We start from the raw sequence: 72,089 nt of genomic DNA on the forward strand, positions 1-72,089 counted from the left end.
TATACATATAAGCCTATCCATTAGTCCCCTTTCACGACATGCATGAGAAAGAGGTGAAGTGGTCCTAGTCTTTTTCTATTGATGCCGGGAACCTTACTAATGATAATAAAACTATAGTTCCCGTGGGATTTTTGTAGGCGGCGGTTAGTTCGTTGCTTGTTAAATAGGTGGTGCTAATTTCGACGCTTTTTTGTAAATGGCTCTAAATTCACGCGAGCGAAGCTGTGGGTTAAAGCAAGTACAAACTAAATTCGGTGTGTTATTTATTCACATCACTGCGCATTCAAGAGGCTTTTTAGCACAAACATCCTTTTTTTATTTACAAGATATGGACCTCATATGTCTGAAGAATTGATTAATGTGTCAGTCGCGCTGTGATCTATATGCTCCGCCAGTCAGTGAGTCAACTCACCAAAAAGAAGAATTATGATATAATCTTCTGCAAAAGCTTATTCATTTAAAAATGACGAATACTAGTGGTCATAAACCCATCAAACTGGACTAAAAATCATAAAAACCCAAACATAAAAGTTCAAATATTAGTAGCAGGAGAGGAAAGCGAATCGCTTTCTGCTAAATAAAAGTAAATACGATTAGGACGGATCTGAACCGGCGCAGTCACAGTGCAATATTAAAATAAATGTTCATTTAGAAGGCGGATTCTGGCGAACTTCACATTTTAAAAGTTTGGACGCACTAGGGACACCACGCGATTATGAACCGATTTTAATCATAATTTTTTTGTTTGAAACGGTTTTCAAAGGATATACTCCCGAGATGGTAGTCATTGTTTGAATTGATCTTCAACTAACTGTGTGCCGATATAGTGTCAAGCGTTTGGGTAGAATAGACACGTTTTTGACATTTCTTTTTATTGACAAAGACTATTCTCCTACAAGACGTCCACACTATATACTATTTCTACATTTTTTACAAATACTTATTGACTCCCAGGTAGTTTTAAGAGATTGAACATCGCTCTGTCCAGAAAAAAAATATGATTAGTAATATCATTATAAGTCATTTGCACAGTTGTCGTACGAGTATCGAGTCGGGTTAACTCGTGTCGCATCTATTCGCAAGTTCACAGCTTTTCACTAAGTTTCAAAGCTACACTGTGAATTTAAAACTGAAAAGCACATGGGATATGAGTAGAAAGGCGAGCGTTGTGTAAACACAGCGTATACAGAGTTATATTTGAAAAAGTACTGAAAAGATTTTATTTATTTTCACATACATTATATATTGTCATTTGTTTTCAGATAAGAAGAGAGGATTGCCAGTTGATGAACACTTGAATCGTAATATGAGTAGAGTATTACCATAAACGACTTACGATCTTGTATACATTTATTGTTTACTCCACTATCAAACTGCATACGTATATATAATAAGTCTCTATCCGTTACAGGAAGTTATAGCCAACTGTCTTGAAAAGACTAAAAGGACACATTCAGCTACATGGCTTAATGACATAATTGAGATTTAAACTATCCCCCAAAAGAAGAATCCCAAGTGGCCTTATATTTATCAATGTACATATATCCAAGCAATGAATATCAAAAACTTTTATTGTTTACGTAGTAAACGTACGTTACGTAGTAGATCATCGATTTCACATTGTACATGTGCATACATGTTATAGTCACGTCTATATCCCTTGCGGGGTAGACAGAGCCAAGTTTCAACCGTAATTAGAACGGGTTAATCTTATATTATATTTTTTGGTTGCCTCTCCATACTTATTTTTAGCTCCTGTTACGGGGTCGACTGATAAGAACAGCGCCTCCGGCTGTGGCGGTAGACAAAGGACTTAGTTTGTTTTCGGTAATACACAAAAGAGGCCTAAGCAATCTCATACAAAAACATGTAACGTTAAGTTTTGCTTGCGGTTTTTCCCGATATTCCTTTAAGATATAATTATATGTAAACTTACACTAAACCAAAACATGTGAATTGTTTTGGTTTAGTGTAAGTTTATATATAATATTTATTTTATTTATACTACGAGTCACTGTGAAGTGACTGATAAATAAAATAAATAATTTACCTTACTCTAGCTCTCAAAGAACTTCTTTTTCTATGAATATTTTTGCAATAAATTTTATACATAATTGAAAACGATAAGTAATTGTATACTAAACATGTTATTTATAATATTGTATAGGTTAGGGATACCTGACGATTAGGGACTCGAATATAAGGGATAAATAAATCGGATGAATCTGTTCTGATTTTATGATGAAAAGCCTGCATGTGTGAAGTACCTAGTTAGTGTCTTGCGTCTCGCGCAACCTGGGAAAATGCCATTAATAATTCTGTGGCAAGAGTCTATACCTCTAGCTTATAGCTCGAAGCATAGGCGGCGAATAGGCGATGCACAGGGTGGTGCAAGTTCAAATCCTGTAGAGGCAGTTTGAGTACCAATGCCTTAAGCGGATGAAAATTATCGTGAAAAATTTATGTTAGTGCCTGAAAATTCAGTGATGATTTACCAATTACATTTGATCCAATATAGTTATCTCTTACCTAATGGTAAGTATGTAAAAATCTGACTTACCCAAAGAAGAGACGGAATTAAGTTTGCCATTAGAAACAAACAAAACGTCATTATTTCTTTCTCAATTTAAATCCCGCTACCAATATATTTTATGATATTCCGTTTGCCGCAGACTAAACTTTGAAAGATTTTCCTGGATCTGTTTTGCTATAAGGTAAATTTTATTACCTTTGACCCGTTGTACATTAGTTTATATTCAAATAGAATTAATGTTCCGTATTCAGACAACGTAAATTACACAAATTGTTATTACACGGGGTGATAAATTGAATTATCTAAAAGGTGATTTAGGCAAAATGTAAGTGCCTTTTGTTTTATTTAGGAAAAACTGTGATATTTAAATTTATTTTTATGTGAAGATTCAATCAATCTATATTAAACACTTGTTTTATTGAGGGATCAATTTACATCATACAGCTGAAACTTCTACGCGTAAAAAGCTAAAAGCACATGTCAATGTAGAAGCACTAAAACACCGTGCTCTCGAGAAAATCACTACGGAATAAAGCAAAGTCCGTTTTTAAACGTATGTATGCTTAGATCTTTAAAATTGCACAACAGATTTTGATGCAATTTTATTAATGCATACAATTCCCTTAACCTTCATCAAGTTAATTCTTTGCATTGCATACCGACTTACATGCAGTTTGAGTACTACATCTTAATTCGTCAAAGTTTAAATAAATATACTAAAAATATGCCATAAAGTAAAGCAAAGCAAATAAAGCTGAAATAAACAAATCCTGTGTCGTTCATAACATTACAGTGTAGCAGATTGGCGTAATGAAACTAGGTGTGGGTCGGGGCTTATCTCAAAGTTATTGTTCAATTATTTCGGTAAGCGCAATTCTCACCACAACAGTATTTCAAAGTATGCCAGCTGACGGCTACTATTCAAAACTAGCTTCTAGCTAGACACAGCTTTAAGGGTGTTCCGTTGCACGCCAACTTAGCAACAACGTCGGCATTTTAACCGACCAAAAAAGGCATGTTAAAAGTTTGACTTGACTATGCGTGAATATAATAATTTTTGAATCATTTTAATCTCTTATTATATATAATATAAAATCTTTCATTTTGGGTACATCTGTCAGCAGTTAACCAAGTGAAGTGAATTGAAACAAACTGCCCAGTACCTTTTTCATTCACAATAACATACAATATTGTTGAGTGAAGCCTCCTATTTAGTGATTCCTCTCCCAAGTGAGCTCAACTGAACAGTGTTCTCACATTTAACCACACATTCGGCTGCTGTGCTAATACACTTGTTTTATTTAAAGCACTAGCTCATCCATTTGGGAGAAACCACTTAGCAAAGGCATTCACCGCCGAAATAGGCAGGTGCTATTTCCACCACCACAAATATTCGAGGTTTATCTATTTCAAGAGCAATCACCAGCTGCCGTTGCGACATATGAACGCAAATCCACTGTGTTAACAAATACTCGATTCGTTAAAAATAGAGCACAATATTAAAATGGGACTCTTGTGACAATTAGCTCTGTCTAGCTCGAAAAAGATAATTAATAATATAAATGTGTATCATTATTTGTTTGTATAGAAATAATATGTGTGTGTATATTTTTCTTCTTTTTTTTTTGTATAATTGAATACGTAACAATAAAAAATAATAAGTAACAGTAACTAACATAAAAAAATAATCTCCTCAGAATTTACAATAATTTATATAAATGACCTTAGAAATTAACATAAAAAGAACTGTTACACGCAAAATAATCTGAAATCAAATTTGATTACGCAGGGCGAGTACATTGTTTGGGTTTGGGTCAAATATTTTATAATATTTCCTTATCTTCGTACGTAGATTTCCCTCTCAGAGATTTCGTAAATTATTTATTGATGTTTGTGGTGTACATTTTTAGATATTAGAATAAATGTATTATTTTTTTACTCATATCAGGCTTTTGTATACTTTTTATGTCCTTTTTTTATTGTTTGACTAAAAGAAATATTAATTTATCAACAGGACAACATCATGTGCTTCATTCAAGCTTGGGCAAAAAACGAATATTTTGCTAGTATTGTGAATTTTTTTCAATATCAATACTTATTCTATTTTGTTGGTATCTAAAACCAAAAATAATTTAGTTCTATGGTTGAATGGATCTAAAAATACTTTCCTTATTTCAATACCTATTTAGGCAAATACAAAGTAAAAAATTTAGTATATTTTTAAATTTTAATCAACAAACCATGTTCTTCATTCACATAAAAGTGCACAAAAATTTCATTCCTTTGGAATACATTGTGTAACATCACATCTATTATTACATAAACAAAAACCCACGCTTGTACAACACTGAAGAAATTGCATCGCCTACAGCTTATAAGGATTTCGAACTTCAAAAGGAAAAGAAAAAAATTGAATTTCACCTGAAGTAATTTTCTTTCCTTAAGAAGAACGTAAATCGACCGTTCCTTAGAAATTAATCATTTCACAAATTTAGAAAATTTTAAAAGTAAATAAGTTTCCTCGAATTATTCGTGGCGATTGATTGAGAGCATGAAAAAACATCGTTTCAAAAGGAAATTCATTTCAAAGCTGCGTAGTACTCGACTTTGTAATTTTATTTACTAATGAATCGCTTGAACCATAGTATAACCAATAATGAGCGAAACGCAAGCGGAATTAAGCGCATGTGCAGTATAGCGATGCGAATCAGTGGGATAAGTATTCAACGAGAGAACCACAGTCGCGCTACGTAACTGGCGTAGAGGGCACGCGCAACAAGCTACGAAGTGCTTGCTACGAGCGCTACGAAACTTGCGTACGATGACGCGCGAACAGTGAAGTTTGCGGGCGCGTTGCGATGTGACTCGATGATGTTGTTAAGAAAACTTTTGTTCTATGTACACTTCGGACTTGTCTTCCATGTAGTGATTTGTTTTAAGGATACTGTCGGTAAGGAAGTATTAAATTGATTATTAAACAACATTTTCTGTAAAAAAAAATATTTATTTACGATTTAATTTCATTATTGTAATGAGATGTAGTTGTAAAGATTTCAGAAATAATATATTAACCCTTTGAACTAATAATACAAAGCAGGGATGATCCTATCATAAAATATCTGTTTCGAAAGAAAAGCAATAACACTGGTTATATTGCATTGTTTTGCTCGTAAAAGTGGTTTTATTTTATTACCGTGTGCGAATAATATTCATTTTAACTTAAAAACAAATTTAAATGTAGCAGTATAAAACATAATATAAAAATGTTAATAAAAATATTGATATGAATTACAATACATTAGATATTATAATCAGTGTTTCTTATCCCAATACTATACACAATGCCTTATCCATGTCAAAACTTACTTATTATGAAAGCTACTACTACACCTAAATCCCCAGTGATCAAGAAGGGGCAAAAGAAACCTACACTAGTGCCATGATAATGACGTATTTTACAACCACTAATCAACCATCTCTTTAACGTTACACTTGTAATATTAACCATTACTATGAACTATGGGATTACCATAAAAGTTTATTTTCCGAACTATTCATGAAGAATAAAAACCTGGCTTAACCACTTTAGGATCGTTTTATAAGCGGATCATAAGGACGTCTCTAGAGAGGACGCAATTCTTAGGAGTTTCTTCTCCAAACAGCGAAAATAATGACGATTAGTTCTTACATAGAAAATGTAATGTAAGAATAATAAATTATTATAAATTTAATATCATCATTTTTATATGTGCCGTGTGGTTTTCGGCACCAATACAAAAAAGGATAAGACCACTTCATCTCTTTCCCATTGATATCGTAAAAGGCGACTAAGGGATAGGCTTACAAACTTGGGATTATTTTTTAAGCGATAGGCTAGGCTACCTGTCACTATTTGAATCTCAATTCTATCATTAAGCCGAATAGCTGAACGTCGCCATTCAGTCTATTCAAGACTGTTGGCACTGTCTGCCCCGCAAGGGATATAGACGTGACCATATGTATGTATGTATGTCATTTTTATTACCAAATTGATTCGATTAGTACGACCACACAGTTTGGTTACAACATTCCTGAAGGGCATCAAACCAGAAGTAGCAAATTTGGTGGTATTGAAAAGATTATCGTTACTCTGTTAAAAGGAGAAACTGGCCAGTTTGAAACATGGCTTCCAGTCAATGGCATGGATATTTCGCCTTATATTTGCATCATCGGTTTGTTTGTTTCAAGTTTGCTAAACAAATATACCTTTGCGTGTTTCTATTTAGCTACAAACTAGCACAAAGCGTTATTTATATAGCTTAAGAAAAACGACTAGAAAAATAAAGAACATTCGGAATAATTTTATCTAATAAACCAAGTTGCGATAAAATTATCTTTACGAGTTGTCGTGACCCGCGCCGGAATATCGAATTACGTCTAACTGTTTTATTCGCGTCGAAAATCTAGACGATTGTCTTGACAATTGATAAAACTTTGTCGGGGATTAATGATTCCGTATTCGAATTTTTATTTATATAGTCGGCCATTTTTGCTAATTTACATCTGATTTGTGCCTTATTATATAATTAGTTGTTCAAATTCTTCCCTCTTATTTAGTTTCAGGTATTTAAGTAAGGTTTATTGCTTCATTATTTTAATTCTTTAAGAAATTAAGAATTCTTTAAAAAGAATTAAGTTAACAAATATGAATAAAATAGGATCTTAATCTCTTTTTAATAACCCAAAATACAAGGATATTATGCAGCATATTTTCTTACTAAATACCCAGTTTCCCAGAAGGCTGTTTTCGTTAAACCGGCTTACAGTCATCAGATTAGGCCTGCGTCACTTCATGCATACGATAAACCTCTGGAGGCCTCGGTTCCTTCGTAAAATCCAACCCTCCAATGCCCGTAGGCACAGAACATACCCAACAAAGGTTGAGATGTGTGACGAAGACCAGATTTTGGTCTGTTTTAGTTTACCGTGTAAGTGTATATGGCTTTTATAGTCACTCTGAAACAAAGTTTTAGTCTCATGTTATCGTTGATATGCTGAGAATGATTATACTTATACAAATTACAAACATGAAATTAAATATTCATTATTCAGGAACAAATTTCACCCATATTGCAACCTCTATGTAATTTTCATTGTTATAAGAGGATTTTAAGATTTGTCACTACATTTTCCACGACATGTTGTTTTTTTTGTGGATATCAAAAAATTAATCAAAATATTTTTTTGTTTGTGTATTTCTTTTTCGTTGACAAATCACATGATGGTAAAAGTGAACAAATTTCAACAAATTCCTTTGACAAGTTTTACCCTAAAGTGTTATAGAAATATGAATTGTTATTGGAAACTTGTGAAAATCTTTAAGACATTTCCTTTGTTCAAAGAATTGCAAACACAACTCTGAAAAATACATAAGGAGAATGAAATGAAATGTAAAAGGAGGAAGGACATAAAAGTATTTGAACAGAATAAAATGTTTTGTATTCGGCCACAGTTGCGCTGCAGTTATTGTTGTAAGCGGGTTTGGTCTAAGCCGGCTTAGTGAATGGCCCATGCATCTTACCTTATGTCCAACGTCGTAGAAATATCGGAATAGACACGTTTAAACGTATTGTCATATTGCAATACTAAAACGTTTGAGTTTAAGTAAAACATTTTTCTTTTAATATTGAATTGTTATTAAATTAAGTATGCTTAACCAGTATGGAGCTTATAATGTCAAATTGTCAGATCGAATGGAATCCGTTTCAAGATATCCAAGTCTCGTTATCGAATGTTAATTAAGTAATAAACAATGTTATTATTTTTTCTACTGGTAGGTACACTTCAGTTTTTTTTATATGTCAGAATTTTTGTGGAATTTCCATCAATACCTATATATAGTTCATTTATTTTGACGCTAAAATTCTGGTAAACAAACAATCGTGATACGTTTTCTTAATGCAAAAATATAATTACAAATTAATTAAGAATCATAAGAAGATAAACAAAACGAAAAAACAGATGTCATTATGAATTACTTCACTGTTAACCATATTTTATATTCGAAATGAATTTTTGATTAAAAGACTTATCAAAATTGTTTACAGTTATTTCAGTGCCAAAAGAAATTAACTATAAAAACAGTATTTGTAATCAGGAACAGTAAGTTAGTAAATGAAATGTAATATACAATTGCAGTGCGTACCAGATAACTCTGTTAGCTAACCACACAATTGTTTTGCCGGAATTTCGCTGGTAAAGCCGCATTACCAGAGAAATTCCGGCAAACTATTCTTATTCCTTCAGGATTTCTAATTTTATCTTTAGTTTTCACGGCTTGAGGAGCTTTTTTGGAGGTGAATTTAAAAAGTCAAAACATTATTATGTCAACAATTTGACTTGTATTTTACTCTCATTTTTCTATTACTCATTTCTTTTATAGGATACTGGTACTAAGGAGAGCATGTTAGTAATATTTAAAAAAACCTATTTTTCTGTTACTGTCCAAAAAAATTTTTGTATACTTATTGGTTTTGTAATACTAAAATTACTAATTGTAGTAATGTATAATTAGTAATTCTTTATTACTGGTAATATTTTTCTTTTCAAATCCTGTTTATACTATATTTACCAGATACCCATGTAAATATCTTGAACTTATGTAAAATTAACTTAACCTAAGATGACAATCTATTGATAATATGTAATCTCATTACGAAGCACGCATGTACTGTGCCCGGTACGTAAGTTAAACAAAAATTCTATTTTATGAACGCTGCGCGGAAGATTTTTCAAGTAGAAATTTTCTACTTGCGCATCCCGAAAGTGTCAAATTGTAAGGTCAACTTACCTATGTATATACCGGGTGATTTACGTAATCTCTAAACAGTGCTTTTGTGATCTTCGCATTAACTTAACGTAGAGATATTAGGTGCCATCCTACATAATAAAGTAAGCTTACTTTTCAGTCCCATATTGATGACAACGAGATAACTATATTCTTCGGCCTTTGTTTTATTATAATTGGGTTGTAATAAAATATGTCTTACTCTGCCTTCATACTGAAACGAAGTAATAGGGTATGGTTGAATTACCTTATAAAAGTAACTGGGTTATTCTAAGAAAACAATTTTGTTGTTGGTTTTCCTTATTACATCCAACCAAGATAAAGGTACTGTAAAAGAAATTTAATTTTGATGTTTACTTCTCTTACACTGATTTTGATGAATTTTTATAAATACAGTTAATTATCCAAATTCAAACATAGGCGTCTTTATTTAAATATTTTCACGGAAATGGGAAAAACTGAAATTGATGTACATAACGCGGGCGGATCTGTGGGCAGCAGGGTGAGCAGTACCTATTAAGGGCAAAAGTGACGATCTTTTATCAACACACAGTCGAAACCACTGAACGGATTTCGTTGAAATTTGTTTAACAAAGAGTAAGGATGAGATGACGTAGGCGTACGCTAAAAAAAGATTTTCGATAATTGTCGCTCGACATTACGAAGTATTTGTCTTAAAGGCCAATTATTTTTGGTACAATGTTAAAACAAGTTATTTATACGAATTAAACAAAATCCAAAGCTCGAGATAAGATTTTTATTTTACTGACTAATTTGTTTTTGATTTTTCTTTTTTTAACCATTTACGGTTGATTGACTCGATATTTAGGTTAGCAGCTTGTCAGTATCTCTCAAAGCCATCCAGCTCTTTCAATGATACTCCCATAATATTTGTGAGTGCCTTTTGTAGGTATAAAATTCTCACACCGCACACGATAGCTTTTCTTCACAAAATACGCAGTTAATTTTATTTACTCTGATAGGACACGCGATGAATTAATTCAACATAAATAAAGCACAAGGGTTATCAAAAGTCAATCAATCTTTCGAGTTCTTGCAAATATACTTCCCTGACGACAAAGGCAAAGGGAGATAATAAACAAGTCATCCATTAAATACGTCTCTATAAAAATAACGACTGGACAGAAATAACACTTCAATAACTTGTCTACAATTCTTCCGACTTGCTGAGTTATTTCTTAATGTAGGCAGAAACTGTTAAATGGAATTTTCATAAATATATATACATATATACACATAATTTCCATCAATTGTATTCTAAAGTTTGGCTACAAAGTTAAAGGTCTGTCAAATTTGTTTTCATTTCTTAGCATGAAATTGATTTTGTTCTTGCTATTGTTAGTCCCGATTACATACTTACCTAACTGAAGAGAAGCCTCTTGCCCTGCGCTTTTGGATATGATCCCGGATTGGGTAAGTCAGTCTTCACACGCAGCAACTCTCGCAATCCATGACCTCCACAATCGGATCATGGTTACACATTGCCTGAATGCGTTACTTTTCTTTACCAAAGCAGAGCCGCTTAGTTATCAAATATTCGTAACTTTAAAAAAAGTTTTATTACTCACTCATTATCACGCTAGGTATGCATAGGTAATATGCATCACACATTTTTTACTGCTTCATCGCCACAACCGACCATCTCTTCCGTAAAATTATAATTATATAGTAGTACCTACCTACCGAAAAATGTAACTGCTTACACTTTTATCATTTTATAATTCCATTCTACAACGGCAAGAAGCTGTATAAAAAAGCCAACATTCTGGAACAAAAAATTCACAACCAACCCGTGAAATTAGAATGGTAATGAAAACAAAAGGAGAACTTTATAAATGTGGAACGGTTGACCTTACTTGCGAGTAATTTTAAAAATCATATTTTATAAAATGCCGTGTGGTTCCTGGCACCAATAAAAAAAGAATAGGACTACTCCATCTCGTTCCCATGGATGTCGTAAAAGGCAACTAAGGGATAGGCCTATAAACTTGGGATTCTTCTTTTATTTGATGGGCTAGCAACCTGTTACTATTTGAATCTCAATTCCATCATAAAGCCAAACAGCTGAACGTGGCTTATAAGTCTTTTCAAGACTGTTGGCTCTGTCTACCCCGCAAGGGATATAGACGTGATTATATGTATGTATGTATGTATTTTATAAACAAAGTGGTGGCTATATTTTTAATAAGGTATATTACATTCATGCAGTACGTAACATAAACAGTCTTGAAAGACTGTCAGGCCACGTTCAGATGTTAGGCTTAATTATAGAATTGAGATTTAAACAGTGACAGGTTGCCAGCCCATCTAAATGAGGAATTCTAAGTATATAAGCCTATCCCTTTATTGCCTTTTACGACATCCATAAGAAAGAGAAGAGTGGTTGTTTTCTTTTTCTATTGGTGCCGAGAACCACACGTCACGGCATCTAAGTTAATACAACTATACAAACTAGCTTTAGAATTTATAATGATAGTTAATAATAATTCATAGTACCTCAAACAATACGCTCAAGACACCTGTAATTTTGTTTGAACTTCCCTTGGGAAAACAGACAATGTTGTGCAAAGTTGAAGTGGAAATGAAGTTAACCACGAAGATGGTATAAAGCAAGAAGAGAGCATTATTAAAAAAAATACTCAGTTATCAATAAAACTGAAAAAGTAAAACCATAGTTACGAAACAACTTTTCAATAATTTTTAACTTTACTGGAAGTTACGTTCTAACACTTACACAATCTTATCTACCAAAAGCTAGATTTAAATCTCAGGACTTCGAACCATAATGAAATCTCGAAAAAATCGAAAATAACCAGTAACATATTTCACCGAGATGATACTACTTTGATGCTTCTAGCAATCCAACTATTTTTAATGGGTTTGTTACTTTTGTTTACTTACCATTTCACAGCTCAGTATGTGAATTTCTCACAATTTATTTGCCCTTGCCATCTAACCAGGCACTCTTCTATCCCGTTCATGCATTCCTTGAAGGTATCCGTTTCCTTTCTTCTTCGTTTATTCATCTGTGGAGGATTGCATAGAATTTAGACTAATATAATACCGTAGTGAAAGGTACTGTCGAAAGTTATTATTTCACTGTAATCATTCATAGAATATTAAAAATAACAATGGGTCGGACGCATTATAATCCACCAATGCGTAGGTGGTAAGGCCTTATTTGTTCAATTTAACGTCACATTTTTAGCAACGCAGGCTCTTATAAACAAAAAACTAAGCTTTATTCTACGTCTTTAATCCCGAAGCTCAATTAACTCGAACGCGGAAAACCCGACGTCAATTTAAAAGAGAACACGTTGCTAATTGCCACAAAACATGTAATGGAACACCTATTAACGTAGCGGGAGCCACAAACGCATCTTTGTTTTGTGCGTGCCAAACTTTAGCAATGTTAATGGAGGAAGTCGGGTCATTTCTAACAATAGTATTGATTTGACGTCATTATGTGTTAGACCGAGCAGTTAAGTTTAGTAAATCATAAAACTATGTGGGATTATAGATGTTTATTCTTGTTTAATGAATGAAATTAAAAAGAGCAAGTTGAGGTTAGTTTTTTTTTACTTTTTAGTACTCCACTTATTTGTTTTTTTCTCACTCTAACGTTTTTCATTTTCTTTAATATAAGTTCAAAAACACATTAAAAAAACATGTCGTCTCGCTTCCTTTGAATTGATATGTGAAATTTATGGTGGTTGGTACTAATGTTTCTAATTCTAATAGGAAAAAAATAACACGTCGTTTCGTGCTTATTCATCAAATGAATCAATAAATTAAAAAAATAATACATGAGTACACAAGTTAAATTAAAATATCAAACAGTAATGGTCAGATTTCTTGTGTTATTGAATACACTATGTTAGTGTTTATGTTAGTAATTCTAATATTGTTTCTGCAATAAGTTAATAACAAAAAAAAAAGTCATTTCTTAATCCGTGTTTATTACTCGCCAATGTTATTACTTTAATCACCAAATGTGTCGAATTTTAAGTGCATAAACTGTAATTACAAGTAATTTAATTAATATTTACAGCATTTTGCTGCATCGGATGTTCCCAAGCCACGATGTCCAAAATTGAGTTATAAAATTCAGCGTAAATTCGATAGCGTTGATTACACTTATTTACACGTTTTAATTCGTAAAAATATGGATTTCGACCAATCAAAACGATGTACCGATTAAAATTTTGCAAATACATTTGTTTGCTCGCATTTAAGATTTTGATTGTATATTTAAAATCCTTATGGTCATATGACACAAAAAAGGAATGCAATTTGTGTGGTCTTAGCTATCGTTATTAAGTCTGTATATCGAATAATTGTGTGACGTAAGTCACATTCATTACAAGTACATGATTTTATTATGCTTGGGTTGTTAAATATACGTTACATTTTACTTACACCTATATACTTTTTCTCTTGATATGTGACCTAAGACTTTATTTATTTGTGCCTTCTATTTTGGGACAAAACTTTTTCGTGTTGCTATTGAACTAATGAAAAATTAGAGTTTAATCAATCCTTATCAAGAGTAAAATATATGGATTTAACTAAGATTTAACAACAACGATTTATTAAAAATTACTATCGTGTGTGAGTGCGCCGTTATATCCAAGTAAACTTATACGCACACACTTATACTAAGTACCTTTATAAGATCGATATTAAAAGCCAATCCTTCTGCGGTATGTATCAAGGGTCTTCTCTCCGCAACTTTTCATACACAAATAACTTAGATCTGAGAGCGTAACGTCTTATTAATATACAATAATTGGGCGAGAAAGGCCTATCCGGTCACGTAGCCGAAACTTCCGACCACCCATTAAATTAAGAGCAACTTAACTTCATTTATCTCGGCTTGTTACTCCGATAAGGTACAGAAACACGGCGGGGAACTTCCACAAACTTGCGCCCAACTTCACCAAACTTGTCGAATCACGACGATCGCTCGAAAATTTGTTACTTACCCAATATTTAAAATAATCTTCCCGTCACTTCTTATCTCGCAAACTTTCTGCCGGCTTTCGTTATTATACTGATAGCATTTTAATGGTAAATTGATGCGGTTTTCATTCTTGTTTCACCGCGTGATTCGTTTAATTTGATATTTTTAAATGCGAGCAAAATAGTTAACATCATGCTGTTTGCGAAATTTATAACATGCAAAATTAACTATCAAGCAGCTATTAAAAATAAATGATTAATTTTTGTAAATGATTCTTTTTTTTAAACTACGCTCGGCGGGTTGGTAGAATGTTATCCTATAGCTCTGGTAGAAATAGAAAAAAATGTTGATAATCACAATATTTGAGATGGAATAATGGATAAAATAAAAATACCTTATCAAATAAGGGTAGTACAGTTTAATTTTAATAGCACCCAGTGATTCCCGTCAGAAAAGAATCTCGTTAATTTTTGTGTGTATTAAGTAAATGACGAAATCACTAAAAACAAATATATATAGTGCATCAAAAGTAGTCAGGCAGACAGCCGGCTGTAAAAAACTTTTATATCTTGTAGTATCACTTACATATTGTCTTTATTACACGCTGAGCCTTGGAGCCAAGATATTAGTATAAGTGGTCAATAGTCCAACTGAGGTTGAGGGGCAAATAGTATATTATGAGAAGGAATAGAGCATCATCAGTCTTTTCAAGACTATCGGCTTTATCTACCCCGCCATATGTATGTATAGAGCCTGGAAATCCAACTTGTCTCAGTCCCTCTCCTCGGTAGTAACCGAGGAAGAACGAAAGGAAGTCTGTGATGAAATATTACTGTTTGTTCCGAATTGAACATTTTTGCTTCGCTTAATGGTCCCTAGTTATCTAGATTTGATTTACTATCCCATAACATAATTGAAATTGGAAGGCTGAAGCAGAAGCTGAAATTGCGTGTTTTTTTTAAGAAATATATTTCATTCTTCAATGTATTCTTACCCTAATTTTAAGCTAGCACGAGGTAATGTAACAAGACCTTTACAGGCTAACGTAAATGAATGCTTCAGTTTACGACGTAATTGGATTCCCAACAACACTGAAGTTTAGTACAGCTTTCTTCAGCAAAGTTTGTATTCGCCGGAGCCAGGCAAGTGTTACTGTTTCTCTTTGTTCGGTAACTACAGCACTATGATTATTTTTAGGCAGCCCACTGCACCAAGATATTCATATCTTTATAAAACTACCAAAATTCCTGTTGTTGGGTAAACTTTTGAACATTCACGGTGCATTATATAAATAGTAAATGCAACCAGCTTTTTTTTCTTTATATAAATTTATTTGAATAGTATACTGATTTAAAATCTCGGTAAACACAATATGTATGTTGTAGCTGAATATTCATGTAACAGTTTAAAATGTTATGTTACAAATTATGACTTACTGCATACCTATAGAAAAAAATATAAATTAAAAAAACCATTTTTTTCAGGTGACAAGACATATATAAACAATATGAAATACATCAAAATGAATTGAAGGTTGCAATTAATCACATTCCATTTTATTTATACATATTGTGTATTGTTATTTCAAAATTATAATGAAAGATAACACCATGCATTGTGCCTTATCCGAATAGCTTAGTGAATGTAAATAAATATAATATTTAAATATATATAGAGATATTTTCATATATCCAGAACAGGACTAGAACGGTACAGAATCCGGATGCAAATGTTAATACAAATCCATAAAATTCTCACAAAAATGAAAATAAGAAATACCTGCACTGAGTTCGTTTCTCCGTCTTCATTTCACATGCAAACTATGCCAACGTAACAATCTGAAACATACGAAGTCTGAAATAGAAAATAGCTGTTCAAAATTATACCCCGTATCCGTGGGGTTTGGTTAATTTGCAGAAAAGCCATCGATCCTATACTGAGGGTATTTAAAGTGGAATAAACTTCTTACATTGAGCCAAATAAAATAAAAGTAAGTGCAGAAAAAAACATTGTTTAAACGTTTTTTTCTGCACTCACTTTTACGTTATGCGACGTGTAGTGTAACAATTCATAGTGGTTGAACACTATCATAATAGAGTCATTTAAAGTCATCTTCAGTGTGCGTCACACAGATGAATTTTTGCTTAATAAAACAAAGCTTTTCGTGCCCAGTGGTTCCCGGCAACAATAGAAAAAAGAATAGGATCACTCCTTCTCTTTCCCATGGATGTCGTAAAAGGCTCTGTAATATGTACCGAAATTTGAGTAAAAATAACCTTATTCTTCGTATTTCCAATAACACGCAAACAGAGTTGCGGGCGCCAACTAGTCTATAATAAAAAAGAAATAGATGCAATATTTGTTTTATAAAACAACTTCAAATCTTGTGGTTCATGTGTCATGGTGTCAATTTCTGCTTAATATATATTTTCTCGTATTCTATGTGTATCGGTTCTTTCAAACTGCACACTCTACGTTATAATTTACCTCAAAGTAGAAAATAAATAAAAATAGATTCATTATAATAAAAATATTATTTTCTTTCTGCATTTACTTTATTTTTGGGCTAGGGTCGCGTGACGCCAAGCGTTTGGTTCGGGGCGAGCGAGCCGATGCGATACGCAAATATTTATACCTAGTCGTTTGCCACCGAGTACACATTTCTATAGAGAAGACTAAGTCTGACTTGCGAACTAAGGGTTTAATAAATTATCCCATTTCACATAGATTTATTATCTTCATATTTTTTTTAAAACAATTTTTGTTTTATACTTTTAATAAATTTAGTACACTCAAGTTCCTTGAAATAATTTTAGCAACTATTAAAAGTTAATAATGATTATATTTTGCAACATAGATGCAAAGCAAGATTTCACATGAATATCGTCATAGTCTTTATTTATAATTGTCTTATCGATCTCCTATACAACGGCTAATTTACAAAAAAATAGTTCTTAAATAAATATATATTAAGTATAAGTTAGTTCCTGTTGAATCTATTCAAGATCACGTTACTATACAAAAAGTATACCTTACTCAGCTCAAGTTATTGCCTGAAAGCGATGTCTTGTAGTCGGAGACTGGCTTGAAAATATCACCCGTCAATATCATTTTGCAGTGTCAAGGGGAAAATGAAACATTGCACTTAGTCTTGCATTAGATAGTGATGTTCCGCTACTATAAAATGTATCGATATTTTTGTTGGTAACAGCATGATATAACTATTTTGTTGCATATCGATAAAAAAAGTCATCGAGAAGAAGATGAATTTTCAACAACTGTATTATCGATATTCAAATCTTCGTATTGATGAAATAAAATATATTATGTATGAAATAAGGTTCGATCAATGTCAATGTTTTACACATGATTGGGTAAGTTTTCCAGTTACTAGGGTCATAGAGGACAGGCGACGACAAAGATTTTAAATACCAAAATTTATAACTTCTAGATCCCTATTTGAACCCTAATCGCACAGAACAATTGCCTGGAAAATATTAGGCATAAGAGTATAAAAAAATATTTATTTTTTAAGTTAATATAATTTGACACCTTGCACCAAACCATATTGTTTTGGTACGTAATAGAGTTTAAAACAGACATCAAACAAAGATTATAAACGTGAATCCGATAAGTTTAGGGGTGGATGCATGCAAAGTTACAATTTAATGCAAAATGCTTCATTTTCTTATGCCTATTAGAAAGGATAGATATGGCTGGAATAAAAAATAAATTAAATAAGAATAGATAAAACATGTTTAAGAATTTTTTCCGTAGTAATTATGTGAGTTAATAATATTGATTCTGCCTTAGAGAGACCTAAATGAAATTACTACATGAATTATTGATGAAAAGGTCCAATTTTCCTTAGCTATTAAAACAATCTCGCCTCATAAAACGTTATGAGTAAATACTAAAGCTAATAATGTCGGTTATTTTTGTACAAGCAAAATGATCCAACTATGTAATGGCCTCATAGAAAGTACCTTCATATTTATATATAAATATACATATTTGGATTAGTTTCTCGTGAAACAAGTCTCGAACTTACTTCGAGGCTTACTCAATCTGTATCAGGTTTCACAAATCTGCAGCCACTTTCCCATTGCGCAAAGTCAGAAAATCTTGCAAATTCAGCACCTACTTTCAAACCAATTTATTACAAACCGACCGCATAAGTTTTTATCTTTTATAATAATGGCTGGCTTCACGAATCCTGAATTGTGAAGTTATTGAATAATGCAAAAAAAGTGGGTTGCAGTTTTCTCTATCTTCATAGATAAAATGGAAAACTGAGTGCGGAAAGTTTACAGGATTTCCGGAATTTAAATTTAATAATAATATAAATGAATGGTCTAATAGCGAAGAGTCGCAACCAACATCTAAAGAGGCTCTCGCTAGATGGCTGAATCAAGGGACAGCATGATGCAGGAATAAGTACTTTTTGACTCGGCACGCATTGTAAAAAGGTTTCTTCCTCTGCAGGCTTCACTACCGGTAACTTGAGTCCCACTCCGCTAGATGACTAAATTATTTTCTTTATGTATTTAATATTAAATGTATTGTAAAAATGTAATATTGAAGTTTTTATATTTTTTAAGCAATTCAAATGAGTAAATATAAATGAATTAAATAAGTGTATATAAATGATACATTCATAAATAAAACGAATAGTATAGTTGACGAAATACCTACGAATATATCAAATTTTTTTGCAAGATTCCAATCGGATAGACATAATGAAATTTACATACACATATTACAAGATAAATTTATACTTGTAAAAATAAAGGTGCTGCTTTTGCTGTCATCAATATCTTTTTAATAAATGCGATATTCATAAAATATCGAGGTAAGGGTTTAATATGCGATAACAAAATTATGACACGTTACAAAAATTTCCCGTAAAAATTACGTCCGTAGCATGTAGCAGAAAGCATAAAACATTTAAAACTTTCTTTTAGAGACCCGGGGGGTGGGAACATCCCGACATAAATTCTCGGGAGAGTTTTACCCGCTTCTTGAACCCATAAAACGATAAAGATCATCTTTGTAGCCTCTAAGAAAATGGTGTATTCGTGTAAGATTCACTCATTATTATGTATTTTCAGATTGTTTTAAACTAGATACTTTTGCATGTGGACATTTGAATGTTAGACACTAAACCTTTTTTTTTTTTTTTGACAAAGAGAAAATATAAAATCTTTATAAAGAAATTACTTGCCTATTTTATGACCTGTACAGTAAAACATTGAGTTTATTTTTGGCTTTGAATTTATATTTAAGACAATCATGTGTGCTTTAGTAAGAGCGAATCACCTGATTATTAAGGTAGTAACCCGTTACAATAAAATATTCTAAAATGGCGGCCAAAACATGGCCTCTTACTTGCATACTATTGCCGCCTTTACTCACACACGGCGGTACAGCATGCAAAAAAAAGTAGTTATTAGTTTTGCAAAATTTTTGTTCCACGAAGTAATTGTGTCCTCACGATCAGGGTATTTTCTAATTCATACTTTACTACTGTTTCTTCAACACCTTATTTAGTTTTTTGCAAATATTTTATAGTATATTCAATGTACAGAATTTTATGTTTTTACTTTTTTTTGTTATATGTATTGATGTATTTTTTGACTAAAGGAACACCGTTTTCGCTAACGTGTTACTGCAAGTAGCTGATGCCATTTTAGATTCATTTCTTTATTGAAACGGAATAAATATCTAGGTATAGGTACATTGTGCCATCGAAATTACCCTGTGAAATGGTATAGCCATAAAAATTGGACAACATTTTATAGGCGATCAATACCGTTATCTATTGTTTATTTTGCCTAATCTGTATTTTTATCTTCAATGTGAATTGCAAACCCTATTGTCTTACATTAAGGTTCAACTTTACTCATTACCCATGTGCAGCATTTCATTAGGTAATGTGACAATAAAATTTCAGTGCCAAGTAAGGAGTAGAAATATAGAGACCCACTACTTAAATGTTAGTCTTTATTACACCTATATTGACTGTTGAGAATAGATACAGAGAAAAAACGTTCATTATCGGGTCTGGCGCGCAAATAAAACAAGATGGCTCCCCAAGGCCCGTTCACTTGGATATTGCGACCCGCAAGCAAATTTGCTTTAGGCACAATGAATGCTCAGACGCCGTACGTGCGAACATCCACCCCCACTGAGATAACATTCGTAGGCAAACATTAGAAAAGAAAATAAAACCCTACTAATAAAAGTGATCCCGTTAGCTCGGAACGTATCTAAGCAAATCGGATTTTGGTTACTATTCTCGGAAAATAAATTACCACTATACGTCTCTCTTTAATTTTTCGTTTGGCAAGCATCTGTTCGAGATGAGGGGAGAGAAACAGTTGTTAGGTATTTCATGTCTTCAAACAAAACGCGTAAGACTGTTCTGTCAAGAGCATACGATAATGAAGTTCATCATTGCATGTTGTCAATTGCACACGACACAACTGTGCTCTGAAACTCCGCTTACCTATTTACGTATACCTACGCGTCTACATATACAAATACATGCATCATAAATATCATCCCGCCTCTTTCCCGGAGGAGTAGGCAGAGACTACAACTTTCCATTTGCCACGATCCCTGCATACTCTTTTTCCCTAGCCCACGATTCCTACATATTTCCCTAGGTTCAAACATAGATACATAAAATCACGCCTCTTTCCCGCAGGGGTAGGCAGTGACTACACCCTAGGTTCATCCACATTCATAAATCGCTTCATGCAGGTTTATCTACCTGATCAAAAATTACTATAATTATATAAAAATATATTATTTTTTGATGTGAGCTTTTTTGTATTTTCAATCCACGCTTTGTTTGATCGACGTAAGCCCTAACACCTGTCCGCCAGTAACGCATTCGAATCCAAAATGAAATTTACATCCGCTTCTATTCTTTGTGAGAGCATATAGGAACGGCATGAAAGCGCATCAATGTTGATTTTAAACTAGTTTTTCACATGGGATTGGCTCAAATATTAGCATGCTAAAATATATTAAAAGGATAAAATAAATGTCTGTGTATTTAGTGGTCACGTTTCACAATTTTCATTCTTTTTTTAGCCAAATACTTCAAAATTCTGAGTCCGCTTCGCATAAGCTTAGGTTAATAAAAAGACTATAGGTATCTGTAAACTATTACTTAATAAATAGTTATGAAAAAGTTGAGCAAATTTTTTACAATAAGTCTTTACCTGTGACTTACTAGCTATTTGTAGATGGTAATTTTGTAATTGTCTTTTATAGAAGTAAATTGATCAGCTCGCCATGTAGATATAACAATTGTATATAATGAGAAATCAATGGGCTTGTTAACAGGAATTATTTCTACGTTTGCTTTTACAGCTACTAATGAACAAGCAAATTTGTTATGGATAATCTGCAACTAAGCCGGAATCGAATTAACGTTTAAATTCAATGTAAATATTTCTTCAGTTGGTAATTACCCGGCAAACAGTTAGCCAGCTGTTTGTTATCACCACCCTATCCTATTGGCGGCTACACACCAACATTTAGATAGTAACGGGTCATTCTGATGCCATTTGAACAAATTAATTACGTTTACGTTCATCTGCAGCTTTGCACCACTATTATATCTTTGTAGGTGAACCTGAGGTTACCTATGACCTTGATCTAGAAGAGAGAAGACAAGATAATAACGCAAAGCGACTGCTGCCTGACTTATATAGTCTCAACTAGTAGTACGTGATCCAATCTGGTTTTGTTTTTTTTTTTTGCACACAGGAGTCAAAATATTATACCACGAAACTTTTCCTCACCAAACTAAAACAGGCTATCGAAAATCTCTTTACGGCGGTGGACTATTAATATGCTTTCTTTAGTGGACTGTGGATCTTTGATTTACACAGCTCAAAAACAATGTAGAATGTAATTTTTAACAAGGAGATTCAAGGAGAGGATACAATGTGTACAATTAGGGCTATGTCAAAAAAAGGATCTTTTATGGATTTGGTGTATATGTTCCTTAGTAACTGTATACGACGACATTCGACTAAGACACATTTTATGCGATCCCATTCCACTATGCTAGGATTACACGGATTAAACTTACTAACGCGGAATTATTAATAACGTAAAAAATACTCTTTTGAACACCCACAAACTAAGTTCAAAGGGTTAATGTTTTTAAGAGCAATCCGTCCGAAATAACAGAAGGATCCGTAGTTGTAATTCGCAAACTTCAAAGCGGAATTAATTTTGAGGAGAATTAACTTGTGGTATTGTTACAGAAGTTCCTCGTTTTGAAGATAGCCTAAACAACTTGACTGTGTCATTTGGGAGAGAAGCGGTCTTCACTTGCGTTGTCAATGATCTCGGCGCTTACAGGGTCAGTATTTAGTACCGCTAGAATTTGCTAAGTTGTCTTTATCTATCTATACATATAATAAAATTGTAGAAAAGTGCTGTCTGTACATTGAAAATAAAAATAAAAAAAATAGCAGGGGTTATTGTTATGTCGATGTCGAACCCAAAAACGTAATTAACTTTTTTTTTGTCTGTTTGTCGGTTTGTCTGTTTGTCGGTTTGTCTGTTTGTCTGTTCACGCTAATCTCAGAAACGGCTGAACCGAGTTGGATGCAATTTTCACGAATATATTGTGGTATGCTTCAGTTATGCTTTAGTGTTTGTTTCATGTCAATCGGTTCATAAATAAAAAAGTTATGTCAAATTAAAGAATCACGTCGAACACTATTCTATGCTTATACATAGGCACCATTAATCTCCGCAACTATTTGACGGATTTGATTGAAATTTTGTACCGACATATTTTAGAGCCTGGCGCAACATAAAGACTACTTTTTACCGCGGGAAAACATCCGTTTCCCATGGGAATCGGTAGTATATTGTTTTTTTTAACGCCTGTTCCGGTCAACGAACGACGTCGATCATTGTTACTAGATAGGTAAATTACAATCATTAATAGAATATGTTATAGTTACTTATTACCTTGGAATTGACTGGATTACCATGGGAAAAAAATTAAAAGGGCTCATCTAAATTCTTTCTACTTAAGTTAGTTTAGGCTGATATCATAAACTATAAGAATAATTTACCGAGGGAAATCATAGTACTCCCATGGGAATGAAAAAACATTGTTCTTTTACGGCTGAAGGTAGTTTGTAAGCTGTTGAATTTTAAGAATAATGTCGAACAGATTCCTTCCAGTTTCCCGTGGGTCTGAGATGTTATCCCGCGGTAAAAAGTAACATAAGTGTTGTTATTTCCAAGCCTAAACTAACTGTTTGCCAAATTTCATCCATATCTGTTCAGTAGTTTTTGCGAGAAAGACTAACAAATATGCGTCTATACAAAGTTTCGCGTTTATATTATTAGTAAGAGTTAATTCTATTACGAATAACTACTTTTTTTCTCTGTTAGTAGAATTTACTGAAACTTTATAATAATTTTTATCTATATCTATACATATAATAAAATTGTAGAAAAGTGCTGTCTGTACATTGAAAATAAAAATAAAAAAAATAGCAGGGGTTATTGTTATGTCGATGTCGAACCCAAAAACGTAATTAACTTTTTTTTTGTCTGTTTGTCGGTTTGTCTGTTTGTCGGTTTGTCTGTTTGTCTGTTCACGCTAATCTCAGAAACGGCTGAACCGAGTTGGATGCGGTTTTCACGAATATATTGTGGTATGCTTCAGTTATGCTTTAGTGTTTGTTTCATGTCAATCGGTTCATAAATAAAAAAGTTATGTCAAATTAAAGAATCACGTCGAACACTATTCTATGCTTATACATAGGCACCATTAATCTCCGCAACTATTTGACGGATTTGATTGAAATTTTGTACCGACATATTTTAGAGCCTGGCGCAACATAAAGACTACTTTTTACCGCGGGAAAACATCCGTTTCCCATGGGAATCGGTAGTATATTGTTTTTTTTAACGCCTGTTCCGGTCAACGAACGACGTCGATCATTGTTACTAGATAGGTAAATTACAATCTATATCTATACATATAATAAAATTGTAGAAAAGTGCTGTCTGTACATTGAAAATAAAAATAAAAAAAATAGCAGGGGATATTGTTATGTCGATGTCGAACCCAAAAACGTAATTAACTTTTTTTTTGTCTGTTTGTCGGTTTGTCTGTTTGTCGGTTTGTCTGTTTGTCTGTTCACGCTAATCTCAGAAACGGCTGAACCGAGTTGGATGCAATTTTCACGAATATATTGTGGTATGCTTCAGTTATGCTTTAGTGTTTGTTTCATGTCAATCGGTTCATAAATAAAAAAGTTATGTCAAATTAAAGAATCACGTCGAACACTATTCTATGCTTATACATAGGCACCATTAATCTCCGCAACTATTTGACGGATTTGGTTGAAATTTTGTACCGACATATTTTAGAGCCTGGCGCAACATAAAGACTACTTTTTACCGCGGGAAAACATCCGTTTCCCATGGGAATCGGTAGTATATTGTTTTTTTAACGCCTGTTCCGGTCAACGAACGACGTCGATCATTGTTACTAGATAGGTAAATTACAATCATTAATAGAATATGTTATAGTTACTTATTACCTTGGAATTGACTGGATTACCATGGGAAAAAAATTAAAAGGGCTCATCTAAATTCTTTCTACTTAAGTTAGTTTAGGCTGATATCATAAACTATAAGAATAATTTACCGAGGGAAATCATAGTACTCCCATGGGAATGAAAAAACATTGTTCTTTTACGGCTGAAGGTAGTTTGTAAGCTGTTGAATTTTAAGAATAATGTCGAACAGATTCCTTCCAGTTTCCCGTGGGTCTGAGATGTTATCCCGCGGTAAAAAGTAACATAAGTGTTGTTATTTCCAAGCCTAAACTAACTGTTTGCCAAATTTCATCCATATCTGTTCAGTAGTTTTTGCGAGAAAGACTAACAAATATGCGTCTATACAAAGTTTCGCGTTTATATTATTAGTAAGAGTTAATTCTATTACGAATAACTACTTTTTTTCTCTGTTAGTAGAATTTACTGAAACTTTATAATAATTTTTATTTATAATAAATATCTTTATAGAGAAGTTAAATAAAAATTATCGGTTTAGGAATCGCGGTTCAGCTTAGGATGGACGTTTGTCGGTTGCATACGACGACTGCGCGCGCGGGTAGGTATATAAAGCGCGCCGAGAACCGCGCCGCGCCATTAAAGTAGGTTTTTTAGCTACCCAAAATGACTGTGATTATGATCCAAAATAAAAATAAGTATATATTTAAAAAAAAAACGCTGCTCATAGTCACTATTCCACGCGAACGAAGTCGCGGGCACAGCTAGTAATAAATAAATAATTTATTCTTCAAAAGAAAACTAAGATAAACGATGTTATGCTAATTATAATATAAGTAGTCTAAGACTATCCCTCCACAGAAGAAACGTGTTGTATAACAATTACGTAATTGACATTATTTAATTAATAGTTTGTAAGCGGAAGGGTAGGTTAAGTTTGTAAAACTAATAAAGAAATGACCAGTCAGGATTATGAACTCTTAAAAAAGTATAAGCATTTTTCATTATATTTAGATTGGGAACCAAAATGTCTGTTATATCTATTTTTGTGACTTGTACTGCTTGTACCTAGATAGTCATATAAATCCTTCAATCCTGTTTGATTTGGTTTCCGCGTTTATCACTAAACTCCATCGGGGCCTTGACCTAACAAATAATGACGTGACGAAATTGGTGACCTGTACCTTGTTATTCGCATGTAATGACAGGAAAGTAGGAAATAATATCTAAGTCAAAACAATAAAAAATATATATTCTTTTTTTGACGCAATATCCTGGTTTGAATATAAATATAGGCAAACTGTAAAGTCCAATTTTTTTTAAATGATCTACTTGAGTCTCAACCCTGCTAATGTTAGGAAAATTAATAATTTGTTGCATGGCCTTTTAAGTCCTAAGCCTTATTAACAGAGCAAAAACTTCCTAAAAGACTTACTTAAGCTTTAATATTATAAACATTGACTGTTAACCCAGCAAGAACAAATTAGTTTTTTTCATTACAATCCATACATATAATAAAACTGTAACTCAACTTTGTCTGTACATTGAAGATATTTAAGAAAAAAATTTATAAGGGGTCTTCTTAGGGTCAATAGAAGCCAAAACAATTTTTTTTAGAATTTTTGTCTGTCTGTCTGTCTGTCTGTCTGTCCGTTTGTCTGTCTGTATGTTTGTACGCGCATCACGCAAAATCTACCAAACGGATCTGAACGAAATTTGGCACAGATATAGTTAGTAACCTGGATTAGAATATAGGCTACTTTTTATCCTGAAATTCTATCCCAAGGAGATGAAATAGGGGGTGCAAGTTTGTATGAAACTTCGTCATTTTTGATTTGAATCGATATAAAAAGCTATAAATAATTATACATACATACATACATATGGTCATGTCTATATCCCTTGCGGGGTAGACAGAGCCAACAGTATTAAAAAGGCTGAATGGCCACGTTCAGCTTTTTGGCTTAATGATAGAATTGAGATTCAAATAGTGACAGGTTGCTAACCCAACGCCTAAAAAAGAATCCCAAGTTTGTAAGCCTATTCCTTAGTCGCCTTTTACGACATCCATGGAAAAGAGCTGGAGTGGTCCTATTCTTTTTTGTGTTGGTGCCGGGAACCACACGGCACTATAAATAATTAATTCTTATATTTATTATAATGATTAAAAAAGTAGCATTTTATTGATTTAATTCATTATGCTTTGTTTATTGATTTAGTTCCCGTGGTTTAGGTATTTATTTTTTGACCACCCGATACGAGATGGCGCCTCATGAGAATTTAAGAAATTACACGATTGTAGCCGCCGGCAAAATTTTTAATTAATTAAGTTTTAATTAGTAATTTTAGTTTCGCCAGTACTTACTGTTTCACCACATCTTTAAGAAGATTTTTTTTTATGTGGAGAAGATTTTTTTATGTAGGTAGTTTGACGCACCCCGCATCGGCGACGGTTGCCATGTTCCTCAAGATTAGCAGGAATAACACACATATAGCAACGTCAGTACTTACCGTTTCACCATTGATTTAGTTCCCGTGGTTTAGATATTTATTTTTTGACCACCCGATACGAGATGGCGCCACATGAGAATTTAAGAAATAACGCGATTGTAGACGCTGGCAAATTTTTTAATTAATTAAACATTCGTTTTTCATTGATTTAGTTTCCATGGTTAAGACATTTACTTATTTGGAGAAAATAACAGGGAATCGCATTATGGGTGGTACCACTGTATTATTTTGTGGTGATTTCCGCCAGACTCTACCCGTAATAAGCCGAGGTACTAGAGCTGATGAAGTAAGCGCATGTCTCAAACGATCCATACTCGGGCCTCAGGTTAGGAAATTAAGTCTAACACGTAAATATGAGAGCTCAGTTGGGTGGTAATCCTCGAGAGCAAGAATTCTCAGATGTGTTATTAAAAATCGGTAATGGTACGTTGCCTGAATCGAACGGGTTGGTGACTCTGCCAGATAACTTCTGTCAAGTAGTCACTTCGGTGGAGGAACTTATCCATTTCGTTTATGGAGACCTATCTCAAATAATTCATCACGAGGATTCTTGGATATGCGAGCGAGCAATCCTAACACCCAAAAATGAGCAACCAGCTGCTAATAATTTAAGTATTTTGAAAATAAAATTATATACCAATCCATAAAAACAGTTTTAGATAGTACCGATGCTACAACTTATCCGGTAGAGTCCCTTAATTCACTTTCGGCATCTGGACTGCCCGCGCATACAATTGCACTAAAAGTAGGCATTCCAACTTAACGCCGCCGAAACGTTGTAATGGGACTCGCCTTAAAGTGGTGTCGCTTCATAACAATATTATAGAAGCTAAAATTTTTTACTGGTTGTGCAGCTGGTGACATTGTTTTTATACCGCGCATTCCCCTCATTCCCAACAACTTTCCATTTCAATTTAAGCGTGTACAGTTTCCAGTGGCTATATGTTTTGCAATGACAATTAACAAATCGCAAAGTCTTGGAGCAGCCGGAGTCGACCTCAGGACGAATTGCTTCTCACACGGACAGCTCTACGTAGCTTGCTCGCGGGTCACCAGCTGTGACAGTTTATTTGTGATGTCTCCAATGGGCAAGACAGCAAATGTTGTATACAAAGAGATACTTTAACTTTCCATTATTATACTTACCTTTTTTTGTCTTTAGAATTTATTCGTTTTTTAACAGCTGCGCCCCCGGGACTGCTTTTGTAGGAAAAATAAATTATGTTCTATTCCAGGCATTATTGTTCCCGTGTACGTAAGTTTCATCAAAATCTATCCAGTTGAATTTGCATGATTGAATAGCATCCTCAAACACGCACTCACGTAGGCACATCTATTTTTTTGCATAATATTATTTTATGTCAATGCAAGGCTCTTAATCTAAGCAATCTTTTTATGGAAGCGAAATTAACGCAGGCGAAGCCGCGGGCAAAAGCTAGTTGGTTATAAGATTATAGTTTCATCACAAGAAACTTTTCATCGAAATGGAAACGTTGTCAAAATCGATTTCATGGTACAATTTTTTTTATATGCTGCATACAAAAAAAAATTGTACCATACATTCTCTTTCTCTTCCACCAGGTGGCGTGGCTACGCGTGGACACGCAGACGATCCTGACCATCGCCACGCACGTGATCACCAAAAACCACCGCATATCAGTTACTCACAGTGACCGTCGTGTTTGGTTCCTCCACATACATGACGTGAGACAATCAGACAGGGGCTGGTACATGTGCCAGCTGAACACAGACCCCATGAAAAGCCAGACGGCTTATCTGGACGTCGTAGGTAATTATTATTTTCTGTGCTGTGAGTGTAACCTTAACTGATTGTTTATTGACCACGCTTAGCATAATCAATGATTTGCGTTCTGGGAAGTACATTGTTTGTGCTATGTAATCTGTCAGTTGCAGAATATATAAATAAATTTGTTAACAGTTATTAAAGTACCTAATTATTGAGAAAGTCTGTTTATTAAGATCATAGATAGAGGTTCGGGAGCAGCTTACTTCAGGTGTTTCGAATGTCTCTATTGAGATGTTGATTGTTTTAGTGATTACTTAAGATCCACTCTGCCGCCATATTATCTTTGTTTTGTCTCGCACATAATTACTCATTTGTACCGTTATTGACTTGAGAACAAAAGTAAAGAAACACAACACTCATATAATTATTTAGTAAACAGCAAGCATTACATAATACGTAATCTATCCATTTATTTTACCTTGTTGACTATTTGTCACGTTTTTTTTTTTGCGCTATTGTCAAGTCAATTTTTATTCTCTACAATTAATCTTAAAATTACAACCATATAAGTATTGCTTCTAATTTAAGTGCCAGCGTATAACAATAAAAATTAAAAAGGACATAATTTCAGTACCACCAGACATCCTGGACTACCCGACAAGTAGTGACCAGGTCGCCCGGGAAGGCGCCAATGTGACGCTGCGGTGCGCGGCGCACGGGGTCCCCACACCCACGGTGGTGTGGCGGAGAGAGTTGGCTGCTGATGTGCTGCCCACAACTAACTTTAGTGATACACAAAGTAAGATTTTTTTATTTTTTGTTAGTCGCGAACGTATACCACGCGATTTTTGTCAGCGCAAACTTATTAATGTATTATAATCATATCTTATTACATTTTTATTAATGTCTTGAAATGTATAAACCGATCTTGATAACAATAAACATGAAAATATAATAATTACAAGAAATTGGCATAGTAAAATAATAAACAAGTACAAAACACGGTATTGACATCGAACTCATTCATCCAATGTTCAAAAGCATTTGTATTCCCAAACCCATAATCACCTACAAAATACAAAGTAAGAAGGCTTTACGGGATTATCCCGCAAATCCCTGTAACATTTTCCTCTGATAGGAAGGGCTATTCAAAGTTTGAGTTTGATTTGTGCTGCGGTTAACAAGCAGGCCTCTCGGAAACCACGGGACAAATCTGGAAAGGTTGGCGCGGAAGGGTTAAGCAAACAAAGTACGCAAGAGTTACTTGGATATATATTTGCCAATTTTGATGTATTGAACAAATATTTAGATTAAGAAATATTGCTGTTTGATATTTTTGTGACTAAATTTTTTTACCCATTCACAATTCTAAATAAATACTCTGTTCTTGGATTCTTAGGATTTGGCACTTTAAATAAACGTAGTCCTAATGACTGATGTGATTATATTCTGGATAATGACTGTTTTGGTTATTTTCTTATCTAATTGGATTTTTTTATCGTTTTAATAGTACCTAACGTTCTCTCTCCTCTTCGGGACCTCTGGCACTACCCTAGTTTAAAACAGGACAGGAATTATTTAATCGACACAATCTAGCACGGAACGCCTACCGTCTGGCGTCCATAACACAGTTTAAAAGGGAACTTAATCTACCTTGGATCGCATATATATATTATGTAGATGTTTGATGCACTAGGTGCCGTATATTCCCGTCATTTTAAAGGACATACACGTCAATGCATGGAGTGCTTAGTTCAATTCTAAAATATCGTAAGCCATAAGGAAATCTTTATTTAATAAATCATTTCATTAAATTGAAACGTTCATTAATTCATTCAAAGAATTAAATGTTTAAAAAATAATAAAAAAAGCAAGTTTACAAGAATTTCTAGGAGTCATCAATAACTTTGACAAAATCAGGTAGGTCGACCCATTAATAAAAAATCCTATTTCAATTAATAATATTTTCATTTTTGTAACAGATTCGTCAGTGAATGGCGCAGTACTGCACCTGGTGAAGGTGTCCAGATTGCACATGGGGCCATATCTATGCATAGCAAGCAATGGCGTTCCACCAACAGTCAGCAAGCGAGTTATGCTCGTTGTACATTGTAAGTAATTATTAAATAATACTGAAGTATCAACCCACTCCGTCTTTGCACGTGTAGCATTTATAAATATAAACCTTCCGCAGAATACCCTCTTTCCAACATTTCAGACATTAATAAAATTCGTCCACAACTCTTGTTCTAAAAATAATATCTTAGTTGCAATCTTCCTTTCTTTCCTTTATTCTCTCTTTCTACTATTGTTTTCAAAAATAAGCCAAATAGGATCAAGTGGCCTATGATTTTGAATCTCCTTTTTTCTAGCGTTTTTTAAATAGTTCTCATATCCTTTTCTCTTAAAGACTTTTTTTTCTTTATTTCACTCTTTTACAATTAGGGCCTTACTCCCACTAGACGGATGGTAACGGATTAAAAAGTATGGCGTCATCTGCAATCATTAATACATGTCTCTCTCTGGACAAATCTGGCTAATCTCAAATGTCTCCCATCTTCTTATATAATCAACTTATAACTAATGTTGACTTTAACAAAACAACAAAGTGACTTCTTTTAAGGCAGATAAGACTTGAGACCACTGAAACGAAAATAAGGATTGCTCAATATGTATTTACTATCTGAACGAGATTAGAAGCGTACTTTTCTAGTTTTCTAGACCAAAAAGAAGGCATTTTGTATTCTACTGCCTTGAGATACGACACGAAGAAAGTCAGAAAATAGCCAGATATAAAAGGTTCGTTAGTGCTAACGACAGAAGATTTTACATTAGTGATTCTGCAGCGCAATTACTGAGCAACTTTAAATCTTACATCTTAAAACTCAGACTTTAAACAAAGAAGTTTTATACGTAAAGATTTTAAACAGGTTTTTAGAAATAATAGTTTTATAGAAATTAATCTTTGTCTCCAATGCTCGTAATTAGAATACTTTTTAATTGTAATTATGTACCCAAATTCAATTAAAGAAATTGTTCGCCGTTTTTAGTAAATTACCTCATTATTTTACAAGATTAGAATCTAATCTATTATTTAAATGAAAAGTACCTAATCACAAGACTTATAAATCCCGTCATTCTAATTATAAAATCTGCAAATAAACATACGAAAAGATTTTCAAAGTACTCTATTTAGAAAATAAACAAATTTTTTTAACAACTTTTGATCGAAAGTGTGAAAAATGTTATGTGCACATACTATGAAAAAACGTTTCATTAAATGAACTACTCGCGGATATTATATTTATCCTATAGAAGCAAACTCTATTTCTTGCATGTTCTAAGTGTGATATAGTAACAAATATTAGCTTTATTTCCAAGTGCACTTATTTTAAACGAGTATAAACACGCTTGGGGTTTTAATTGCAGTTTCTTATGCAGTCTTTTAAAACGTACTGCAATGTTTATCTTTTTTTTTATTTGATGCGGTTGAAATTAATTTAAAAATATACTTATTGTCTTGATTTACTGATTTATTAATCAATAATGAATCCCGAGTAAAAAAAGAGTTCTATCAATTGTTAGAACTTAACATCCTTACTCAAACCTTAATCATTTACTTCTGTAGATACGAGTGACCTTCTTTTCCATCTTATACGAGATCATTACGATTCTCAAAAACGAATCGACAGCGTTATCGTATTTTAAAATACAGTGAGCCAGTTTTACTTCCCTCTTCATAAACAGATATGACATTTTTCCACTTGCCATGATCTGCGTAAGAACTTTTTTGCCTCAACACATTTTTTTTTCATTCCATCTCGTCAGTTACGATACTCTTGACCTGACATTTCACCAGGAAAAGTTTAAATAATAACTAATTCGAAATTCAAAAAGAAAACGAACCGTGCTAATAAATAAATCAAAGCGCTGATCCAACTGGTATAAATATCCATTCCGATAAAATCATAAGCCTGTATTCACCTCACTAATAGATTGAAAATCGAACGCAATACGCCTGCCTATATAAATCTGACTAAAATATCACGGCTTTGTATCACTGTTATTCTGGCAACCTATTCCCTTATTATGGAATTTCTGATAAATATTTCTTCATATAAAGCGTTTTCAGAAAATAATCACAAAATTTTATTTGATATTTTGCAGAATTTGTACCTATACGTAATTCATTTCATTCGCATTCGTAGACAAGTCATTTTCGTTTAATAATGCTTTTGAAAGAAACATATTCAGTTAAATTAACTTACTTTTTATCCATCAGTGCAATTATTTCTTAGAAAACAATATTTCATTAGTACTTTTTACTCAAGAATTGAATGAAACGATTAATAAAATTTTCGTCATTTTATTAAAGTATTTTTAATTATCCGTGTGTACAAGAAAATTTTCTTTATTATACTTATTTAATGAGACCAAGGGCTCAATTCCATAGCAGAATGATCTTAGTAAACAGCTTTGGTTTCTGTTCTTAGAAATCATTTCCCTAGATAAAACTCTTATCAGAGATGTTTATGCTGAAACAGTTTTATTAAGCTGATCATGATATTTATTAAGTTTGTTTGTTGACTTATTACGAACTAACTATTAATCGGAATTATCTTGTTATTCAAACAATATGAATAATAAAAGACATAAACAAGACTTTGAATTATTAGGAGAATTAAAATCAAAATTGACCTTACGTTTATTTTGTACATTACACAAGCAAACATGCTTATTTTTTAACAATACTGCATCAATATTGACTAAGGGTTAGAAAATTTATTTAACTTGTACTTGTATATACCTTATATATACTACTTATATAAAAAAAATTAATAACAGAATTGAAAGGTATAATATAACATAGAGTTTAAATAAAGGATCCATAAAAGTCACCACAAAGTTCATATTTTATTAAGCTGTAAAACACGTGAACGATAAGGAAACAATTATAATTTATTTGATATTTTTAGAATTACTTAGCTATTTCAGTGCACAATGCACTCAAGAACTTCTAAGTAGGTATTGCAAAGTTACTTCTCGGAAAATGCTCAAGACGTAAGACGTAAGTTTTTAAGACTGCGTTCTGAACCGGTTTTCACTCGGCATATGCAGTTGGGAACATGGATTTTACATCATGTTCTAAACACTGACTTAAACTTTGCCCTTTGTATTGCTTAAGTATTTATATGACATACTTGCATAATATTTACGACTTGAATTGTGCGAATCGTTTCTTCTTTTTTCTTGGATTGTGAATCGTTTACATGAAGACTGACCTTCGCGAACTTTACAAGGGAACGAGTTTTGGTTCCCCGTGGGGACATATTGGATCATGGTAATACATCCAGTTGCCTGATTGTGCAGGTTTTCTCCAGATGTTTAAATGAAACTTATTAAGATCCCACTTAACTGGAATTTGATTTCATGTGAATGGGAACCGTGGAATGAGACGGCCTAGTTGAACTTACCTTATTCGAATCAGGGATGTCATGACGAAAAGTACCCGAATTTGACTAGCTAATCATAAATCATGCGAAAGAAGTATCCTGGGATCTTGGTAAGTGGAGAGATGTAGTCTCTGCCTACCCCTCTGGGAAAGAGACGTAATTTGTATGTATGTATTAATACTTAATTTTTGTTCACAGTTCCGCCTATTATGACAATACAGAATCAACTAGTGGGGGCGAAAGAAGGTGACAGCGTTCATCTTGACTGCCATTCAGAAGCGTTCCCCAGGTCCATCAACTATTGGACGATAAATGATCAAATCATATCACAATGTAAGTAAAATTAAGTCTCTCACTGCCCAACCATTATCAATTTAAAAATGGTTCAGTTGTAACTTTTTCTCCGCACCTATCAGATATTCCCTTACCTTTAAATAAAATAATAACAGGTTGCATTTCAATCTTACAGATAATGTACAAAATAAAACCCATGATATCGTATTGAGTAGTACTAAGATTAATACCTACTACATACCAAAGCATTCCTCTTCGTTTTATTTGTGTTACTCAGTGTTGACATAATTTAGTTATGATAAATGATCATTAAATTATTATCGATTGTACAGAAAAATACGATTGGGAATCGATTTTCCTTTGTTAATTTTCACAATAACACCTAGTTAATCATTCTCTAATGCCATTATCGATGTTTGGTTAGGTTTAACTAAAAGAAGAAGTGTCATTCGATTTTTAAATACTACATAATTAAGTAGATTTTACATAACTGCGTCGCATTACGCCTCTTTCCTGAAATAGTAGGTAGAAACTACATTTTTCCAGTAACGATGCGGCCTGCAAACTTCTTAATCATCATCCACATTCAGAATATAACATATTGTTATAATATGATATTTTTCATAATTTTCGTATAACGAATTCCTTATAAAATATTAATATCTACACAGCAATTGTTTTAGCGATAAACAAATGTAAGATTGCTATTCAGAGCAGAAAATAACATAACAATGCCCTTTGATTGTATTTACAATTTCATAAGAGCCCATTATTTTACATACTTCTGCTCTTTAATATATTGTCTGCCATTTATAAAGCAAAAGGTTCATTAAATACCAATTGAATATTTTATACAAAGGTTTTGTTAAGAATCTCGTGTTTCTATTGTACGATTCTAAATTTTGTTTTTATTAAATATTATAGGATATCCATCTCTTTCCCATGGATGTCGTAAAAGGCAAGATAAGATAGGCTCATAAACTTGGGATTCTTCTTTTAGGCGATGAGCTAGCTACCTGTCTGGGATATAGTCGCGATGATATGTACCTACCTATGTATTTTTTTTAATAATAACGAAAATAAGATTTTATGTCTTTTACTGTTGTTCCAGTCTGACTTTATATTAATTTACAGCCATTTAATGTTCGTATAAAACTGTGTAAATGATTTTAATTATTTATTTCTATCGCAACGCTTTTCACTTATGTATTGGAAATCTCAAAAATTACTAAAGAATATTTACGCAAATAAACGATGAAGAATGATAAATCTATAATACCTGCCTTCATATTTTAATTTGATACTTTGTCTCAAAGTATATTCCCCGTCCCAAATTAAATTTATATTGGCTTATGAAGCCCAATATGATATGTCATTTTTCATTTTTCGCTAGCTATTTACATCCCACTGCTGAGCAAAGGCTTCCTTCCCTCCTTCCAGACATCCCCAAAAAATAATATAAAATATTATTGTCAGTATTTTTGTATTGTATGTACATATTTATTTATTTTATAACTTCACAACAGCGGACAAAAGGTTCGAGATCACATCAGTGGAGCGAGGCTACGAGGTCGACATGAAGCTCAAGATTAAAAAGGTCGGAAGGTCAACCTTTGGGACCTACAGTTGCATATCAAAAAACTCTCTCGGAGACACGGATGGCACTATCAAATTATATTGTAAGTGTATTACGTTTTGATAATGTATATTTTTCGAAGTGAAGACTTCGTTATTGGCGTTGTGCACTTTTTAATACGGGTCAAAAATGTTGCGTGATTATGTGTGTGTGTTTATGTAACGTACTAAGCGCATCCATTTAAAATTTGCATTCCTGCAGAATTATTTTCAATGCACAACGTTAATATTGAAAATTTCTCTATTCTGCACGCACAATTTCACTATTCTCGCTATTAAATAATTTGTGTATCTTGTTCTCAAATTGAAACTTGATTTTTTCTAAAGGTTAATTGGTAGACAAAACTATTAGCATATTGTACCATTAAGGCAAAATATGTAAGTTAAAGTTTTAATAAATAAATAGATAATTGATCATAGCTGTCCCAGTTAGTTCATAAAATCGATACATTATGCAAATTACTATTATAAACTCATTACGAGCACACCGTGAGCGGAATGAATGATTGTTTAGCGTGTAAACTACCTACAGTTGACGAAGTATTTTACAATGAACTTCGCTTTTCTGCTTAAAGTATTTTATTTCTTATCACAAAAAAAAATAATTTTAAAATTTACATTAATTTAACAGCACATATACATAAAAACACGCTTTTTTCCAAAACTGGAAGGCATGGACTCGACCTATCTACTACATATTATATATATATATATATATAGTTTTCAAAGCTCAGTTTCCGCCTCAAAGTTTCATTATCCTGCATGCACTTTATAAATTAACGATACAGTGTGTGATTTAGACTTTAATCTTAAACAGCTTAATTTATAAATTAACGACACGTTGTATGGTTTAGACTTTAACTTTATACAATTTTGAACCATGAAACAATATAAAAAAAATTTAATCTTTCGTATTTCGCCTCGTACGACCACGATCGCAATAAAAGATGGTGCTTTAAAATCTGAAACAGTACACTTGGATGGGTTAACGAACGCTTACGTAAAATGAAGTGAAACATAAGGAAAGCTTCACTCGTGCGGGCTAACTTAATGGGTATGCCGGGTAACCCGATATTTGGATACAAAACAACAGCATATCAAGCTTCCTAAATTCATTACAATTTAGCTACTATTCTGGCTAGATCGCAGGTAACATGATATGCAGTTGTCTACCAAAGGAAGTTTGCGACTGACTGGCGATAGTCGTAGGTAGTCGCATACAAGGTACCTACTTATTATCTCTATAAAGACTTACTTAAATTGTGAAGAATATTCTAATGATAAATTTCGGAAGTCATGAATAAGTATTACTAAGCGTTTTCTGCTAAACTTTCTCCTTTCAAAGCCACGCAACGGATTTGACTTTCATTTATTTGTTAAGCTGTCGCCCGCGACTTCGTACGTGTGCAAGAGTGTATAATGGTTCTTCTACGTCGTATGCTACGTGAGGTGTTACAATATTGTATTTTTTTATTGTTAGTTTAGTGTTTTTTTTATTCAAAACACAAAGCACGCAATCATATCTTTTCCAGGCCAGGTTCTTGTTAAATACATAAAAAATTAAGTTTCCCGATGCTCGTTATGTCGTTAGTTAATGGTCGTTAATTTTTTATCAAAATTTTGGGAATTTTTTAAAAATCGTAAAATGCAACCAAATATAATGGCCAATCAACTATGGGAATTCTTACACCTCGACCTTCTATTACAGCGCTGTCCGGCAAATTTGAGGAGATGCAGTACAATGACGTGGACTTCGACGAGCCGCCCGACGTCAGCGAACTAGAAGCGTTGAAACGTAGCGCCGGGGCGCAAGCGGCGCTGTCGCTCGCGCTCCTAGCAATGCCTCTCGCTATATTATAATGCTTCGTTGTATATACCAAATATATTGTTACAATTACCTTTTTGTCGTTGTTTTTTTTTTCCACCATTTTCCCAACGATAGAATGGGTGAGTAAAGCAAGTATGCCCGCTTCTTAGCACAATTGCTTGACTCGGTTACTCGTAAGGTCATACGGGATTAATTTGCTGTCATAACCTTACATACGAGTATCTACTCTAGGCAGTTAGGGAGGTACCAATAAGGACTAACGCCAGGATAATTTTTGTTGAAATGTAGCTATGTCTATGTGACTACTCCCTATAATATTTATTTATTTTATGGAAAAAACATGTACAATATACATTGTTAAAATTATCTTTTTGTTAATATTTCATTCTTCCCACCATTCTCACGTTGTTGGCAGGTGATAAAAAATTTGCTACGTGCGCCACGGTTTTTTATGGTCTGTAGATTTATCGCTTCCCAGAGCATATATGGCATGCATCGAATACGGAGTATTTTCATTCCGCATTTTAATTTACACATACTTTAACTTTCGTCTTAATTCCTTACGCCGTAGACAGGGTCCATAATCTAGAAATCACGTTCAGCTGTATGACTAAATGATGGAATTGAGATTCAGATAGCGACAGTTTGCTAACCCAGCACCTAAAATAAGGATTTTAAGTTAAAATAAGCCTTTTCCTTGATTGACTTTAACAATCTGCACGAGAAGAGAAGAGAAGAAAAGTAGCCTGACAAACACTTAGTATAATTTTCCTTATATACAGTTTATGCTAGTACTACTATACTAGCATAAACTGTAATTTCATTATGAAAATAAATATGCTAATATTTTACAATTTCTAGTAATTTAAATGATAATCATAAAAAAGCTAACATTTTATTCAACTAAGTATATACAGACAGAAAGTCCACAAAGGAGTATGAAGGACTTTTATAAATTTCTAGAAATCTTAATCTGCTCGACTACTCATTTAAGAATTTCTTGTCTATGATAAAATCTTTACCTTTTTATAAACTCTCTAGAAATCAGTTCACGTATACCAGAGCTTTATAACAGATGCTACGAATTTCTGCTCTCCCGACTTAGTAACAATCCTGTGATAGACAGTTAAGTCAAAACCACGCCGACATAATTGATTAGGAACTATGAATGTTTAGACAGGCACAGAAATACAAGCCGTTTCTGTCTACAGTAGAGTTGTACTAATAAGTTGAAATTTTCTGATGTTATTTCGTAAATTATTGCATTGCATTGCTCTAACACAAAATTATATATAATCCACAATAACTTCCTCCTAGTCATTCAAATTAATTTTTAACAATAAACTTTTTAGGAAAGAGTTTGAGAATCGCGAATATCATACGGTAAGGAATTCCACAATTCCACATGGTGTTCAAATAAGACCTACAAGGAGAATTAGAAGAATGACGAAAAGAGAAACGTCTTTAAGATAAGAAGACAGGAATGCGAGTATTTCTACGAAAACGAATGTGAAGCTACGTGAATGGACACATGATCGTATTTTCTTAAGCCAAATATAAAACGAATGCAGAGGTTCTGTAATCGTTCCAATTTAATTGTCTATTCTGATAAAAAAAAATTTAAACATTTTATTTAAAGACATTATATAGATATGTGTATTTAATGTCTTTTTGTGCGAAGCCGTGGTGGGTCACTAGTTCGTATATAAAGTAGCTTGAGTAAACGTATCAAATTCATGAAATATTAACTTCATTAGCGACCACCCTCAATGCACTAATATTGATAGCCTACTGCCAAACTACTGCACTAACTGAACTACCAACATTAATTATGTCAATTGCCATTGACAAATACTAAACAATTAATTAATACTGTGTAGGTAAGCTAGGCAATTTACGCAGATTGTTAATAAAGACTTTACATAATAATGAGAATGTTCAGAGTCAAACCTGAAATTGGATTCTACTCCGATTTTAGTACAGTTGACAAGAAGATGTACAGAATGCCACATAGATAAATTTTGTGTTAAAGATATACCTATAGAGTATCAAAAAACTTTGCTGTGTAACCCGCTGTTCGTAGGAATAAAGAGTTGTTTCCTTAAGTGCACTTCACAAAACATATGCGTTATTAGTCCAACAGAATAAACTTCTTTTTTCTAGCCTATATCTTGGTTATATTCTCACCTATTTAGAAATGAGCCTCATCTGCGATTTTTCACCTTGATCATGGATTGGATAAGTGTTTTTACACGAGTTGACCTTCTTACCTCCACAATCTTTACCGTGAATGGAATCATGGTTAAAGCTTCATTAGATGAATGTGCCTATTCATTTAGACGCCATTTATGACATCCGTGTTAAAGAGATAGAGCGATCCTGTTTAAGATACATTACTGAATAAATTTATAATTATTATTTGAAATAAAATGTAAGATTTATCTTTGAATAAAAACAAATGCCTATTATTTTTTTTTCATAGAATAGAAATTTTTAAGATTTCCAAAGAACTTTCTAGTTATTTCCACTTGTATTACGGTCTTTAACCCGGGACTAAAACAGCGTTGGCGACTGAATTGATAACGGGTTCGTGAATAGGATTTACAGGATACATCTGAAAGCTTTCGCACGGATTCATAAAAGGTAGTTTCCGTTAGTTGTGAATAGGAGGGCATGTCACGGGTCAGATTAAAGGACAATGAGTTATTTGAGATACTAAAGGCGTACCGTACTATAGTGCCAACAAAAACATTTCTGATTAATTTTATTGACTGACTGTCAATATCAACGGACTTTTACCCAGTTCAACCGTTTTTTAATTTACGCTTACATGTTCTAGTTATAAATAAATCAGTATATCTATACATAAGTTACATATAAGAATAAAATATATTTTTTAGTTTTGTATTTTTTTAACACTATTGTTTAATGCTTTAATTACAATAATATTGATATGTAGTGAAAGTGAATTTTCAGGAACGATATATTTGACTTACAACACTATATTAACAGATCTTAGATACAAAGAACATGAAAATTCCATTATCTATTTCGAGTCGGCAGTCGATATTGAAATTTTACGTGTGAAAGCGCTCAAATGAAAAACTATAGCGACCGAAGGACTGTAAATCGTAAAATTGTTGAGCAATCGTGTCGATGTGATGTATCATCGATGTTATGTATCGTGCATGTCATGTCTGCAACTCGTAGTTTTCGTGCTTGCAACAATCTGTAATTTCAAGCTTACCATGCCCTGTATCGCTATCTTTAAAATATATCTGTTTCTTTTTTGCTGAAATTACTTTTTGTCTTGTAAATTGTTAACATGTACTTTCGCATTACAAAGACGACAGGCAAACCAAAATGGGAAGAAATTGTTTGGATGAAGTTGTCTCTTCTGTGCTGACAACCAATTGTTTAAATCTTTGTACTTATTTTTTGGAGATTTTTACTACATACATACATAAAAGCGCGCCTTTTTCCCGGAGGGGTAGGCAGAGACTACATATTTCCACTTGATCGATCTCGTACGATCTCTGCATACCTGACTTTTACTGCCTGCATGAAATAATGTAAAAGAACAGTATGATATTTTAACGTTTTGTCAGGATTATAGATAGAACCATATTTTGATAACATCTCAGTTCACTTGAGTTACGTACCTACTACTATATATGATAAGAGATACATGGTATTTGTATTGGAGCAGACATCACTACTGTTTCCTGCAAATCTAAAAGTTACATTTCTATACTTATATACTAAATATAGTAAGTACATAAAGAGGAAAATTTTGGTATATCACAATCACGTCTATATTCTTTGCGAGGTAGACAGAGCCAACAGTCTTAAAAAGACTGAAAGGCTACTTTTAACTGTATGGCTAAGTGATAGAATTGAGATTAAAATAGCAACAGGTTGCTAGCTCATTGCCTACAAAAAGAAAGTTTATTACCCTTCCCTAAGTCGGTTTGTACGACAATTATGAAAACGATATGGAGTGGTTCTATTCTAAAGTGCCGGGAACCACACATTTATATGTATGTTTGTTACATTTTCCCACAAAAGCTTCTGGACTGATTTTGATTATATTCTTCATTGAGACAGAACAATCCTTTTTTTCCAAAAATTTCCACAGGAATAAGCCCCGCGCAAAGAAAAGTCAAATAAGTCAATGAAAAATTACTCAACATAATTAACCCATTTAGCGTGTTAGAGCCACATTTTTCATTTCATGTTCTTGTGAAAGGTGAACTATATTTATTTTTACAATAATATTTATATTTCAAACAATACGTAACGCATATATAGAAACATACTCGTATCTTTAACTTAAATACCTACATACAAACCACCTATTACATATAACCTATTTCCCACAGGAGTAGGTAAAGACTATGGATTTCCACTTGCCTACAGACATCACTTGATTCCTCAACTCATTACTCTTTTTATTATATTCTTGATAGTAATATTTTTTACACATATTTATATTTTTTTTTTATTTAACATGCAAAGATGAGTTGATGAACACCAGGAAAAATTCCGAAGCTCAGATAAAATTCCATATTAAATTTTTATACAAATTAAATATTTATTTGAAGGTTAATATTGTCAAAGACATTGTTAACTTATTTTAAATTACCCTTAAAATTCTAGGTCGAAATAAGATACAGCATTCCAAGCAAAATGTTAAGCTTAAGAATCCCGAGGATTTTCTTGGCATCTCGGCAAAGTGACAACCCTAACTACGAGTATTTCGACGTTCGCAACTGGAATGTAAATTCGTCACACGAGACGTACAGGAATCGAGTTCATAGAGCGTGCATTTGGCTAAATACACTTTATATAACATACATACATATAAACACGTCTTTATTACGTATGAAGGAAAGGCCACGTTCAGCTGTATGGTTTAATGCTGGAATTGAGATTATATTTAATCACAGGAGTTAACATTGTCTAGTCAAAATATGTGGTTTTAATACAGTATGAACATGGGTGTGTGAACAGTAACAATTGTGACGCAGAGGTCAACAGTAATAAAGGCGGTCTTCCGAAACAAAAATACTCTTAAACATGTAGAAGATGTAAAAAAATAAATGTTATTGATTATATTGTAGAAAAAATGGTAAAATGAAGATGGTAACATTCAGTTCCAATAAGAAAATAATAAGTGAAAGGAACATATCAAATTTGTACTTATTTTTTTATTAACCTTTCTCTTTTTAAGTTATTCGCGCTTTTGATAACACAAAAGACATTCTATTCTATCTTCTATGCCACCTCTATGCGTCCAGGAGTTGTCACGAACGTTATCTCTCGGGTGTAATGGGCACTTTGTGACAAAACGGCACCTCAAGTAACTGTACTACATATTAAGATTGTACCATCAAAATTCACTCCACGTATTTAACTCTTTGTTTAGTTAATTAACTTGTTTTGGAGATGTTTGTTTAGCTCAATGGTAAAAGACGGTGGAGGCTTAGAACTATTACGTGTTTTAAGTTTATCTGTATGCTTGGATTTTGAGAATATAACATCTGTACCGTTTACTGTCTACCTCATATAGGTATGTATACAACTCGTAGTATGATCACAAGGAAAGTGCGATGAGTATCTATTGTCAATATTCTTCAACATATCGTGTATTTACCATGCACGACCTCGATGTCAATACTTTTCGCAATTATGCACCGAAAATCAATAATTGTGAAAGTATTGACATTATAATTATGATCCCAAAAGAGGATCAAGACATCAGATACACCAGGTACTTACGATGCTTTACACTGAGATTAAATTTATGGTATGATATGGTAATGAATTTTATATTTTTGGGAACAATAAATAATATATTTATAGAAAAAAAACCCTGAATAACCTTAGTAAGACTTGTGTCATACCAATTTCTTTTCTTTATTGCAAAAAAACATTACATTCAATACAATTCTCAGTGAATAAAAATATCGTAGCAAACCAACGACCTGGTGAAAATATTTTTACGGTTTCGTACAAAACTGTTTTAGAAATCTGAATTTCAAACTTTGTTTCAAATATTTTAAAGGATTCGCGTGGTTTTTGTTTATTTTTTTATACAATAAATTCAAAAGAGTATCGACATGGTTTTTATAAATTTGATATCGTATAAATTTTTTACTGAAAAATTTTCATACCCATACTTGTCCAAATTGTTCTAACACACTATTTTTGCTATAGTTTAATTAGCCTAAAATTTATTTTTGGGAACTAACACAAAGATTGGAAACAATCCTGAAAGGTATGAAAAAGGATTTTATTTACAAAACAAGAAATAAAAAAGGTAATATAGAAAGATATAAATCAAGTATTCCATTTTTTCAAACAAATAAACTTGTATATAAAAAATAGGTTCTGATTAAAATCATCTATACAAATATTTCAAACTCACATTTTTCCCGTTGCTTCATCCACGCAAGTCTGATGAAAAAAATAATATTTTTAGTAGTTTTATTGTAATTTTAATTATAAGATTGTGGTTTTTTGTCTAGACAATTTAAAGCTAATATAACATGGTCTACATTCAGCATTTCAACGAGTTCCTAGAAACCGAACACAAACAATCACACTGCAGCAACGTTAAAACGCTGGGCCAAATTGGAGACGTAACGATGATTGCAGAATTGTAAAAATTGGATATTCGAACTATCACTGACGGCTCTCCCGCAGAGTGTCTCACCGGGACTTTTTCCCGGGAATATGGCATTACGCTCACGATCCCGAAGGGCCGGATGCATTCAGACGGGCACAAGCACGGCTATTCACTTTGAATCAGACACAGGATTACGACGGTCGTGATCTGAAATCTTCAGCAGATACTTTTATTATGAGCGCGGCTTAATCAACTGTGGAAAGAATTTAATCTAGTAAGGTATTTAAGATATTGACACTAGGCATTTCGAAAGTTAATAAATCATATTTGTATTTCAGTTAAAAACATTCAGGCTATATATATATAACTCGAACCTATCAAAACCATACGGTGCCATCACAAACCGCATTTGTGGCGGGAGTTTATAAGGTATACTTGCGCTTTGGAAGCGGTAGTAGTTATAATTAGATTTAAGTGATGTGACGTCAATAAGTAATACCTTATATCCAATTTTAAAAATAAATCTATTCTATTCTATACTAATCTCACTAAACTCCGCACTCCCGGTGCAGCAGAACCATGATCAATCATGGGGCAGATTCCCCTGCACAGATAACAGAGGTCAGACTAGTCGCTTCGTGTGAAAACTTGACTTACCCATTCATTTGGTTCCGGTTTCTCCTTGCCTGAACGACCCATTTGATTTCCGGTAGACCCATTTCGACCCGGCTAAAGGAGTCGGACAAAATTACATCATAGCTAGCCAATGAGGGACTCAATATGTAGGTTACTTCGCGATACTTTTCCTCACCGTAGAGACGTCTGTTAGTATTTTAACATGCAATTAATAAAACAGTCATCGACACATGACCGTAGAGTTTCCGAACCCATTACCGTCGCTTGATTTCCATAACCACTCTGATACCGATGCTATCAAAATAACATAGACATCGTGTAGCATAATTTTAAGAACGGAGATATTTGATATGTCCTCTAGAATAACATAAAAGTAAACATATTACCGAGGTTGTACAAAACCGGGAAATTATTACATAGCGGTTACCTACTGAAGGTAATAACAACAAAAATAGGTACGAGAAATGTCCCTACATATTTTTATTCCGCCGCTCGCCGTATATATTTCTTAAGGTGACAGCAAGGAGTAAAATTTCCGCGTGGCAAACTAGGCTTACTAGACATTTTATCCATATTATCCTCATAGGTAAGAAGCCACAAGTATTTGCTTATTCTCGGTTTTTGTGTAAACCAAATAATAAACGGTATTTTATACTTTTGAGTCTGAAACCACTGTTTAATAGCTCTTAATGCATAAGTAAGGCAACTGAAAAATTCTCTCAGGGGCACAGCTATATCTACCTAATACGGAAATTGCTTGCTGAAAAATCCATTCATGATAATAAGTCGTCGATAGAAGGCAAATCGGCTACACCCGTAGTGGTACTTATAAAGTAGACGGAAGCAAAAGATGACGACTCGAACTGTTAGGCCTTACATTATATTTGTATAAAATTTTTCCCCTATTTCTTTATGCAAACAACTCGAACTTTTATCTTTATTGAAAAATCAAATAGAAAACAAAAGCATGTAAGCTTTTTATCTATTTCAAATAAAACGAATTAAGGAGTCATAATTACAGCTGGTAATTAAAAAACAATAAGCCAAGTTGAATGTATCACTTTACTGGTAACTCAAGGACTTATTTTATCGACTTTTGACTTTAACTACTCGACTTGCCAGATTTAGGTTCCTGACCTTGCGATAATTAGATCACAAGTAGCGACCGAACCCGATTATTTCATACTCGTTAACGACACGATTTCAATTTAACTCGCACAGCGATATTAGCACTTATAGCACAACGTCCAGTCAGTCATTTCACTAAATCGTTACAATTTACGGACACCATTAACCCCCAACACTTAATGAAATTATATTGGACACGCACTTACGGCAAGAAATGTTAATGAAATTATATTTCGAAAAAAGTTTTCTGTTTGATCCGATTTTAATGAGACACTGGTTTTTAAAGTTTCTATAATGATTATAGAGTTACCATATCTACCTGAGTTTAGTATATCTAAAACATTTTTTTATTGAAATTCCCAGAGTCAATCTTTCGATTACCAACTAATATTTGATTAGCACTTGTCTTTTTTAAATTATTCATTTTTATTTACAAATATATTTTATGTTCTACAGATATATAGTTGCGTAAAAAAATTACGAATCAATCTCTCACTTTGGAGCGAGGGTTGGACAAACACAAATATCTTAAAATTGCAATTCGAATAGCTTGGGTGGTTACTTAGGTACATATATTTTTATTTGCGTAGGTCGAAACATGTGATTTCGTTCGCATATTTTAACCTTGTATCTTTTTGGGTTGACCAGAAATGTGTATTATTTCTTCTCCGAATGATTACTATACGCTTCTTTAGGTCGAATTACTGCAGTGAGCTCTACGGCAAAATCTTTACATTTCACATTCATAGCAATGATATCGAATAATACAATTATAAAATTTCTAATATAAAATATAAAAATAATATATCACCATTACAGCGACGAAATAAGTTCCATTACTTGCCTTTATACAAGTGATATTCTTTACCATTGTTTAAAGTATAATTACACTTTTACAGATTATCAAGGCCGAATGTTGGTTTGACCTAGCCTGGCAAGTATTATAGTGTAACTTTGGAGAATGGAACTTTTCTTCTTCATAAAACTGTTACTGTCCGAGAAATTTCGATAGATAAGTATTGTTATCAAATGAAACACACGAATAGTTATAGAATATTTCCAAGCATATATTCAATTCCTAGTATATATTCCGTGTGGTTCCCGGCACCAATACAAAAAAGAATAGGACCACTCCATCTCTTTCCCATGGATGTGATAAAAGGCGACTAACGGATAGGCTTACAAACTTGGGATTCTTTTTTAGGCGTTAGGCTAGCAACCTGTCACTATTTGAATCTGAATTCTATAATTAATACAAATAGCTGAACCATTCGCTGAGCCATTCGGTCTTTTCAAGACTGTTGGCTCTGTCTACCCCGCAAGGGATATAGACGTGACCATATGTATGTATGTATATTCAACTACGACTAGCTCTAATTCAGTTATTACAAAGAAATATCATCCCGTACAAAGGATATCGTAAAAGAATGAGACATAGCTAATAAACTCAATTCCCAATTAAAGAAAATCCCTTTTTCACGGCGTTCCGCTGATCAACCTTTATGAAAGTTCCGCAAAAAGGCTTCGGGCAATAGCCGGGAAAGTCTGCGAAGTTGCGTTCATAGTCAACCATTTTCTAAACTATTGAGGTTTCTTTGTGGTTGATTTATTTACTTTTTAATTTTCATACCTTTTAAAATAAGTGAATTCTTACACGATTTTTCGCAGAAAAACGTGAAAATATGAAAAAATTATTATTAAATGATGAGGGTTTTTTGTTTGATTTTGCACTTATCTAAGAATTATAAATTAGTTGATAGAAGCAAAAACGCTACGTTTTCGAAAAAAATAATAAATTAATTGAAATACTATTAACCATATGTTAACAATACGACCAACCATTTATTTCAAAGCGCAAAATATACATCCAATGAAAACAAGTAGAAAACAAGTAACGAGAGTATATTGTCATTGCATTTATATGGCGAGCTGTCGGAACTATTGAATACTAAAATTAAGTATCATAGGAAAAACGGGTTATTCTCCAACTGAAGTATTTTCGTTTACTTATTTTTTTCTATAGTCTTTGAGGCGATAAAAGATTTAAGCAAACGAAATGATTTTTGATAAAACACTTTAAAGGATTAACTATGACTAGATTTTAGTAGCTGTGTTTTATCATAGTCTTACGAGTATTGTGTGGACTGAGTTAAAAAGACATTAGAACGAGACGTGTAGAAAATAAAATCACAAATCTTTCAATGTAAAGTGGTAGATTTGAGATATAGGGAAGACATCTAAAACAAGACAAAACAAGTAAGATTAAAAGGCATCTAACTTATCATATAATCATTCAGAAAGAATTGACAGGGTAGCAATTGACAGGATACTAACATATTATGCCGATAGGTAACTGAGCAAAAGAAGTGAAGTGAATTTATAGTTAATCTCATACAAAATGCAGTTTCCCGTGGCCAGTTGCGAATAACCCTGAAGAAGAAAAGAACAATAAACAAGTAATTAAAACTTATTCACATCTACGGGCGGTTCGCGTGTTGCCCGGGCGAAACTACGGCAGACTAATGAACATAAAATATAGATGTCCGTGTCTACTGCATTTATAATACCACCGATCTTCGCAAATATACACACATGCCACTTCTTTATCCTTAATGGGCAGAACCCTATAAAAAGGTCCGGTCAATTGTAGTCGAACCAGCCAAGCTCGCATGAAGAGAGTGATGAGGACAAAGCGAAAAAGTATGCAGCGATCAAAGCTTTTCCGGAAAAAAGGCGTGATTTTAGGTATGTAAAACTAAAAGTTTTGAAAAAACTGTATGGCCACGTTCAGCTGGATGGCATTATTTATTATATGGCGAGATTCAATTAGTGAAAGGATTCCAATTTTAGAAATTCAGATCATGAAAAAAAATGTCTTTCATGCCATATTTACTAGAAATTTGAAAATTTTATTAATATACGCCAGCCACTCTGAATTCCCACGTTTTACACTTTTGTGTTTTAGTGTGTGTTTTGACATTTATGACAAAAGCCCAGTTGTAATCAGGTGAACTTCATACCTTTCGAGCGGATCTCGCAGGGGACTTAAAACATGAATGTCTGGAATACATTTACACTATTCCTTGTATAATTGACACGTGTTCGTAAGACTTCATTGCCGTAACGGTAAATTATTTCTATAGGCCTGAAATCTAACACCGCGATCAGATTTGCTTTCTTAGTTGCATCTTAATCATGATAATGCTTTTGATACAAGCATTTTGTGAATCTTGTTCTAATAAACAAATGCGTGACCATCCAATTACAGATAAGAAACCACAACACACAAACAGGCAAGCTGATTTTCCGCATCTTTAATTACATCGTCCGGATATCGCTACTTTGCTGAAAAAATAAAAAGAGATTTTAACGAAAGGAATTCTCTGAAAGAGGATTTACGCAATCAAAAAAATGAAATATTGTTTATTCTGACATTTGAATAAACTGATGACTACAAATTTTCAAAACAAAGTAGGAATATTCAAGATTTAATTGAGTTTAGGTTATTCTAATCCAAATGTTAGAATTTGTCCTCATGTTGCCATTTTACACATACATACATATAATGTAAAATGGCAACATGAGGTCCCTATCCCTTAGGAGTAAACAGAGCCAACAGTCTCGAAAATACTGAATGACAACATTCACCTGTATAGCCTAATGATAGGCCATTAATTAGCCTCACTTGTCCTGAAGTCTGTAATCATATCTTGTTAGTAAAAGTACACCTACATTTCCTTATCATATCGAATATTATGAATATATACCTATGTACATAATAGTAATCTATGATTCTAATCATTTCCTCCCAATTATGTAATAAAAACAATTATTGCTTATGAAGCCATATGAAATTAGTGTAATTTATTTCTAATACATTCTACATAGCTCATCTTTTTTCCTTATATAGTAAACAAAGCCCAAAACTCCGAGACTACGTGTAGCTAAGACGGCCTTAATAAGGGAATTGAGAGTCAAATAGTGACAGGTTGCTAGGCCATCGTCTTATAAGCCTTTCTTTTGAACAATTTACAATCTTCGCGGAGAGATCCTAGTTTTAATATTTTATAGTTTGTTTTGGATTTGCAACGTCTGCTATATTATTTGCTTTTTTGTACAATTGCCGTGTGGTTCCTAGCGCTTTAGAATAGGACCACTCCATATCTTTCACTAAGGGTAAAGTTACTCGTAATAAACTTGAGATTCTTCTGTAGGCGATGGGCTAGCAACCAGTCACTATTTGAGTCTCAATTTCATCATTAAGCCATACAGCGGAACGTGGCCTTCCTGTGTTTCCGAGTCTATCGGCTCTGTTTACCCCGCGAGGGATGTAGACGTGATAACATGTTTTTATGTATGTCGTGCAATCTAACTGACTACACTGCAAGTTCCTCGTACTATGTAGAGCCAATCAGACGCGGTACTGTAAACAGCGAGCATGTACGTGATTGGCCTGAGAAGACACGCTAAAACGGTAAGGAACACGATAAAATATCTACCTTACTAATACCGTTGTATGTTACATTCAATATTTATTTAATTTAAACCATCTGTACTTAATTATGAATTTCCTTTTTTTTTAAATGGTCTCCGTACGTATTCCTATTTTTGGTCTTTTAATTAACTATTATGTGATTAATACAAAATATTTTATACTGACGTTGTTTTTATGAGTGTTCTTATATATGTACTAGATATATTTAATTTTTATATATATTGTGAAATAAATAAAAACAAATTTATCTAGTATATGTCCGGATATACAAGTAGTTATAAATATTCAGAAAATTAAGGAACTGGCGCAACAATTTATAAATTCAGTTCATTATTCAGCTCGCTTTATCTTCTTTTTATTTATTTTTTTGTCACAATATCTGTCTATCCTAGCAGACCTGACGAACGTACATTGGTCAAATCGGGGGCCTTTTGGTAAAAGTATAGTTCAAGATTGACCTAAACTGACGAAGTTGGTAGAAGTCGAAAAAGGTATTGATGAATGAGAATGGAGTAAGAGTATATATGAATCGTTGCAAGTGGAAAGAAGTAGTATCTCCGAAAAACATACTACATTTTATATGTTTGCAAGTTTAAAATTAGCTTTTCGTCATACCTCAAAAGGCATCCCTCTCATGTTCGCAAATGGTATGCGCCAATTAAAGAGCGGAATGTCCAATGCACCGTGATGCAACGCGGTCCCCGGCGGCAGGCAATAAAGTAGGCATCAAGCGAGACGTGCCTTAAGATAAGTGGAGTACGTGTTAATTCCTCAGCTGGGAATGTTGATAAGGGGATGGGTACACTGAGGTTAAGCTACACTTCTGTAGCGGGAGCGATGATTCGGCTCGACCGCCACCAAAGGGAAGATCTTCCGCCTGGCTAGGTGTTATGCCTGGGGAACCGTGGCTCCGACGATGTTGTGTCGGAGGTTGTATTTATGCTCCAATTCATGAAATCTTTGAAATCGCGATTAAGATTCTTCGCTACTATTGGTTGAGCGCGTCAATTTCTTCGCGATGATTGACAGTAGTTCTTTGATTGGATGTAGTGACGAGTGGCGTAGAGATGTCGCACACTTCCATACTCTACGTACTAACTAACTATTTGTCTTCCTCCTTCAGTCAATCTCAGTTACATGGGCACCTCTGGAAAGGCACCCTCCGGGTGCCTTTCCAAGACCAAGATTCGGGATTGGGTAGGTCAGGTTTTTACACGAGGCGATTCTCATAAGACCTCCAAAATTTTGCAGGACAACCTAACCCATTTTGGTTAATGGTAAAAGCTACACTTGATGACAATGCCTATCCCTAAATTGCCACACGGTATTGCCAGTAAAAACCGCACTACCAACCTAAAAAAAATGTACAAAGTAAGACCAGACTTTCAGGAGTTATATAGGCTACATAATTTCCATAAAATCTACGAATGCGGAGCCCCTAGTTAAAGTTGAGATGTTTAATATTTTACTTATGCTTGTGGCTTTAATTCAAAACAAATTTCAGGGTTGTAGCTTCCATTTCCGGTGCTATATCTAAGTTCTGCCAATTCCATTCACGAATTGAATTCTTTGCGATGTGTAGAGCTAAACAAAATCAATAAATCTTTTATATGAAACCAAAATACTGCAACGCTACTTCTAATGTTTTGGACAAATTACCTAATTCATCAATTTCTATCAAACTAGTGTCCAATAATAAGCGATGGACAAGAGGAAGAAAAACGTTTAATGCACTTCTTAGAAGATAAAACTGAACCATATAAATAAAAAAGTGCTTCTGTTGTAAACCACGAAGGTTTGAGTGTGAAATATTTTTGTATTCCGAGTGTACACTAGCCTCGAACTACGGTGCTTGGAAAAAAGCTCGGAAAATTTACATTATCGCATTCCGCCGGGAAAATATCCGGCGCTACTTAAAACTTAAACGCGCCTTCATAATTTCTTGGCACCAACGGGATAACATGAGATTTTAAATTTAAATGGGTATCAATGGGTCACACACTCAAATTAATAAATTGGCATTTAGGAACTACATGTTGTACCTACATAGGTAGCTCTCTATTGATATTTGTAAAACAGAGATCTGAAGCACTTGAAATAAATAGTGATTTTTCACTATAGCTCAGGCATTACAATATTTTGTACTTATTCTGTACTTTATTATAAGTCACTTATTTTAATTGCTTATTATGGTTATATATAATAAAAATAAAAAGATTCATTTGATAACGATAAAAAAGAACCTTGTAAGGAAATTTGTTAAAGTCACGGATTACTTGAACTTCTCAATAAACTAAAATAAAACTACCAATGAGAATAGGTTTATTTTTTCAACTGCAAACCTATTACTGTTCGCTATTTACGCGTACACCCAATCACCCACAACGAAAGCAATAAACTCGCATCACGTACACGTCCGGAGTGACAAACAACTACCCCTACACTGAGCTCGCCTGCACTCTGACGGACGAATTTAGATTTATAACGCACTCTCTGTCTAGTTAATGTGTCCTTCGTCATAATGGAAGTTCTAGAAAATTCTGTTGCAGTGATTCAAATTTAGAACAATTACAAACACAAGTAAATAACACTACACTGAGCTCGCCTGCACTCTTACGGACGGATTTTCAATGTATAGAATTGCCTTTCTTCATATTTATTATACTAATTGATGTTTTATTCATGTACAGATTTTTATATCTGGGGGCACGGAAGTGCTCCCGCCAAATCAAGCAAAAAAAAAGCGGCACGGCCGTACCATCCTTTTCTCGAAGCAATTCAGACAATTTTCGAGCCCCTATAATTTCGTTGTGGATAAAACAAGAAGCCTCAATTTTCAGTAACTAATCAGGCATTATATAAACAAGGTATATTTAAAATTTCTGTCAATTTGAACTAGTAGTTTAAGAATGACAACTTGTTAAAGTTTCTGAATTTTGTCACTCACTGACTCACCCATCATCAAAAGTCTAAGGCCCTTCTAGCAGACGTAGAAGCTTCAAATTTAGAATACAAATAAAGTTTATTATCTTTATCATGGAAAGCCCAAATATTTTGTAATTTAGGTTGTTTCTAAATACACCAACTGCATGAATAACGTTGTAATCCCATATAAATGTATAGGATAACAAGGTTACATTTACAGTTAATGAATCATTATTACTGTATAAATAGAAAATAATAGGTGTAGATAGGTACCTACTATACGAGGCATAACGGGAGGGGGTATAGGGTGGGTAAGGGTGTGTTTGGCCCATGAAACTGAACAACATTATTTCTTTTAAATGGAAAAAGGAATGAAAAACACATGATTGGACATGTCTAAATCTAAGAAATAAATATAATGGTATCAAAAAGTAGGACAAATCGAAATGAGAACCTACATCTACAAAAAGGAATGAGATGCCATCGCATGAGGCGCGATAGCCTAAAGAATCTAATTCTTCTTCTTCTTCTTCTTCAGCCCATATTGCACTACTATATATGGCACTGCTGGATGTAGGCCTCTAGTAATGCACGCCATTCTCCACGGTTTTGTGCTTTTCTCATCCACCTCCTTCCAGCAATCTTGACCAGATCGTCCGTCCATCTGATAGGTGGTTTACCCACATTTCGGCGACCAGTTCTGGGTCTCCACTCCAGTACCACTTTGCCCCAGCGGTCGTCTATGGCCCACCCATCGCCATTTTCTTTGGCCTACTTCCTTGGCAATGTCGGTAAGCCTTGTCCGTCTGCGGATTTCCGTGTTTCTAATTTTATCCCGGATAGAAACACCAAGCATTGCCCGCTCCATAGCCCTCTGAGCGACTTGTAGCATGCTTACAAATTGCTTTGGAAGCGTTCATGTTTCCGAGCCGTACACTATTACGGAAAGGACACATAAACACAAGACTCTAATATAATTGTAATATTCATTGTGTTTTCATGCGATGTCGAAGTCGATCTATTTGTTAAAAACGTAAAATATTATTAATATTGGCATGACAGAAGGTCCTTTAAGTAGAGACTAAATAGATTAACCGACTTGATATTACATGGATCTCACAACTTTTTACGGTATTTTTTATACATTAAAACTACCAACACGTCTTGGTACTTAGAAAACTTCTGTAACACTTGCAATATCCATAAAAAGAGAATGTTCTATACTACTCTACTGGAAATCAAACAGTCAAAACTGTAGAACTCTCACATTTTCTAAAAAAAAACAGAATTAACTTACGAAATTAGGTATAGTTTTTACGAAAATTCTCACAGTTGACGACTTATACACAAACCAAGTAATATTTGGCACTTCACCGAAACACTTACATTAAATTATAACTAATCTAATCAATAAATGTTATCGGTATATGCGAGTATTTGATATTCCACAAATTTAATTCATATCATGATCGTAGGCGGAATTACATGATATTCTATTATTAGATATACGATCGTTTTGACATTGTAACTTATATATTGTTACAAATAGATGTCTAAAATTCATTCATAAATAAATAGCCTTGAGACTTACCGTTCAGGACTAAAGGCGTACAAAACTTAAAAACAGAAATCACTCAGCGGACAAAAATAAAAGAGCTTTTAAAATAATATTTTTTCATTACAATATAGACGGAGCCAATAGTCACATGGCTCAAAAGCACTTTTAGTAGAATTATAATTTTAAAAGATGCTTTAAAATCATACCTAGAAACATAATAAATGTTGTTTCATGATGGTTTAAAATCATGAATATTGTGTTATATGATGTGCTAACAAATGGTTATACATAAATCGTTATTCATTTAAAGATCAAGTCCGATCACCCAAATATTTTACAACTAACAATATGTAAACCTGGATATAAATTTTATCCGAAACTACCGAACTACCTGTTCCGCAAATAATTCCAAATAACAATACCCCTTGATTCACACTCAAGTGCTCTTCACTGACTACGAGTGGGAGTATATTAATTTTCATATCATCTATCGAGAACTGCTTTCATGTTTAGATATGATTGGCCCAATCCGCAATTGATAAAAACAGGTTATTGTTTAAGATAACCCAACTTATAAATGTGAAATTTGGGGTTTGTAGTCGAAAAAGAAAACTTACCAACAACCTTTTCCACTGAACCTATTTAACCATTAAATTGTTTATACCTACATTATGTTTTGAAACTTTTCACGTCCGCTACGCCCGTGATGCAATCATGCAAACCCACTAATGAAAAAGTACCTTTTTATATTTACCCAGTGTTTCCGAAGATAAGCCCTTACAAATAAACAAACCATAAAAGTTACAAACTGTTTAATATTAGTATGGATAGATAGTATCGAAGATTCTATTGGATCGATCGATTGGAACAAAAGCGAATTGAACCAAACGCGCCTAAACCTAATATCATTGATACCCCGGCAACGATCTGCTAATCGGATATGATCCATCTCCTTATTGATTCCATCAGTCTCCTATTCTATACCAAATTAAATTTAATCAAACCATTATTAACAGTCAGACTGGCTAATTACTGTTTTAATGGGGTTTATACGAACTATATTGAATGTAATACTCGTATATAAGACTCCTTTTATTCTGCCAATCTGTCCGCGTAATAAATTATATATAGGTACTTGTTATTCGTTTGAACGGAAATTACAAAAAAAAATTCCGAGCGTAACTGATAGTTTTTACATTGACAAAGCAAACAATAACCGCGGCCATCGCTTTTTTACTTGATATGTATTCATATAACAACTCAAAATAGAATTTAATAAGGCCATTACTATCAACACTGTAGTAATAGGGATGAAATATTAATTGAACACAACTTATCTAATGACGTTTGTTGAAAATATTTTGAAGCTAATTATGAAAGCAACATATTATAAACCGTTATTATATAACAAATGAAACAAAAAGTAGCAAAAACACAGTAAAAGTTGGAGCCTGAAAAATTGAGTGAACGTGTTGTCTCATCAAGATGAGGATTTTACTGCGCTGGTTCAATTCTCAGACGTGCTGCAATGTTATTACTGCATCCTTAGATTATTTTGCACAGTTACATAAAAGACTAAAACGAAAAAATTGTATTGTGGAACTATTTGGCGAATGGAAGCTTAAATTAGCGTGTAGGTTATTTGGAGGGTGTAGTAGATCATTCTGGAATGAGAAACATGACTTTGTGCTCGTACACAATCGCGGATAGAAGCTTGTTAAAATTATAGTTATAAAATTATTATACAGTGACCACCTGAGTGACTCAGATGGTCGTGACTGCCAATATCGTTCTTGTATTTTTGAGTATATAATATCTTTTTAAATATAAACTTCTTCTCTTTGCAATACATCAGAATTATGCATAGTTTGGTTTTTAAGACACTTAGCAATTAATACAGGTACCCAGCACAGCCAGCTGTAAGGTTTTAAATTAATGCTGATGCCTGAAGCTTCCATAAATTATTTATGTATTCAATGTAACAACGATAACTTTGTTTATTAATTTCGTTCTTTTTGTAAATATTTTTTATTACTTAAATTCTTGTCTGTTAATCATATGCAATTAATGAGTTAAAAGTATACTAACTACATTGCGACAGCATATCAAAAAATAATTGGCATGAATGTAATATTTAAAATTCAAGCCATTTTTATTTTCTCAAAAAATATGGTAATGAATATTTTGGTTTATTTATATTTTGTTCAATTTTTATTGGACTGGAGCCTTTGTGTAAATACATATGTTACATATAAATAGCCAAAGATAATAGGTACCTTCAAATAGATACAAAGCTAAACTGAATATAACCATAGCAACAACAACTAACTAACAAAGTTACGGCAAACCCAGAAATTAATTCCTGATTTATACGTTTCAATTGCCACATTGTTTTATAACCAGATGCTGGTATTACAGTTGTTATTAATTCATCGTATGCTTTTATTATAGGTTTTATGATAATTGCATCCCTTTTTTTAATGTCGAACATAGTGAAATAAAATACATGCACATGCATTTTTTTTATTTTTAAAACTAATGTATTCTCTTAAACGAAAAATGAACAAACAAACATACATACATACATATAATCTCATCTTTTTCCATTACAGGATTAGACAGTCATAGAGCGACAATTTAAAAAAGGCTGGAAGCTTTCAGCTGTGTGGCTTAGTTATGATATTGACATTCAGATGGTAACAGGTTGCTAGTCACCGCCTAAAAAAAGAATCCCAAGTTTATACGCCTTTCCATTGATAGGCTTTTACAATCTACACGAAATAAATCATAGCAGCTAAATCATAGTGCATGCCTTATGCCAAATAAATTGTCAAAAGGCAATAGCGGGAAGGGAAAACTAAGAATTTATTCATCCATACTTTTGACTATTTGTTCAATCTACCCCGTAAAAGTTAAAAAAGTGACATGTGAGAAATCTTTAAGATTTGAAGCAACTTAAACATTATTGAGAAAGGGCGCTTTTAATTTTGGCCGAGACTATAAAACGTAAGAACATAATCTGTCAAATACAAATTCTTTTTCAAAATTCTTTTATTTCACACCTTCATATCATTTTCTTTATTTAAAATGTCAAAGTGAAAAACGTTGAATAATAAATCATTTGATTTCACCGTTTCAATGCGTCAGGTCAACAACAGCAATTACAAACCGATAGTCATATAAATATTTATGAGCTACGGTTACATTACTCATAAATATATTATATTATATAAATGAAATATTATCACTGAATAGGATTTGGCAGGTTGTCTTAACTATTATATTGTATCTTTTTATATAAAACTAGAGACCCGCCCCGGCTTCGCTCGGATGCACAGCCGATATTAAATATATCTCTATTAGAACTAACTAAAGGACCACCCGCAAAGCGGCTAAATAAGTCTTGCTCCCGGCAAAAGTGTCACTTCTGCCTGCAGTCCCGGGCCGTGCAGCAGAAATCGTAATATTTTAATTTCACCACATTTTCAAAACCAAACATCCAATTTTAATCATTCAAAGACCAAATATTATCTACATAAACTGTACTTATTAATGAAATTATTTATTTTGATAAGGATTATTAGCATGAGTAAAAAAAACGCGTTTAAATGTAGACCAAAAAAATTCAAGATTTTTAAATAAAAATGTGGTTGTTGTGCCTCACACGACATAGATAGGTATAGTGTGTCGCGGACTTTTTTGTAGATATTTATAAGATCTACAATTAATTAAAACATTTTATGGTGCTATCTTTTGTAGTTTAGGCAGCGTACGCAAAATAAGTAACTTTTTGGTTGATTTCTTTCAGTTTGTGTCCGAAAAATCCAAATATATTACGGAACCCTATTTTTTTCCAAAATTAAATATAGTCTATGTTACTCGTGGATAATGTAGCTTTCGAATGGTGAAAGAATTTTTAAAATCGGTCCAGTAGTTTTTGAGCCTATTCATTACAACCAAACAAACAAAGTTTTCCTCTTTATAATATTAGTGTAGACGAAAACTGAACCCGGCACTTTAGAATAAGACCACTCCGTACCTTGACTCTGTTCGTGTTCCAGGAATGTCGTAAAAGGCCACTAAGGGATAAGCTAATAAACTTAGAATTCTTCTTGTGGGCGATGGGCTAGCAACCTGTCACTATTAGAATCGCAATTCAATCACTAATCTGAAAATCAAAAAGTCTGAACGTATTTTCAAGACTGTTGGCTCCGTCTACCCGCAAAGGATATAGACGTATATGTATGTATTGGTTGACTGATATACCTACTAAAATCAAGATATTTCAAATTTAGCATGTGGGTTCCTTATTGTGGTCTTTTACCAAAATTCTCGCGGGTACAGAACATGGAACCCGCGGTTTTGTAGTAAAAAGTTTTCTTTCATTATAATGGTTTTAATGAATAGAACACACATTGTGTTTCATACATACATGAAATACAATGTGTGTTCTATTTGTGTTTATAAATTTTCATTAAGAATTATGAATATTTAAGATAAAAGTATCCACTTATTTATGTACATATACACATACTATCACTTCTATATGCATTGCGGGGAAGACATAGCCAACAGTCCTAAAAAGACCAAGAGCCACGTTCAGCTTATCTATGTGCTTACAAAAAAATATATTTACAATACAACAGTAACAACAATACACAGTTGTTTAAAAGAATGAAATACAGGATGTGAAAACCACTATAAATACATTTATGAATTACAGAATGTAAATTAATACCACAATAATACCTACAACATTCAATAATTTGTCAAAGGCTTCCTTTTGGTTTTGAGTACATTAATACCAAGCAAACTTATCGACATTGCGGGAGGGAGAATAAAAACTTTTACAGAATGAAGATTGGAGAGGCTTCGTTTTCTTACAAATAAATTTATTGCAGTGGTCGCCTCGCCGTTAGCTGTGATTGCCTAAAATTCAGTGGCGTAGCTATGTAAGGCTCGGGGGAATGCCCTCGAGCCCCCAAGCACGAATTGGCTTCCAAGTGTCTCCTACTTCATAGGTAAACATATAAACAGGACTCTATCTAATCTAGAATAAGCTTCCATTGTGGTGTCCTCAAAAAGAACATAGTAAGTGATAACTGCTTTTCTGTTTGATCTGATTGAGAAAGATTATTTTAGCGATCGTTAGCAAACTGTCACTTTCTGAATCTCAATTATATCATAAATCCATGAAGCTAACCTTCTTCCGAGGCCTAGTCTTCTCGAGACTATTGTGTCGTTGTAATAAATAAATAATTTTTTGTCTGTCTCTTCTTTTATTCTGAACTGTTACTCGTATATAGCTACGCCCCTGTTTTAAACGCGTACTAAAACTGCACTTACTTGCCACCATAGCCGCCACTGCCGCGCGATACCATCGCCCACTTCCTACGAAATTGCAAGGAGGTAATTCCTCAATTCAACTAACTGCAATTTGCTTTTAGGGAATTAGAATATCGGTATTGCATCGCGTTCGAGCGTTGGTCGTTAGCGAACGGTAGAAATAAATTTCCTTTCCCTTCCCTGGTTTCGGTTTCTTTGTTTGAAATTTAATTGGGAGTTTAAATATAAGGTACTTTGAAATCGTATTTTGACGCAATGTAAAATGGATTAATAATACTTTTAAATAATTTATTATCGATAAAAACATTACAGTTACATTAGATATCCAACTTGTAAACGATAAATGAATGACGCTTTATGTTAAAATTTCTTATGTGCCATGAACCTTGTATAAAAATTAGCGCAAAAAGCTTGACCAGTTTTTAAGAAGCACCCTCATATAGTCGCTAACGCTAGTATATCTGGGTAAACAGTTATACATCATACCCAGATATACATCGCGAGGAAATCAAAATAAAATTTGGTCAAGCGCCTCTGTTACTAAGGCCAAGCAGATCAAATGCCAGTCATCCACGTTTATCACCTAGGATTTCTCAAGACCATTGGTCTTCTTAATGGTAGGCGCACTCTAGCTTAACGCTATAATGATGAAAAGAATAAATAATATTCATATAATAATGTAATATAAAATTACTAACTATAAAAAAAAACATTTTCGATTTGTTTGTTTTTTAACTAGGTACACGAGTAAATCTACACGAAACTCCATTAAATTGCAGTGACAGTTTCTCGCTTAGTTTGAAATACCAGCGTATTAGTCGCAAAGGGTAAACCCTAGGGGGAGCGGACAGTGAATAATGCAAAGTCGTAGAGTATCGCCACGCGACACAACGCGTCACGGGTGACGGCGCACGTCTAACTATAGAACAATACATATGAAGTGATCTAGAATTACATTTTGAGTGTAAAATAATAAATAATATGAATGTTTAAAAAAATAAAATAACATTTTAGGAACAAACAGGCAACCAGTCTGTTTTTATGTACGTTACTGCGTGCACGGAACTCTCAGGTACGGCCATAGAGTCGGCGGACGAGTAATTTTGTAATGTCTAATTTTTTGACAAGAGAGTAGTTTTGTGTTGTCCGTTTGTTCCTTGACGCTTGAATACTATAATAACTTGCGCAACTAATTTCTTAAACCGACGAGGTTGCATAAAGGAAGTGATGAATGGGAATGAAAATAATGAAGTATGCAGGGATAGATGGAAATGGAAAGATTTTGTCACTGCCAACCATTCCGGGAAAAGAGGCGTGATTCTCCTTTTTATACAAAATAATAATTATCACTGTACTAGCTAGTAGTAATCCACAACGATAACTTACATCAAATTAAGTGAATGCATAGTTTAAATAAGACATGTAACGGTGAAATAATGGCAACACAGAAACGGAAGCGGAAAAACGAAACGGACTAGTATTTACGAGCAGCACATCCGCCCACTGCGCTCATTACGGTACAGTCTGGACAAAATGCCCGATTATGGCTTACATTTTTTGAACTTGACACCGCGAGTCATAAAAAAAGATAAATGATAATTCATTTTTTGTAAGAAACCTTTTTTTACAAATACAAGGGGATGATGTTTATAATAATTGAAAATATTGATATTTCAATATCTTAATCTTTAGATTTTTGAAAATTCCCACTCGAGCGGAGTCTCGAATACAAATACTGTGTAGATCCTAATGAGCTCATGCAGTGTTTCATAATAGCGCATATAAACGGTTCACTTTCGCCCTTTGATGCGTTTATAACTAATCTCGTTGAAGGCAGTACTTAGTGGTTATAGCAAGCCACAAAGTCAACAATCATGAGCCTACCTTTCGAACCCACCTTTTTATCTACATTCCACAGTAGACCTTTATTCTTATTCTATTTACTAGCTGTTGTCCACCTTAAATCTTTTCAATTTTTTTCCAATATCTACACTAGGTATATCACTGCAAAGTTTCATGAAAATTAGTTCTGCAGTTTTTGCGAAAAAGAGATCACACATCCTACAAACTTTCACATTTGTAATATTAGTAGGAAGAAGAATTTAGAGACAAAGTTCATGTGAGTCTCTGAATAATTATTTAATTAAAAAAGGAAATAAATTCTATTTTTGCATTCTACCGATCAATTACAAATTTTATATATCACTTGCGGTGTAGACAGAGTCACCATTTTTGGAAATACCAATAAGTCGGTTTCAGCTATATGGCTCAATGATGGAATCGAGATTCAAATAATGACAGGTTGCTAGCCCATCACCCAAAAAAAGAATCCTAGATTTATAAGCTTTATCCTTTATCGTCAAAATGTAAAAAAAGCTTGTAAAATTAATTCCCCGTCCTTCGTCCACATTTTTCAGCCATCGTTACCACTGTGCGCCGCAGTCAGTGCCTTATGCTGGTTAATTAGCAAGCCGCAAGATAAATGTCAGCAATCACGAACGGCCGGTACGCTCGCTACCTCCTCCGCTAACCCTCGCTACTTTCAACAACAAATTAACGCAAATAACAGATACTCTGTTAATAAGCGAATAGCGTCGAACGAATCGTCCTTATTGACATATTTTGTCACAAGACACGCTATTTTCTACATAAAATTAACGCAAATAACATTTATGCTGATTACTAATTATATAAGGAAAAAAAGAGTCATAGCCGTGGAAGGATTTAAACCTGTGCCTTCCTGAGAATTGCGCATTTTTATGCGATCGCCATAACCGTTTGACTATCGAAGCTCGTCAATTAGGTTTTCTATATCTGTTGTATTTTGTGATTCAACTACAGATTGCTTACAAACTAGCCTCTCGTCTTTCCGACCTCGATTCCCTTTATTAACAGTTTTTATGCCCTCAGTAGACCCTTTGGTACTCGACGTATCTAAATTATATCTATAGAACCTCTAATCAACAGTAGATTAAACTAATGATTATATATTGAGTCTAAATTGTGTAATCAATCGAGATCAATTTCCAATCTTTGAACTAATTTCTGAAGAACAAATGTATATTGGGTAATTTTTGTGACAACTTTTTAATTAGTAATACGAATAAACCCATTACAAATCTTTCTAAATGAAAATTTCTAAACATTTTTTAATGTTAAGAAATTGTCATGTGCAAGTTATACTTTGAAAAACTTATTTCGATTTTCCGAAAAATATAAAGACAACTTTGATTAAAAAAAATCTTTAAAGATAATGAGGTTTTGATTACTTTTAATAATTAAACCAAACCTGCGCTGGTGATAAGTAATGAGAAGAGTAAATAAATAGCACTCAAGGATGTGCATTTATTGAAAAGCTGGTTCTAATATAAAAATCAAATCCGCTTTCTTTTCAGAGCTTAAATGAACTTGATTAATATTTAATTTCAGTCACTGTAAATAAACTCACAATGTTACAGAAAAGTACAACATTTACTAAATAAATCCTTCCGCTCCATTTTATATTTAGCCTGGTTTTTAAGGAGCAAGTGAAGTAATATTTTAAATGCACATACCTTTGGGGTTTATATGCCGAGATAATGTGAGTTTAAGTTTGCTTCCGATTAAGAGAAATCTCTGTTATATTTAAATCACAAAGGTCGAATTCCTAAAATATTTAATAGTAAGATTTCTCTAAAAATTCATCGTGCCATTTTCTACTATTTGATAACAATGCACACCACAAACAATAGTGACATGGCGAGTACGAACGGCGCAAAACTTTATTGCAGCTGGACGTTTGTTCGGAACTACTCAATTTTTCGCAAAAACGACACAAAAATCTTTTCATCCGAAAATTATTTTTCTGTGACACGACACACATGAATATTTTATTTCAACTGTGAAAATTGCGATTACATTAGAAGATAGTATGCCTCTCCCTCGATTGACTACAAACTAAATTTATTGATTTACGTTTACAAAAGGAAACATATAAACACACAGATAGACAGAATACATGTGGTTATCTCACTTTATTCGTAATTATAGTTAATTTGATTTAGTTGCAATTTTCCAGACAAGTGCCGTTTGGTTGTATGCACTTTAATAGAATAGGTTCACACCATCTGCTTTCTATTAAAATGATGTAAAATGCTACTAAGGGATAGGCTAAGGAATGAATAATTTAATGTTTATATTTACTGGATTATGAATACAAACAAGGTTTTATTATAGTTCAAACTTTGTAACTTTGTAAGTCGCCAACCATATTCGGCCATTAGTATATTGACATACAACTATTAAGCAATAATCTTGCGGGATTCTTCTTTTATGCAATGGGCTAGCAACCAGTCACTAATTGAATCTCAATATCATCTTTATGCCAGTTTTTAGTTTAGTTGAACGTGGCCTTTCAGCCTTTATGAGACTATTGGCTCTGTCTACCCAATAATGAATAAAGAAGTATGTTCCAGCCAAGTACAAAAGTAGTTTTATTTGCGACCTTACATTTCTCGTATGTCTGTATGATGTAGGTACACGACGTATCTGAATAATAAAGGTTTCAACCGCCGTAATAGTGTCGTCTTCGCAAATGTCAATCGTTGAACTTTTAAGGGCTATGTGGGGTTGCCCCTGTTGAACCATGTCGTTGTAAATCAATTGTTTAGTACATTTGAAGGTGAATTACTTCGGAAAGTTCAGGCGATGGCTCGTTAAACTCGGTTCTAATAAACAAAAGTTTGTTTCGAGATTTCCAAATCAAATATTAATATGAAGAAGAAAGAGTGGCGGTAGTCGATTTGTAAAGTATTGTACTAATTAGGAAATCCGGCCTTCCATTCTCATTAAGGTAACATTATATAGTAGGTAATTAAAGGCTATTATTAAATTAAGCCAATTATTTTTTAAACGATTGGCTTAGGTTTACGTAAACTTGGCATTCGAGCCTTGTAACTATTGGCTCTGTGTAACTCTGTCTACTGTTTGATATGTGTGTGTAACTTCATAATGTAGACTAAATCTTTGATTACCAATTCTATAAGTTAGTTTTGAGACGATGCTTTCACATCTTTTTCACACAATGTAAGATATCATACTTCCTAAATAACATTAATTGGAGACAGTACCGCAATTGACTTCACCATAGCGATGTATGTACCAAAGTATTTTTTGGGCAAATCTTAGTTAAACAAATTTGTCATGAGCAAAAATAATACTTATCCTTGCAATTGCAATATAACTTATATTGCAATTGCAAGTATGTAATATACAAGAATATGTAACATAACTAATTATATTAAAACCTTACTGTTTCTGGCGAAAGAAAATAAGCTTGGGAATTTTCCTTGTGTGAAGGAAATATAGTAAGGGCATCATACCATGAAAATACAGTTCCTTAATTACTAGACAAAGCTCTTGGTACAAAGTTTCTCATTGTTTGCGTAGTAACGTAGGAGCTAAACGATTTATATAATATTTAATTTAGTATTTACGTGGCATTACAGTCTTATCAAGACTTTCATATCATAACAACAACTTGCATGAAAGATTGATGAATGTGGATGATGAGAAAGAAGTATACAGTGATTGTAGCAATTAGAAAGTTGTTGTATTTTCCTTCCCAACGGGAAGTAGAGTGATTTTATGTAATACATTTAGGTATATTTATCATAAAATAAGGTTTAGTTGGACTGTTAAGAAATTTTATATTCATAAATTCAAGTGATTGTGTAAAACTAACAGACCCAACAATTTTTCAAATCTTATTAGGTTTTAAAGTATATACTTTTAAGATTTAGAGATGACCAACCTTCCAAAATATAAAAGTGAAGTTGAAAATACGAGTATGCTTTTTAAAAAATCATTTACGTAACGTAAAATGTAGGTTTCGTGTTTCGTTATGTACGCCACGGATAATTTTGTAAATCAGTTTAGTATGAGGTTATAGAAACTTCCATTTCAGACACAAAGTTACGTCTAAATATTGTTTATAGACTTTAGGTCAACTTTTATTTATATTAGCGTTACCTTTATAAAAATGCTTCAATATTGTTTAGAAGCAAAACATGCTGTCAATCTAAATAAAAATAAAAACTAGCTTTTACTTTACCGGCAGCTTCGTTCGCGCGAATTTAGCGGCACCTACACGCTTGAATTTAGTGCCACCTACTAAATACAGGATTTTCGAAAAACCTGCGGAGACAATAGTAAATACTATTGTCTGGGATAAAAAATACTCTATGTGCTACTCCAGACTCTTAATTATGTAGGTATATATAAGTACGCGTATTTCACGAGGAATGGTCTCGAGTTCATTATACTCTACAAGATATTTAGAAAAATGTGTATAAAAATACTGGGAAAAACCGCGAAATCTACGTTCACGCCGAACGATTAATTTTATTAAACAAACCACCGTAAAAGAGTGTTTTTATTTCGCCTTTACAGCTTTACCACAAGACCAGTTGAACTTTGATAAGTATTTAAGGAAGATACGAGTACGCTGCATTTAATCCCGAAAGTCTGCCGGGACCGGGAACGATAAAGAAATTTATATAAGAAAAATGAGAAAACAAAATTGATGCCAGCGGACTATCCTTTGAGAATGGTTTTTTTTTTTTATCAATTCATCCATTTATACTTATAAATGCGGAAGTCTGTCTTCCTGTCCACCGCATTACCTCTGAACCGATTTTGGTGAAAATTTATATGAATACGAATATAGGCTAAACCCAAAGCCCCGATATAACCTTGTAATTTATAGACTGTTGCTAACTGAGTAACATAAAAAAATACATACACACTCGTCTCTTTCAATCGGTGTTGGTACCAACAACTTATTATAATTAACCTATGTAATTTTCATGTACGATTGTTAGTGAAAATAAAAGATTTTTACTTTTTTTTTTACACTCGAAACTGGGCGAAAAGTTCAATGTTGGCTAATGAAGGAAATATCTCGTGGGAATTTTGGGAAATCATATTTTAGTGCTTAATTAATTACATACAGACATAATCACTCTATACCCCTTGCGGGGAAGACAGAGCCAACGTCTTTAAAAGGCTGATAGGCCACGTTCAGCTACATACTACTACCAAACCTTACTCGTTACTTAAATGTTAATTAAGTCCATCGCTACATACATAAATGTTCACACTAAGTAACGATTTAATGCTTAGAAAATCTATTATGACACTACTTTCAATACATCTTTATATTTTATAAATTTTTCAATGAAATCCTTGTTGTTGACAGACATAAAATAAACAAAACAACTTACCACAACATCACGTGCATGCGTAGTATTTCAAAGGTACAGTCAGAAAAAATATTAAGGAAAGTTCAATCAGGCCAAAAGCTCATAATTGGGTACGTGTTGACGTCATTTTGACATTACAAGTCGCCCTTCAAATCCTTCATATCTTACCCATAAAACATGACAGTACCTAAAATGAGTGTTTTTTCTTTTTATATAAATGTGATAATATGGCAAGGTATGTAATCTCAAAAATTTTATTACAGTCCAATCATGACGAAGTAAATTTTGCTAATGTTCTCAAACGTCAGCACCTCACCCACTTATCTTTATCTGCCGACCGTCCTGCCTTGGCGTACGGTTTGCCCAGATGTGATTTATTAGGGCATCCGCAAACTTCACCCCTGATATCGTATAGAATTTTTACGACGTCTGCTTCGGCAACAGGCGTCATTTTATCTCTGTGCGGCTAATTTTTGCAGTTAAAACCCCCTGCGAGTGACATAAAATTATTATGTTCATGTACATAAATACCATGACTATATTTTCCCAAATAAATTCTGCCTGTATCTTAGGTCGCGTTACACTTTTTTATATTCACGTGATTCACGTATTTGCAGCGGGAGTGCTGATTTCAGCTTCTATAAGAAATGAAGGCTTTATTTATGGTCTGAAATCCGTGGAAACTTTACTTTCGCGATTTACGTATAGAATCTTTACTGCCATTGACCGATGACGAGTGACTTAAGATGTCGCCATTACCTATATTCATGTTATGCATTCCTAGTTACACAAATACAGTACTCGAGAAAACTATTGGCAATGCCAGTAGTTATGAAATTACCGGCCAATAATGAAAGTTTTTATACCTTTTAAATTGTGTATTACAACAAAAATTGAATGAAAAAATTGTATACCGGAAATAATTACGTTACATTTTGAGAGAATTTAACCAAATAAGCCACACATGCGTTCTCTCTGAACAAAATATTTAACGTACGCCCATTAATCAGGATCAGTGACAAATTGACGAATCCAAAAAAGCTTTTACGTTGCCATCCACGTATAATAACGTAACGGCAATAGAAAGTAATACTTTTTGAAATGCACGGCAATGAACTCGGCTTAAACCAACACAAAGACCAAACAGATACATTAATTGCATCATTTAAACTATAATGTTTTTTTTTTATTCTTCTCTCTCTCTCTCACCCTGCGCTGCTTTGCTTTGGAATGCGAGATCTACTTTCCATCATTTAGCATCCTCAATTTGGAAGATCTTGTCATTCAAACCAGGATATTTTACAATCTACCTTATAATCATCTTCAAAAACATTAAAATTTATTTTATTTTCAATTATTCTGTGCCAATATTCTATGCCTGAATATTGTATACTTCGCTAGTGTTATTGAAACATTTACTTACCCCGTAGATGTAGGATCCCCGCGCGCTTATTTACCTTATAAAATTCTAGAAACATGGCACATCTATTTTTATTTTATCTGTCACTCCACTGCAATGGCAAAGATAATGATGTCAAGAGGCGGAAGAAGCAATTACGACCTCGAGCCGTTTGCAATCACGTCTTGATGTTCCCAGAAACAACGCGCCAAGACAATTCCAGATTATATTTCCTTCTGAATATTTTTGCACTAAGCTTTCAACAAAGGAAGAGTGTTATTTTCTTTCCATTTTGTGGACAGGTGGCTTAAACTAACTGCCAACTATTTGAAATGAGCGCTGTCGTTTTCAGCTTGAAAAGTCATTCTGCAGTATGCTCTGCGAGAGACATACAAAAGGGAAATTATGTTGTAGCTTTTATCTGTTTGCGATGGTTCAGATAATATTGTTTATCAAAAAGCTTGTATTGTAGAGTACTAAAAGAAGTGTAATGCGGCTTCCGGCAAAGTGAATAGAACCATTTCGCAACATTCTTCTAAATGTGTAAAATCAAGGTACTTTGTAAAATAAAAAGGGGTTAAAATAGTACAGCTAGTTGATGTACATAAGAGCAAAGAAAGAGAACAAACTCACAGAAATTGTATATGAGAACTTCTGATAAACCCTCGCATATAACTCTTTCGACTACGTATGAATAACAACATACTATACTTTTCCGGCAACATATAATTGCAAAGATATAATTACACGTGTAATTACTTGCCTTCTTCAGTCTTCGCAATTAGTAAGAGTCGTTTCCTCGTGGGACGAATACAAAACATCCACACATATAGCCATGTATGATAAATAGGTATACCTCGGCCACATTTTCACGATCGAGTGACAGCGTGTCAAGTAATCTGCTTAGAGTAATGTATTCTTAAACATAGAGATGCAAAAGATATAGAACGATGTTTCCGTGGTTAAACAAAATACCTAGTTCTAAAATATTACGCCGAACATTATGGTATGAGATATTATTATTCTTAAATAAAAAACATGTCTTGTAGGCATTTGGAATTGGTCAACCTAACGAGCAAGATCAACTATATAGTGATTTGCGTAGAAAGAATGAAATAAACTTTATTATTTAGGTTTATGGATTACTTATTTAACACGTTCCTAACTGTGTTTGTAACTTTACACTATTAGCTTAGTACGCAGTATATGTTTTGTAGTAGTGAAAAAAAATTATTACTAACTTAAATATAAGAATCGCAAAAGGAAGGAGTCTCCTTCTACATTTGATACAGCTCCAACTCTTTGCTTGCAAAATAAAGTCGAGTTAAGTCTCAAAGTAATTTGTATTATTTCGCTCCATGTTCCGCTTAATTATAACATCTAGACAGGCAGGTGCGACGAATCTGTATTTATTTGCATTAAAAATAAATTTGCCGAGAGACTTGCGTAATTCAGGATTATGATCCGACAGCTGTGCCAGACAAATTCGAAATTCCGGATTACGTCTTAATTTACCCATCAACTTGACTAATAGACCTTCAGTGTGTGTTTATTCCTTTTAATCTTTCAAATGCGGTTCATATGCAGACACATTAGCGAGTTTTTGCTTTAAAATGCACGGTTCTTTTTGGCGTAGCTAGCTGGCCACAAATTCCATATAGGTTTAATGCAGCCATATTTATTGCCTTCATAGCGAGCGCAGTTTGAAAAAAGATTGCAGTAAACATACAGTTTTAATTACTGTCAGGGAAAGAAGAATAGTGATTTCGAAAGGTATTCATCATTGAGATATTATTTAAAATTTTCTGAAACATATCAATTAATCAGAATGAATCTAAACGATACTTAGCGATTAAAAATAAAGGCAAATTGGTGTATGAATGTTTTTTTTTTTAATTCAATAGAAAGCTATTAGGATATTAGTTTTCATTGTCACGCGATAGTTTTCACAGTACGTTATAAAGCTATTTAATAACTTGGTAATGAGTATTAACAATATAATGTCATTTTACGATCTCAATTATGATAATGAGGTACATGTGTGAGGAAGGTACCCGCTGCTCGGCCATTGCGCTACAACAAAGGGTTGCCAGTCGGCAGAAACAAAACAAAAACGTGATTTAGGGCTGTGCAAAATAAAGGTACCTTTATGGAACGTATTTCGTAAATTATTAGACGCGATGACAATAGGTACACATTGTTTAATTTTCGTTCCACTTCTTGACGGCTCCGATTGTTTGAAAAGATTCTATAATTGTTTGAGTTATGAGAAGGTTTGTCGTTTTCCCATTACGATGGAGTAAACCCTTTTCTATATTCTACATTATATTTTCCATTTCTTTCTTTTT

General features: G+C 33.5%; 1 protein-coding gene across 2 annotated transcripts; it reads left to right on the forward strand.

Moving 5' to 3' along the window:
* Nucleotides 1-5,287: 5,287 nt before the first annotated feature.
* On the forward strand, nucleotides 5,288-38,430 carry LOC106136358 (lachesin). 2 transcript variants are annotated; one of them, XM_013336887.2, is made up of 8 exons: nucleotides 5,288-5,483; nucleotides 22,632-22,729; nucleotides 29,007-29,214; nucleotides 29,804-29,971; nucleotides 31,155-31,283; nucleotides 34,824-34,958; nucleotides 36,446-36,598; nucleotides 38,263-38,430. In XM_013336887.2, exons 1-8 carry the CDS (start codon nucleotides 5,402-5,404, stop codon nucleotides 38,412-38,414), a joined length of 1,125 nt encoding a protein of 374 aa, XP_013192341.2. In that variant the 5' UTR covers nucleotides 5,288-5,401; the 3' UTR covers nucleotides 38,415-38,430. The 2 variants fall into 2 exon arrangements, with proteins under 2 accessions (XP_013192341.2, XP_060802364.1); XM_060946381.1 differs by having other exon boundaries at nucleotides 22,635-22,729.
* The last annotated feature ends 33,659 nt before the right edge of the window (nucleotides 38,431-72,089 follow it).

This window comes from Amyelois transitella, chromosome 10, assembly GCF_032362555.1.
Source record: "Amyelois transitella isolate CPQ chromosome 10, ilAmyTran1.1, whole genome shotgun sequence".
Taxonomy (NCBI): domain Eukaryota; kingdom Metazoa; phylum Arthropoda; class Insecta; order Lepidoptera; family Pyralidae; genus Amyelois; species Amyelois transitella.

Excerpts from the sequence above, each read along its gene's own strand:
- LOC106136358 (XM_013336887.2), top strand. The coding sequence starts at position 5,402 with ATGATGTTGTTAAGAAAACTTTTGTTCTATGTACACTTCGGACTTGTC. Across the intron at positions 29,215-29,803 it reads GGCTTATCTGGACGTCGTAG|TACCACCAGACATCCTGGAC; the intron begins GTAATTATTATT and ends ACATAATTTCAG. Across the intron at positions 34,959-36,445 it reads TGATCAAATCATATCACAAT|CGGACAAAAGGTTCGAGATC; the intron begins GTAAGTAAAATT and ends ACTTCACAACAG.